This window comes from Echinops telfairi, unplaced genomic scaffold, assembly GCF_000313985.2.
Source record: "Echinops telfairi isolate 266 unplaced genomic scaffold, ASM31398v2 ScPeMD7_7457;HRSCAF=8495, whole genome shotgun sequence".
In the NCBI taxonomy this organism is placed as follows: Eukaryota; Metazoa; Chordata; class Mammalia; order Afrosoricida; family Tenrecidae; genus Echinops; species Echinops telfairi.
Window position 1 is genome coordinate 16,331,470 of NW_022111357.1, and position 56,781 is coordinate 16,388,250.

A 56,781-nucleotide genomic window follows, 5' to 3' on the forward strand; every position below is an offset into this window, starting at 1 on the left:
AAAAAAGAAGATCTTGGCCAAGCCACAGATTCCTTACGCCTTGATTTCTTTACCAGTAAAATAAGAAGGAGCCCTGGTGTCCTAGTGGTTACACATTGGGCTACTAACCAAAAAGTCAGCAGTTCAAAACCACCAACTGCTCCTCGGGAGAAAGTTGAGGCTTTCTACTCTCACAAAGAGTTACAGTATCTGCCATACAAATTACTTGTCCAAGGAAAATAAAACTGATTTTCTCCTCATTGGGAATTCGACAGAGCAGTCCTGGATGCTGTTACAAACTCGGGATGTACACATCAGGTGCACCTGCCATCAGAATGACAGTACTTTGTTTGAGACGCGAAATAAAAAGTGGCCTGGTCTCCAGCCCTTTTCTCATATCCTAGAGCCCTCTCCTTCCTCTCATCCCTAAATAAAGACAAAAAAGACAAAAAAAAGAGTTACAGTCTCAGAAGGGCACAAGGGCAATTCTGCCCTGTCTTGTAGGGTTGCTATGAGTCAGCATTGGCTCACCAGCAGTGAGTAAAGCACAGTAAAAGAAGAATGCTTATCCTAGTCTGACACTGCTCAGGGCTATTATCACCAGTCAACATTCTGCCATTGCACCCATCCAGACAGTCCCTGTACCCAAAAGAAATTAGTCCTCATTCCACCATCACAGGAGGTAGCTTATAAAAAGAGCCAATAGTGCTGAAGCAAGAAGTTTAAACCATCACAGGGAGTAGCTTATATAAAAGAGCCAATGGTGCTGAAGCAAGAAGTTTAAGCTGCACTGAAGACGTTAGCCAAAAATAAGGCTCCAGGAATTGATGGAAAACCAATTGAAATATTTCAACAAGCTGATGAAGCACTGGAAGCACTCGCTGAACTGTGCCAGGAAATTTGGAAGACAGCTATTTGGCCAACTGATTGGAAAAGATCCATATTTGTACCCATTCCAAAGAAAGGTGACCCAACCGAATGCTCAAGTTATAGAACAATATCATTGATCCCACATGCAAGTAAAATTATGCTGAAGGTCATCCAGCAATAGTTGGAGTACTTGACAGGGAGCTGCCAGGGGCTCGCTGGATTCATAAGAGGACATGGAACAAGGGATATCATTGCTGATGTCAGATGGAGCTTGGCTGAATGCAGACAATACCAGAAGGTTGTTTATTTGTGTTTCATTGACTATGCAAAGGCATTCGACTGTGTGGACCATAATAAACTATGGATAGCCTTAAGAAGAATGGGAATTCCAGAGCACTTCACTGTGGTCATTAGGAATTTGTAGTCGATCAAAAGCAGTTGTACATGGTTCATTCCCAGGTGTCAACACCAAACAAACTAACAAGACAGTTGTACAAACAGAACAAGGAAATATCTCATGGTTTAAAATCAGGAAATGTGTGCATCAGGATTGTATCCTCTCACCACACTTGTTCAATCTGTATGCTGACCAAATCATCAGAAAAGCTGAATTATATGAAGAAGAATATGGCATCTGGATTGGAGGAAGACTTATTAACAACCTGCAGTATGCAGATGACACAACCTTGCTTGTTGACAATGAGGAGCACCTGAAGCCCTTGCTGATGAAGATCAAGGATTGCAGCTTCATTAATTGTAAAGAAGACCAGAATTCTCACAACTGGACCATACGCAACATCATAATAAATGGAGAAAAGGTTGAAGTTGTCAAGGATTTTATCTTTCTTGGATCCAAAAATCAATGTGCTCGTGGAAGCAGCAGTCAAGGGAGCAAAAGACATGTTGCATTAGGGAAATCTACATGAGACCTCTTTAGAGTCTGGAAGAGCAAGGGTGTTACTTTGAGGACTGAGCAAGCCATGCTATTTTCAATCACCTCATCCGCAGGTGAGAGGTGGACATTGAATACGGAAGACTAAAGAAGAATCAGTGTATCTGAAATGTGCTGGAGAAGAATGTGGAAAGTACCATGGACGGCTAAAAGGTTGAACCAATTTGTTTTGGAACAAGTGCTAACAGAAAAGAAAAAGAAGAAGAAGAAGTGCTAACAGAGTGCTCTTTAGGGGCAAGGTTGGCAAGACTTTGTTGCACATACTTTGGATTATCAGGAGAGACCAGTACCTGGGAAGGGCATCATGCCTGGCTAAGTGGAGGGGCAGAGAACAAGAGGAAGGCCCGTGATGAGATGGATGACACAGTGGCTGAAACAACACGCTCGGGCACAGGAACAATTGTGAAGGTGGTAGTCTGCCGTTCTGGTACACGTGGGTTGCTACGGGTTGGAACTGACTTGATGGCACCTAACAACAGCGTAACTGTCGTCTTCACAGCAACCCAACAGACAGAGTAAAATGGCTCCTTTGCATTTCAGAGGCTGTAAATCCTTTTATTTCTCTCTCTCTTTTGTAATTAACAGTTTTATTGGCACTTCATCCACATGTCATACAATTCAATATTTCAATCACATCAAGAAGAGTTGTACAATTATCATCACCACAAGCAATTCTTTTTTTCTCTCCAATCAACTCTATAACACTTTTTTCTTCCTGGTACTCATTGTTATTCCTGCAATGATTTTTTTTTTATTTGTGGCAAAAATATATGCACAACAAAACATTCTCCAATTCAACAACTTCTACACGTATGATTCAGTGCCACCGATTATACTCTTTGTGTTGTACAACCATTATTGATACCCTTTTCCAAATTATTCCACCACCATTAACATAAAATCAATGCCCCTAAGCAATAACTCCTCCTCCTTCACCCATGGTAACCATTGGTCATATTTGGTTTCTTTCTTTTTTCTGTGTTCTGTTTTAGTAGCCTTCTTGATATAGTATTCACATATCATACACTACCACAGTTAAATCACTTTGAGTTGTATATACATCATTACAAGCAGTTCTAATGCTCCCTTCCCCTTCCACATTCATTGTTCCCGAAATCCCCTCACCTTCCCCAAACCCACTCCACCCTCCACATCCCTGACAAACCCTTGCATCAGTTGTTGTCTCTATGCATCCACTCCTTCTGTGCTTCACAAACTTGGAGGCCCAATAGAAACACTAAAAAACAAAATAGCAAAAGAAAATAATAATCATTTAACGATAAAAATAAAAATAAAGAGTAAGAAAGAAAAGACCACCATCAATGTTTTAAAAGCCAGAGAAGAATTTTCTGTCATGGAATAAATAAGAAATATTTGAGCCTAGAACAAATTTAGATTTGGTCAAGAGGGAGGTCAACTGAACAAGGATCATATTATACCATGGTTGGATCCAACATAACCAAGTTTATAATAATATCTGATAGTAAAGCTGTTTGAGTCCCTTGCCTGTGGCTAGAGGGGATCTGCCAGAGGCTTAGTCTAACTAGATAGTCTGCAGATGGGCTTTGGGCTCCCACGTCCTCCATAGCCTTCTACAAATTGGGTGTTCACAATTTAAGCTGATACTTTTCCCTTCACATATTTGGATTTTGTTATTGCCATCTTTGGAAGGCTGGTGTGCTTCTTCTGTGTGGACTTAGTTGACTCCTAACTTAGATCACTGATTGTTTGAATACAAGCCTTTAAGACCCTGGACACTATTCCAATTGATAGCCAGGCACCATCTGCTTTCTTAATCACATTATGGTGTAGCACTGTTATCTCATGAAGGTGAGTTTCGAGCAGGGCCATGTTATAAGAACTATCAATTGTTGAATTGGGCTAGAATTAAGTGGGAGCCCAGAATTCATCAGTCCATGGGTTAGGAATGACTCTTGTTTACTTTGGTGGTTGTATTATTACAAAAACAAAACCTAACAAGAAGAAGAACAACAAAAACAACCAAAAGGCAGAAAAACAAAGAAACAGAAAAGGAAAACATTGTCAATCATCTCCCTGGGCTATAAGGAGATTGCACTGATAACATTAAGAATGCATCCAATGACATAGAATTTAAGATACTGTTGATATGAGGAGTATAGTCCAACAGGGATCTGCAAACCATGAGTTGTTGCTTTGTACAGATTGATTTCTTAATTTGACTGAGCTGTGTTAATCCTGAGCATGGGAATTGGTGCTAGAGGAAAATTTCCTGTATCATTCCTTACACGTGCAGATCCTTGTCTATCAGATTAAAACCTGTCATATTAATTCAAGGGAACCATTGAGCTACTAAATATATAGTGGTTCTGGGTCCCCTTTCATTGGACACACACTAAGCCAGGGGTTCCACCCAAGGTCCAGTGACCACAACCATTTCCACAGTCTTGGGGTAGCCATCCTTTGCTTCCTCTCCCATCAGAGTATTTCAGTCATAAGTCCAAAGGCACAGGAGGTCGTTTGGAGGCTGGGCCCAGTTGGTCCAGTCAGGCTTTGACATTGAGTCCTTCTGGTGTGGCCCCGTGTGTAAATCTTTGAAGAGCAGAAAGCCTCATCTCTCTCCCATGGTTAGCAACTCAAGGCATAACCCCCAATGAGGTCACTTTCTCAGGGATATTAAGAGGATGAAATGATAGTGTCTGTAGTTAAGATCAAAAAGAAGGACTGGTCATGACTGACACCACTGTGAGCTGTTCCCTAGTGGGAGCATCTGTAGGTTCTGATTATGTATTGTATGCTCATTGAGCTGCGACTAAAACCCTGTTCCTGTCTTCCAGAAACTCTTGGGTCACTTTCCCAGAAGACAGAATTCTAAACAGATAAAGGTTAGTGCAACGCGGTAGGTGTTGGATGGGAACAAAGCTGGGGACAGTGGCATGTTGTCTCCCTGAGGGGTCCCGCGAGGCGTCATTTTAACCTGGTTGCAAAGGATGAAGAGGAGTCCGTGAAAAGGAATCATTAGGATCAGCATTCCCAAAGGAATAATAAAGACAAAAACTTACACTGCCGTCAAGTTAATTCTGACTCATAACAACTCTATACGAAAGGATGGAACAGCCCCTGTGAGTTTTGAGCCTGGAAAGCCTCATCTTTCTCTCTTGGAGCTGCTTGTGGTTTTGAACTGCTGACCTTTCAGTTACCAGCCCAACTTGTAACCACTATGCCAGCCACCAGGGCTCATAAGTTGATATGAGAAAAGGAAATGAGGAGCTATGGGACTGGAGAGGGAGGTTGGAAGTAGATTACAATAAGGAGGAGGGAGCTATGTTGTAGGGACTGGGAAGATAAGGCTTTGGACTCAGGTGCTCTGACCCCCAGCCCCTGAGCACAGTGGTAATTTCCCAGTTGCTCCCTCTGAATGCCCTCAGCATTCCTACCCACTCCACCCCCAAAGATAACCCACCCTAAGTGAGTAATCATTTTAAAAGATAAAATCAAATCCTGGTGCGTCCTTGTCAAAAATTGGCTTCCCCATTGCGCTGGGAATAACCCTCAGACTCCTCCCCAGGCCCACCATGGTGGTCTCCTTCCTGCATCCCTTCCCTCGGGCTCACTGTGCTTCAGTCACTGGTGACGTTGGGGCCTGGAGCCTCCCTCGCCCTCCTTCTCTTTACTTGGAATGCTCCTTCCTCGCAGGATTTGGAGCATACTGGAAGCACAGTAAAAGTGTGTGAATTGCATGAATAATTAGGGGGGCAGGGGGAATCATAAGAAGATATGGGCTGGAGAGAAGAAAGACCAGGACAATGAAACCCCGTGGGGAAACTGCTGTGATCCTCCAGGCAAGAGAGAGTGAAGGCAGAGACGTGCGCTTGGGTTCACCGTCTCTACGCAGAGTTCTGAGTTGTTTCCGACAGGCACTAGTGAACAGCTGAGTTTGGGGGATAAGGAAAAGAAAAGGGCGAGGGAGGGAAGGAACAAAGAAGGTTAAGGGCTTGGATGTGTAGTCAGCCAGGTGAAGGTGTCCAGATGAGGACGGGTTCACTTGTCTGAGGCAAGAGGCCAGGGCTGGAATTGGGGACCTGCTCATGTAGATTGGGCCACAGAAGCCAGAAGTGGACAGCAACACCCAAGAAGAGGATGCAGGGAGGGAGGGGCCAGAAACCCGCTCACGGGGAACACCAAGGCTGGAGGGACCTACGGAAACCAACCAGAAAAGACGGGGCGTCTGGCGGGAGGAGAGAGGCAGCTCTGAGAACAAGCAGGACGTTTAAAGGCAGAGGAAACACCACCACCCGCAGAGGCTGCGGAAAGATCTGATGAGGAAAAAGGAGAAGCCACTGGACTGGGCAACTGACAGGTGGCTGCTGGCCTCTCCGGCAGGGTCTCCGCCGAGTTGGGGAGGGTCTAGTAGACAATGGGAATGGACGTGGTGGAAGCGGGAAGAGGCACCCCCTAAAACACTCTTGATGCAAAGGAGAAAACAAGCTATACAGATGGCAATAAGATGGTTTAGGAGGAAAGTCAAGTGAAGGCTTTATTTCTTTCACTTGTTTTTTCTTTAATTACATGTTCACTGTAGAAACTTGCAAAGTGCTAAAAGGATGGAGAAGGCTGGGGGTAGGGGGGCGGGAATAAATACCACTGCCATCGAGTCAATTCTGAAGCAGAGCGCAAGGCTATGGGAAGGAGTAGAACTGCGTCCCTTTGAGTCTCCAAGGCTGTCCATCTTTACAGGAGCAGAAAGCCTCCTATTTCTCCTGCAGAGGGGCCGGTGGGGCCCCACCGTGGCATTAGCAGCTGAATGCATAAACCACTATGCCACTGGGGGTCTTGGAGAAACAGAAAGAAACACCCTCCCATAATGCCCGGCAGTTTCCTTCCTGTCTTTTTTCCTGCGTGCTTCTCCCTTACACATCTTTTTCGTAGTTTCCCCCCACCCCCATTAGACTATGTTTCCTAAGTCTGAAGAAAAAGGTTTCTTCCTTTTTCTGTATCATTCCAACCAGCTGCCATCAAGTCTGGTATGACTCTTGGCGACCAGTGTGCCAGAGTAGGACGGGGCTCCACCGGTGTTCCCACTGGGGCTGTTTCAGAGGCCGGTGACCAGGACCTTCCTCCACAGCAGCTCTGATGGGACTGGCACTCCAACCCTGCAGGGAGCACGGAGCACTGTGGACTAAGCTGGCGCAGCATCCTGGGGCTCCTTTCTTTTCTTTTTAAATGGGAGTTATTGCAGTGTGCATTCTGAGTTTCCCTCCCCTCCAGCTTTTTTGGGGTGTTTCTGATCTCTGAACAGATGAAGTTGTTTGGGAAATAATGACATTGATTCGAAAGAATACAAAAACGGAACAGCAGAAGAGGCCAAAATAACTTAGGGGCAGCTGATGGCGCGGAGAGGCCTTGGTGTGGGATGTTCAGCTGTGCCCCACATGAATTCAGTGAGGTCAGGATGGACAACATATATTTGGGGCGGGGGTGGGGGGTGGGGGGGGTGAGGGACACAATCCAGTCCCTTGTAGTCTTCCTTCCATTTCCCAAAAGAAGTCAGACAGGCTCAGCAAAGTGAGAAGGCACACCCGGGGTACACAGCTGGGAAGTCATGGCTCTGTCCCAAGTCAGCTTCTTGGCCATCTCATGCCTTTCCACAGGGCCACCTCCTGCCCATGCTGCAGGTGGTCAACTCTAGTGCCTTCCCGGGCCAGGCCTTGAGTGGACTTGACGGCCAGCCTGCTGCAGTCAAACCAGGGGGAGAGCTCCTGCTTCACCCAAAAGGGCAGCTGCTCCCCCACTAGTGTCCATGGTGTTCTCAGAAGGTGAGCTCAGTACGGCCTGAGCACAGAACTTGGAACATGAAGTGGTTTGTCTGGATTTGTAAATGTTTATTATTCATTTCTTTATTTCTTTCTCTTTTTAATAACCACAAGCATCTTCTGGGTTCTACATTATCCATCTGGAAAGAGGTGTGGCCTGAGGCGGTCCCCAGGTAGGAGTTTCTTGCTCCCAGCCTGGAACAGTGACTCCAGCTGCCCAATCAGCCACTGAGTCTGCAAATGCAACGTGTTTGCTACTGAAAGTCAACATTGCCACCCTACCTCCCCTCTGACCATAGCGCCAGCCTGCTTGCTCCTCCTCCAGGATCCACCCTCACCCAGGGAATGGTGCCCCCATCACCCTTCAAGAAGCTCTGCATCATCCCCTCCTTTCTGAACCTGCCTTGCTTACAGGTAACTGCCCTTCCCACTTCTGGTCAAAGGCTTCTAGTCTTCAGGCTTGACTCCTCCATCACCCTCCCTTCCCCTTCCTCATTATGGCCTACTATAACCCAAGAAGACCTGACACTGGGCTCTTCTCTTTCCTCCTTTCCTTCTTTCGCAGTGACCCAGACTGGTCTGTCTCTCTCTCTCTTTCTCTCTCTCTCTCTCTCTCTCTCTCTCTTTAATTGTAGTAACTATATGGGAACTTCCTAATGGTCATGGGAAAACTCCACTCTTTCTATTCCATTTGTCCATAAACTTTTTGAAGCCTCCTACAGAGGAAGGAGTCTGGTGCCACACGTGCCTACTAATCCAAAGGTTTGCAGTTCAAACCCTCCCAGCGACTCCATGAAAGAAAGACCAGGAGAGCTGCACCTGTAAAGATTACAGCCTATACAATTCCATGGGGACAATGCCAGTCTGTCTCATGAGGCCGCAGTGAGTCAAAACCTACTTCATAGCACCTACCAACAGCATCAGCAACTGCAGAGTTAGCAGAACATTGAACATTTCCATATCGTCACATGTACAGTTCAGTGGCATTAATTATGTGCACCGTGTTGTTCTTTCTTCTTCTCTCTCACTCACCTCTCCACCACTAGCACGTTTTGATCTCTAGATACTTGCCTGTGCCAAAGTCCCTAACTCCCACCAAGAGGCCTTTCCCTGCATGGGTCTGGAAAGAAAGTGTGGGGAGATACTGAGAAGATTCACGGGGGAGTAATTGTGAACAAGATTTTTTTGAATGCCATCTTGCTGCATATAATCCAAGCCCTCTGAGAACCAGACGGAGGGATCTCATTACTGGCAAGAGCCCAGAGTGGAACTTGTCCTCTGGGAGATCCCTACACAGTGAATCTCCTGAATGCAGAAGAAAATGATAACAGAGGCACAGCAGCAGAACCAGGAGTCCGAGCATGGAGCACAGTGATGGACGTAACTAACCCACAGAGCAAGTAGAGCCGAGTGCTACTGTGCAGGAAGCTGGCTTGCAGAGTGGGGTGCCTCTGGGCTCTTGACTGGGGCAGAGGACTTGCTGACCCCCAGAAGTGGAGTTGAGTGCCTTCGGGCTGAGGCTTACTGGAGTGGGGTGCCTCTGGGTACTTAATCCAGGGACCTGGGTTTGCTGATCCCTGGATCTTGAGCTTGATGCCTGCAGGTTGAAGTTTACAGCAGAGTAGTATGCCCCTTTGGCATTTCTTAGCAGATTTGATACAACTTTCTAACATGTCTTGATAAACAAATCAACCCTGAGTATTTCTCACTGGCAATACAACTTAACTTCCTCAATAAACCCTTCAATCATGATTTTTTTCTGTGTGTCTGTGTAGCCATTGCAAAAGATAGTAGACTCCAGAGAATATTACGGCTAAACATACTGTTTTAGATATAAGTGCACGCTGGCCTTCCTGCAGTTCCTCCAACAGGGAGTTACAAGACCTCCCCAAGCCCAGAACAAGCTTCCTGCAGCGGGCAGGCTCCCTCCCACCCTCCAGGTCTCATCTCCTCAGCCAGACCTTCCAGGAGCTCACTGCCTCAGGCTGTGCCCCATCTCTCTCTCTTACACACACACACACACACACACACACACACACACACACACACACACACACAGAGTCAACCAGGAGCTCACTGCCTCAGGCTGTGCCCCCTACATACACACAGAGTCAATGGAGCCTCCCGGAGAGTGGGCACCTGGTCTGCAGAACCCCCAGCCCCTAGAACGTGCAGACCCAGAGAGGGAGCTCAAAAAGGACCTGTTTCTTAAGGACTGCCTGCACTTTTGTGTCTACCTCTCCAGCCCCCACAGTTTACCTCACTCCCTCACCCACATTCCCAGAAGCCAGAAGCCACCAGCAGATGGAGAGTGAATCAGAAAAGGAGGCAGAGAGAGTGAGGAATTTCTACAGTTGGTGAACAAAACCAAAAAGCTTTGGATGTGGCTACCTACAGTCAGGTGAACCACAAGGTCAGCAGTTCAAACCCACCAGCTGCACTACAGGCAACAGATAAGGCTTTCTGTTGCCGTAAAGATTTACAGCCTTGGAACCATAAAAGAAGCCCTGTGGGGTCACTATGAGTCAGAATTGATGCAACGGCAGTGCGTTTAACCACAAGATTGGTGATTCAACCCCACCAGCCACTCCTCAGGAGAAAGATAAGGTTGTCTCTTCTGAGAAAGATTTGCAATGTCTGAAACCCTGAGGAGGAGTACTATCTGTCTCCTCAGGTCACTATGAGTCACATTTGACTTGATGGCAGTGGGTTGTGTCAGGTTGGCTAGTGACCCCTTGTGACAAAGTAGACTGTCCCACAGCGTTCCCTGGGCTGCATGGAATCTTCGTTTGCGCGCTAGGCTGCATCTTTCTCCCTCAGAACTGTTGGGTGGGTTCAAGCTTCCAGTTAACAACCTAGGAGCACACAGCGGGGGGTTCCATCCAGCCTCCTCAGGAGAGCGTAACAGGCCCACCCCACACCGTGCTCTTCACCCCTGTTTCCTATGATTGTCACTGATCCTGGAAAGGGACTGGCCGACCAGGTCAGGTACGTGGTACTAAGAGAGGAACCATGTGTGCATCTGTCCCACCTAAGGGGGAGGAGACTTTCTTCCTGTCCGCTGCCAGGCAGACACCTCTTTCTCCCCACTCTTCCCAGCTTCTGAATATCCGTCGCCCACACCCATCTGCAGCGAACCTTCCTAGTGAGGCCCTTCCTAACTTTCATTTCGGAAGGTTTGTTTCTTTCTTTTTCCCCTGCTACTGTCTTACAATCGCTGAAAGCTCAGAAAGTCTATCAGATGGGAGGCTGCCTCCTGTCCTGCTTAGGAAAGAAAGTACAGTCTGTTATGGAGATGCACCTCCGGACTTACAGAGTTCATGGTGCAATCAGCCCGTACGTGAGCTCACCCCACCACGTGCAATGATCCCTACTGAAAAGAAACCGATGAATCCTAAACCAGAAGAGGAGGTTGCACAGGAGAAAATGACATCCCAGAAGAAACTGGAGAAGCCAAAACTTGTGTCTCAGGAGTAGATAAAGCTTAGAATAAAAAATGTAAAAAGAGTTAGCACCCATGACACCCACCGGGGGAGTTCTACCCTGTCCTACAGGGTCGCTATGTGTCGAAATCTACTCCATGGCAGTGGATTAACTTATTTTTGGTTGGGATCCTCATAGTTGATGCTGAATAAATGGTGGCCAATGTGCTTCCGTGCAAGAACTGTATGTGCCGTGAAGTGCTCAACAAACCTTAGTCAGATGCTGAGTGTCAGGGACTGTGCTGGGTACAGGAAGTTAGTGTACAAGACGTGTGTAAGTCCCCTGCCCTCAAATGGCAGGGGAATCCCTATTCATCAAACAACTAATTTTACAGCAGATGTTTTAATCATGATCTTGATGAAGTTCTTCGAAGCAGATGATGCTGTAAAAGACGACTGTAACAGAATGATGGGGGCTGACTGGTCGTGCACAGGGAGGGTGGAGGGGGGCATTCAGAAGGGACCTCCCTGAGGCAGTGACGTCTGAGGTGAGAGCTGAAGATGTGGAGTTAATTAATTTCATTGCACTTGACTTTCTTGGTGAGCACCTCTTTTTACCAGCATTTCATGCCAGGTTCTTCTCACCCAAAAAGGAGCCCCGGTGGTACAGTGCTTAAGGACTCACACAAAGGCTGGTGGGTCAAAGCCGTCAGCCCACCCGCGGCCACACAGCTGTAGCCATCATCCGCTCAAATAAAGATGATGCACAGCATTGGCAGGCCCGCTGCACAGTCCCACTGTGCCACTCCATCCTGAGTCACAGTTGACAGTGATGGGCTTGTTTGTTTGTTTTGCTGATGGGATCAGCATTGACTCCAACCCAAACTGGCTGCTTGGTTCAAACCCACAGAGGGGCAATCTGTTTCTGGAAAGCTCAGACCCAAGAAACGAGCTGCTGCAGTTTCGCTCTGGGTTTCCCACGGGTGCGCGGGCACGGCCCTGGGTGGGGGAAGCACCGATTCTGACCCTTTAATTACGAGCTCTGGTGCAGACGGTTTTTAATTGCCAGGGGCAGGGTGGCGCGGGGGAGGACGTTATCTTCACTGCCAAGGCAGCCAAGTTGGCACACAGCTGTGACTACCACAGAGACTGAGTCTGAGCTCTCACACAGCATGCATTCCCGCGGACTGTGCAGCCGGGCCGCGGTGGGGCGGACGCGATAGTTTACTGGTGGTCGCCTGTTTCGTTAAGGTTGTAAGCCAAGGATGACTTTCACATTTTGAAATGGGTGACGGGGTAAATCCAAAGAATGCATCACACTATTGTGCCGTCTATCGAAACGGTATGCAACTCAAATTTCACAAATAAAGTCTTATTAGAACATAGCCATGTCCATGTCTATTGCCCCTTGGGGGCGGGGCGGAGCACTGGTGTTCAGTGGTCCGAGCCTCACCTTCCGGGTGGGTGGGAGACTCGGGTTAGGCTCCTAGTCCACGCACCTGTCTGTGGTGGAGACCTGCAGGTTGCGATGAGGAGAAAGAGATTAGCTTCCAAATGAAGATGGGCTAGGAAGAAAAGTCAGTCTGAACATCAGAACTTCATGATTCGCAAAGATCACACAGCCTATAAAACCTGAAACATTACTACCCGCACTTGTATAAAAAAAATTTTTTTTTGCCTGCATCCGATGTAGATTCCATCTTTTCTGCTTTACAAAAGACATGGCAATGAACACCCAAGGCCTTTGAGAGCAGCGCTCTGTGTTTTCCCTTGCATTCTACTGCCAGGATGGTTTCCCTCGGACCATCTTAGTCTTCTGATTCTTGCATGCTAACCCACTCCTTTCAGTCTCAAGGCTTAGCCTCTGCTGAAACTGCCCACCCCACACACTTTGCCCTTGAGCTTACATCTTCAAAGTCATTGTCCCAAGAACATTTTTTTTCTGGACCACCCTGCCTACCACCACCCCACTCCACCCCATCCCACCCCCCAAAAGAGAAAGAAAACATAGCACCCTCCTCCTCTCTTCACTGAACTGCTTTCTTCCCCTCTCATTGCTGCGTGGTCGGTTTCCACGTGGCGGATCCTCGGGTTACAGAGTAGGACTGCTCTGTAGCGTTTCCTAGGCTGTAATCTTTACAGAATCAGACTGCCAGACCTTTCTTCCAAGGCACCACCAACCTTTAGGCTAATAGTTGAGCTTCATAAACCAACTGTGCCACTCAAAGACTCACTAAACCGTAAGCCTTGTGAAGACAAGGCCTGAGTGTACACAGTGTGCTATTATATCAGAGGCTAGTCTACTCGACTGTTTATCCTCAGTGACCAAACCCTTACAGCTAAATCTTGTCTTAAGCATGATTTTACATATGTGGACACATTGCTAGCACACTACTCTCTTGGAGGTTTTAGATTTTTATGGAAATTGCTCTCCTGTGGCTATCAGTAGCATAAGCATTAAGTAACTGCTGTGTTTTAAATGATTGCATTTTTCATTATTTATAATACCTTTACTCCTATTACTCCCAACTTGAAATAACCCACATGGGCAACCAGAGGAGAACAAACAATATCAACCAACCCACCTGTGGCCATTGAACAGAATTCAACTCAGTGACCAGAAAGGACAGGGTAGAACTGCCACACAGGGTTTCTAAGGTTGTGGGTTCGGATTTGGGCTGCTAACTGCAAAGTTCAAACCCACCAACACCTCCATGGCGTCACACTACGTTACCATTGACTCGACAGCAGGGAGTTGAGTCTCTGGTTAAATCTTTACAGAAGCAGACTGCTACATCTTTCTCTCTTACAGGGGCTGGTGGATAGTGAATTAAACTTCTACCTAGCACTTAACCCTGACCCACCAGGGGTCATCACATGGTCAAATTACTCAGCCATAGCACACACCACAACACGGATGACTCTCAAAACACTATCTTGAGCAAAAGAGGTAGACAACAAAGAGTAAATTCCAATTTGTAACATTGTTATACATTTTCAAGATTGGCAAAACTGGTGTATGACCCTAGAAAGCTGAACAAGGCTGCGAAAGGGTAGGTGTGACTATTGACTGAACAGGCACAGGGTTGAGGGTTAAGGGACTTGATTCCTATCTTGATAGGATCCTGGATGCTCTGGGGCTATAAAGTTTCAAAATTCAACAAGTCATTCAGTTAAGATCATATTTCAATTTGAAATACATCCTTTTTTTTCCCAAATGCATTTTATTGGAAGTGAATACAGATATCATATAACTCCATAGTTCAGTCACCTTGATCAGTATTGCATAAGACTGTAACTTTTTCCAGAGTAGAAAGGCCAGTCTTTCTTGCTAGGAATTGCTGGTCGTTTCAAACTGCCGACCATGTGGAGCACAGCCCAACGCGTAACCACCACACCACCTGGGCTCCTTACATCCAATTTTTACAAGTTAAAAACAATTAGAAAAAGGGAAAGAAGGATCATTAGAAAATCAATTGCTAATGGGCATGCGCATTTAACTGTCCCAGTTACGGAGGACCTCACTGGTGACCTGTCCAGGTGCCAGTTGGTGGTGGGTTCCAGGTGAGATGCTTGGGGATTCTCTGCAGCTCGTAGGCTCTCTGCTGGCTCCAAGGTTACTGGGCAGAGCCCTCGGGTGGCTACTGTGGTATGAAGAGGCTGTGTCCTTCTGTGGCACTTGAATTTGGGTTGCGCTTGGGAAGCCTTGAGATAGTCCTGCTGCCTGAGGACGAGCTCACACGTCATGTCTCACAGCGTCCAGTGGGTGGCAGTGGTGTGTCTCGCATTGGCTTTTGAGGGGGCTGGGGATCGGGGTGGGCTCTCAATTTTCTCCAGTCCATGAGAAGTCAAATTTATCTAAGATATGAAAACCAGCTTTCAGACACACTGGCTTAACCAATTTGGGGGCAATGTCACGTTCCTGGCGAGCTCAGTGGTGTTCCAAACAAGTATACAGAGGCCCTGTCCCTGTTAGAGAATGGCAGTCTGGAAAGGGAGTCTTAAAATATCCAGAGCCAAGGGATCAGGGATCAGGCATCAAAGAACAAAAAGTCAAACCATTATGAATGAAGGGGAGTGCAGATTGGGGAACCAAGACCCACCTGTAGGCAACTGGACATCCCTTTACAGAAGGGCCGCAAAGAGGAGACAAGCCAGTCAGGGTGCAGTGTAGCAACGATGAAACATACAACTTTCCTCAGTTCCTAAATGCTTCTGACCCCCCCCACACACACTATTATCCCAATTCTACCTTACAAGTCTGGCTAGACCAGAGGATGTACACTGGTACAGATAGGAAACACAGGGAATCCAGGACAGATGATCCCTTCAGGACCAGTGGTGAGAGTGGCGATACCAGGAGGGTAGAGGGAAGGTGGGGTAGAAAGGGGGGAACCGATTACAAGGACCTACATATAACCTCCTCCTTGGGGGATGGACAATAGAAAAGTGGGTGAAAGGAGATGTGGGACAGTGTAAGATATGACAAAATAATAATAATTTATAAATTATCAAGGGTTCATGAGGGAGGGGAGGGAGGAGAAAAAATGAGCTGATACCAAGGGCTCAAGTAGAAAGCAAATGTTTTGAGAATGATGATGGCACAAATGTACAAATGTGCTTGACATAATGGATGTATGCATGGATTGTGATAAGAGTTGTAGGAGCCCCCAATGAAATGATTATATATATATGTATATGTATATCTCCAGAGCCTTGCAGACATCTGCACCAGGGCGAGAAGAACAAAAACAAAGCTGATGGACCTAGGACGAGATCTGGAGAGATCCAGAGGCTGAAGGCAAAGCAGGAGAGGCAGCACCTGGTGTCGCCCTCATGCCCTCTCCTCCTAGCCTTGCCCTCCACTGAGGGCCTGTGTCTCCAAGTTAATGGGCAACTTCTCTTCAACAGGGAAGTGCACAAAGTTCAAAAAGTCAATCCCAAATTTTCCAAGTGAGGTTCTTAGATCCAGAAGCCTAGAAATCACTCCGCCCCACCCATCCCCCTTACCATCTGGCACTGACTCAAACACCTTATCTGGAGGTTAAGCCTCCCTATACATGTTTGTCCTTAAAGTTATCGAATTCAGAGCTTTAGGGAGGGACATGCATGGGTTGGGAAAATAATTGTAAAAACAGAATACCGTCCAGTTGTGCATCATCCTCACAAATGTTTCTATGCTTAAACCCATTGTTGCAGCCAGGTGTCAATCTATCTCCTTTAGCAACCTTCTTCGCCTCTATGATCTCCTTTGCTAGGGACTGGTCTCTCCTGACAACATGTCCAAAGTATGTAAGATGAAGTCTTGCCATTCTTGCCTCTAAGAAGCACTCTGGTCATACTTCTTCCAAGATAAATTGGTTTGTCCTTTTAGCAGTCCATGTACTTTGTCTTTTTCAGCACCACAATTGGAATACTTTTTTGATCTTCTTTATTCAATGTCCAACTTTCACATGCATATGAGGCAATTCTAATCACTAGCAGATTTTTACAGCTGTTTCTCCCAACCTTGAGTGGTGCCACATCAGCAAATGACGATCCCAAAGGTTCCACCCCCACAAGCTTTACCCACCTCACATCATCATGGTCGAATCCCCTCTGAGAAATCAGCTCTTCTCAGTCACATTTTTTGGTTCCCTCTGACCTGAGGGCCCATCCTCCAGTGCTATCCCTGACAATATTCTGCTTCCATTCACCCAGGACTCCTGAAATTGTCTGTTCTGTCTGGAAGGCAGCTCCGCTGACTCCTGTTCACTTTGGGTGACCCTACTGGCATTCAAAATGTACCACCATGGTACAACAAACTGACAGACAACTGGTGGAAAACCAGGGTACCCACAGGTAAAAACCAATTTGTTTAAACTTGAATTTTTCTAATGTGTGCAACTAGTTGGCTTCTTACTGCTTCAAGAGAGATTTGAAGGAAAGAACTGTACAGAAAATCAGACACACTAATGGACCTTGTGAACATCAGCCTCCACAATGCTGAGACCAGAACTAGATGGTGTCAGTGTCCAGCTACTACCAACTACTTTGAAAAGGGTCACGTTAGAAAGTCTAGGGTAGAGTGGGGTGGGGCACGCAGGACAAAAATACAAAATCACAGAAACAAAACAGGTTTACTAATTAAAATAGACTTGGTGGCTCCTTTGCCACCTTCCCTAGAACTGAATTTACACCTGTGGCACAATTTTCAGCCAAAAAAATAACGTGGTGGGTTACTGTTGGCCTGCTAATCACAAAGTCAGCACTTTGGAACCACCACCAGCTTTATCGGGCGAGATGAGACTTTCTTTCTTACTGCTGGAAAAAGTTATCGTTTTGAAAACTTACAGGAACAAGTCCAGTAAGTCTCATAGAGTTTTTACAAATCAGAAATTACTCAGTGGAGTCTGGTTTTTGCTCTTTCTAATACAGGATATGTTCACTGTCGAAACAAAAACTTTCAAAATATTAAAAAGCCTGCTTTTTTCCCCTTAAGTATAGAAAAAAAAAGCTGTATTGTCTGAACAGAAAGAGTTCAGACTTCCATTATATAGCAAACACTAAAGGGAGAAGAAAAGAAAGCACGTAACTGTAACAGGACAAGTTGCCACCAGAACACGCAAAGCTTCTGTATTTCTTCACTAATACAGGGCGCCAGGACCAACGATCACTAGCAGCCCAGGTAACAAAAATTACGCTTCCGAAATCTCTTGATGTCGATTCCGCACGTAGAGCAATAGAGATGCCCTACGTGTGCCACTTAACGACAGAAGCCCTTTTTTAAAGCAGGTGCTTGCTGACCGCCGAGTGGCAATGATAGCGAATCTATCTTAAGATTAAGGTGGGGGAGAGAAATATCCCATGCGATTTCGTATTTCATAGTCCTAAATCTAAAACGGAATTACAAGCTCTTATGCGTCGATTATGAAGAGTAGAATCTAGGATTTATCCGTTCGATTTGTATTTAGAAGCAAAGACATAAACATGAGCTGATATGTAAATTAGCGCACTGCTTGCTGGGAAGAAGAGGGCGGGCTCCGAGGGAGTGACGGGGAAGCGTGGTCGCGGACGTACCAGTGACGTGCGGCTCGGCTGCAGTTGGGGAATCTCTTTGTCACCCGCCAAAGAACCAGCTGCCGGGCCACCAGAAGAGCAGTTTCTGCGGGGCAACCCAGGCCTCATTTGCATGGAGCCTTTCACCCAGCGCCTCCTGGGCGCCTGGCACCCTCCTAGGTGCTGTGTCTATCAAACTGGGGAAAACACAAATCCCAATTTATTAAAACTGAAAACACACAGATTTGTGTTACCCCCAGCCACCCACCTGGGAGGGGTCTCGGCAGACGTGCACGGGAAGGGGCAAGGCATCACTTGAAGGAAAGGCAGGGAGCAACCTTGCTGCCACTTCCACAAGGGATAAACAAACTATATTTGAGGGGCGTTCAAAACGTTCCTGGGTAATGGGATTTTCCCATCATTTTTTGAAGCCCCCTTGTCTTAGATGGCCTGCTGTATCAGTATTTTTAAAACGTTGGGTAAAAGTTGAGTGATGAAGAGCTGCAGTAAAGTGACCGTTGATGTGGAGGGGAGCAATAATACTGGGTTTCGAGTGACTAAGTTAGATTCATCAACGTTTATCGGAACAATGTAACAAGCGACAAGTGAAGAGGGTAGAGCATGATGCTGTCAATATAATGACACACACAACCCAGTGCTATGTATTTTCTATGGCTACAATAGACACTTTTTTTTTTTTAATTGTAAGGACACAGTGATTCCCTCTGGAAAGGAGGGCGATCAGGATTGGAGGCCTTGACTATGCAGAACCTATTTAGATCTACTGTCGTGTTCTGATATTTTAAAAGAATGGGTTGTTTTATTTCTGTGATTAAAAACATTTAAAAATATAATCCTGGCCATGCATATTTTCTCCATATACTATTCTTTAAAATTTAAGTTTCTTGCAGTATAATTTGCATGCAGTGAGTTCACCTTTTCGATCACAGTGACTAGGAGTCCTAGTGGGTGGGGTTGCTGAGCCCAATGGCGGTGAGGCTAGTGGAGAAAGTGGTGAAGTGCTTCATGGTTAGCTGACAGGTCTGTCCAAGGGACCCACCAGACCCCCTAAAACTGGTTATACTTTGGATGAAATACTACATTTTTGTTACCGGTGTTTGTTACGTCATTAAATAAACATAGGACGTAAAGAGAAAAAGTGCCAACAACCAGAGGATGATATGCAGTCGTTTATTTCAGCTTTGTGTTAACACCCCAAATTCCCAGGAGTGGGCATTTGATGACTGAATTGTGCAATTCCTGAAAGTGTCTAAAGAGATAACAATACTGTCAGAACAAATACTGTAAGATCAGCCGAAACAGAAAGTTTTTTTTTCTAAATGAGTTACTATGTTCAGAGCAGAGAAGTCGCCTGTTTCTAATGTAGCAAACACAGTGACTGTTGTCTAATTGGCCCACCCAAAGGAACGCAATCCTCCTCCAACAGTGAAAACGTGGTTTAAGATAAATGATGCTTGGATAAAAATGAATACTGCAAGTGAGGATGCCAATCCAGAAGCAATATGGAAATATCTTAAATAACAGTTTTATGGTTTTTGTGTGTGTCAGGCATTATGTGATATTTTTCATTAATATTTTAAAACAAAAAAACCTCTTATAATCTAGTTTTGTGTACCTCTTTTATTGTTCGAATTTAAGTATTAACTATGAAATAATAAACTACCTTTCGGTTTATCTTTTTTTTTTATAAACTCAGAATGGCCAGTAGGGCAGCAAGGTGGTTATTATATTATTTGAGTCCCACCATGGCAGTTGATTTGTCCCTTTCACAGTTATTCCATTCGTGTGCTCAGCAAATACTGCAGGCAGCTGGACTGTATGGCGAAGAGCAGGGCATCGGAAGTGGGAGGAAGACTCATCAACACACCCCAATATGCAGATGACATACTCTGTTGAGTTGCTGACTGTTGCAGTGAGCTGAACCACTGGTTGATGATGAAGAACTATCGCTTTCCGTATGGATTACACATCCAAATAAAATTATCCTCCTGGTTGGACCAAGCCCTCAGGATAAAAGGAGAACATATTGAAATTGTGCGAGTCTACCCTGTCCTGTAAGGTCGAGAGGAGCCGGCATCAGCTTGAGGGCAGTGAGTTTGTCTCCACAACCCGCACCATGAAGCAGTAGTCAGGAAACCAAACGATGTATTTCACGGGGCAAATCTGCTGCACAAGACTTCTTTAAAGTATGCAAAAGAAAAGACGTCACTGTGAGGAGTAGGGTATGCCTGATCCAAGACATGGCATTTCAGTCACCACCGATGCATGTGAAAGCCGAGTCCTGAATAGGGAAAGCAGCGGGATTTATACACTGGCAGTGTGTTGGAAAATGCTGAAAGGACTGCAGACTTCCAGAAGAAGGGGCAGAGCTGCATGGGAAGAATTACAGCCAGAATATCCCTTAGAGGAGATGACCAGACGTCGTCTCACGTATTTTGGACATGTTATCATGAGAGACCAGTTCCTGGAGAAGGGGGCTAGTGAAAAGGTAGAAGCCCCTCAGGGAGATGGACGGGCACCACGAGTATAACGGGGTGCACTCACACGTGAGGATGGCACCAGACTGGGCACTGCTTACAGGGTTGCTGGGAATGGGAATCAGCTCGACACCACCTCATAACAGCCACTCTGTTGTACATTTGTATGGTCTATTTTCCCACTGGAGACTATAAACTCCCTAAGGAGAGTGGTCTCATCCATCAGTATGTACCAGGATCTACACCATGAGCACTCACTCTATACACATTTGTTGAATAGATTAATGTACATTTAAATGGCATCTTAAAAGGGTGGTCAGGAAAAAGGGGGGGAAACGGGTGAAAAAGAATGAGCAGGGATATCAGGCTAGAAAGATCGCTTGGCATCTGTGATGAGTTTTGTGACTACTTGGCTGGCCCCGAACTTTTCATAGTTTGCCAGTTAAGACCCAGCATGACTGAACAAGTAAGGGTGCCTGGTGGTGTGGCGGTTATGTGTTGGCCTGTGAATCGCAAAACCACCAGGAGCTCTGCGGAAAAAAGACAGGGCTTTCTACTCCCATAGACTTAAGTGCTCGGAGGGGAGGGCATTCGCGCGGCAGGCATGTGGGGCGACGTGAGTTCCGTGGGCCACCGACTAGCAGCTGATCCTGGATAATGTACCCAGCACCCAGCTCTACCTTAACAGCAAATTGAATCAGGACGACTGACAAAGCCCTCCAAAGCTTTCTTCCGACTGTGTCTGGTGGTGCTCATTCTGACTGTCTCAGTGCCTGCTGCGTCTGGATCAGCCAATTACAGATGCATGGGATTGCTGCCACCAGCTGAGGTTGGACATCAAGGAAACCCACAACACACCGAAGACTTTTTGTTCCAAAAAATAACTCTGATGTGCTCATGTGCAAAGCATTAAAGTAATGCTGAAACCACACACACACACACACACACACACAAAACCGCAACAAACAAAAGAGTTACGCTCTCTGAAACTAGGAGAACCCTGTTCTTATCCAGTTGCTATGAGTCTCAATCAACTCAATGGCAGCAAATTTGGTTTGCTTAATCTCCTACAAAGTGATCTCAAACGATGTAATCCCTTCTACAATGGGATCAGCCACGAGCAGCCAATCGGTTGTAAAAAGATTAGAGCGGGAAACAACCTTACTAAATCATAGGCCTGATTCACTTGATTGAAGGCGTGTGGCCTGAGTCCAACATGAGTGGATCCTGTAGGGAAGCTTGCCTGCTGTTTTGCTGGGTCTGAATCCTACATCGGTTCATGCTCTGACTTCTAGTTTTTTGGAGCAAGCATTTTCCTGTATTCCTTGTTGATCCTGGTTGTCAAGTCCTTCAGCTATTTGATATAAAATGCCCTCTGTATGTACAGATATATAAGCTTCCTTGGGGTTTTGTTTCTCTAGAGCAGTGATTCTCAACCTGCCTAGTGCCTCGACCCTTTAATACAGTTCCTCATGCTGTGGTGACCCTCAACCATGAAATTATTTTCATTGCTACTTCATAACTGTAAATTTACTAGTCATGAATTGTAATGTAAATATCTGATATGGAGGATGTATTTTTATTGTTACAAATTGAACATAATTAAAGCATAGTGATTAATCACAAAATAATGTGTAATTATATATTGTGAAATATTTATTTCTAATTACAAATAAATGAAATTTTGTCTTGAAGCAGGGTGCAGCATGGGTAACAGTCTTCACACCGGGTACTCATATGTCCGTGTATCTGCATGTGGGCGGACCTGCCTGGAGGCGGATAGAGGAGTGGTGGGTGTCTCAGGTCCTAATACCATCGGAAATACTTGTTTTCTGATGGTTTCAGGCCACCCCTGTGAAAGGGTCATTCGACCCCCAGGTTGAGAACTGCTGCTCTAAAGAAATCATCCTAAAACAGATTGGAATGGTGAGAATTCGGCGGCAGTACAAACGGTGGATTGGGAACCTAGTGACGGTAAGATACAAAGTAAGGTGACCAGATTTAAAACGGGACACCATTGGGGGTGGGGGGTGGGCGGAGCAGTTCTTGATTAAAAATTTGGTCTATATGGACCAAATAGACCATTCCCTAGCTTGTCGTGCATTCTTTCCAAAAATCGGGACTGTTCCGCCAAAAGCGGGACGTCTGGTCACAAGTGGTGGCAATCCAGCAAAGGGGTGTGTGTGCAACTCTTCTGGATTCCTGCTAGCAGTTATTAAAGAGCTGTCACAGCCTTTTACACGTTTGTTTGCGTTGTGTACAGTCTTCTCCATCTTCCGGACACGCACGGAGGTTGGATTGGAGTTGTGCTTAGACGCCTAGAAATGACGAAAAGCATCCGAGCTTTCAGAATGGCTACAAGGCAGGCTCCGACTTCGATGAGTTTCCAATAGAGGTCCCGCCTTTGTTAGCTGGAACTTTACAGCTCACAAGTTTGCTTTAAATCAGTTAGATTTCAGACAGGCTGGCACATTTCCTCACATATGGTAAGCGCTCAATTATGATTACATATTGTCAGTGAAAAGGCACAGCCGATCTTGCCTGTGCGGCTGCTGCTAAACCAGACGGTATCCCTGTGCTGGTATCTGGACAATGGGGCGCCAACCAAAAATGGCTACCTCTGTGGCACCTGAGGGCGACAATTAGCCATCATGCTGGAGATGTGGACAACTGATAGACTCTGGAAGCAACAGCGACGGCAAGCTCTGCAGCGTGGCGGCTGGAAAGCGTGGCGTGGGCGTGTGCTCCCGGCCCGGGAGAAATCAGAGCACGCAAACGCACCGCCGGCGGAGAAGCGCAGGCCCCAGCCCCGGCGGGCAGCACGCGGTGCAGGGAGGACTGCGCCTGCGCAAGCCAGGCGCGCGCCCGCTGGCCGGAAGAGCTGCGCGTTTCCGGGTTGGAGGCGGGGAGCGGTGCCGGAAGTGCTCGGGGAGGGCCGCGCAGTCGGACCGGCTGCTGAGACGAACGTTTCACTGGGGCACTCTCCGCATATCATGGGGAGATAGACGCTGCTGCCTGTGAGTCTTGGGCCCTGGCAGTTGAGGAAGAAGAGCGGGAGGAGGGAGTCAGCACCTGGCCCGCAGTGGGTCAGTGTCTCAACAACCAGGTTGTGGAGGAGACGGGGCTGTGAGACTCTCGGGACGGGACTGAGGGACTCGGGACCGACCGAGAAGACGCGGCTGTGGGGACCCGGACAGGGCTTAGGGAAGGGGGAGAGAGAGGTGTGAAGTTTCCCCGGCCGCTGAGGGAGGCCGTCGGAGAGGGACAGGATGTGAAGACCCGCGCTCCTCAGGGGAGAGGGTCTGACTGAACGGGGCATGAGGGGAGACACGGGCTCGCGGAGCGGCAACCCCAGGGCAGCGAGGACCGGGACTCTGAAGGGACAGAGGCGGGACGGTGAAGACCCGGGTTTCCTGAGGATGCAGACGCAGGGCAGCGAAGCCTTAGGTTCCTGAGGGGCACAAGCCCGCTCCGAAGCTGGGTTTGGGGAGGAAGCGGGAGCGGGCAGTGGAGACGGGATCGGAGCTTTGAAACTCCGAGCTCCTGAGGGAACCAGACTGAGGACTCGAGTTCCTAAAAGTGGAGCTCAGCCTCCGAGGGAAAGGTAGGGTTTGGATAAGGTCTAGGGAGCCTCTTTTTCTCGTAGTCACGGAACCCGATGTGGTAAAGGAAGTATGCGGGGGAAAGCGCCCTCTTCGCGCTGCCTGCTTGCCTTTGGGCTGTCTCTCCTTGTGTCAGATACTTGATCTGGGAAGCTCACTGCCAGCATCGTCGTTTTCGGCTTTATTCTTGCGAAGCTCCGATGGGAAGTTGGAAGCAGTGTGAACTCAGTTATATACTTCATACGTGCTTTAAATACCATACCACTCAATCCTTGTTGAGCACAGCCCTCCACATCTCAAATAAAAGAATGTCCGCCAGGGAAGGACTGGAAAAGATCTTTTAAAACGCCTATTTTACATTTAAGGGGGTTTAATCGGGAGAGGGTTTAGGATTAGAGTGATCACAATTTTGTTACAATACTAGTACTCCTCTGAGCCTAGCAAATAGGAAAGGCTTGGTTACCTTTCCCTGAATAAATGCTTCGAGATCCTTTGCTCTAACTTTAAACTCAGGATGGACTATTTTGCAGATTCTAGTACTTTCTTTCCAGATTTACTATTTAGCAAATGTCACTTAACAGTATGGAAACCCTTAAGTGGAGTCTCCCCCACCAAAAAAATACTTTCAAATCTGTAAGTCATTTAGTGTGTGGCAAATAGTTGTGTCCCATACTTTAAAAAAATTGTGTGTGAAAAAATATACACAAAACATATGCCCATTCCACAGTATTTACACTGACAGTTCATTGACACGGGCTACGTATTTCACATTTCGTCATCATTCTCCCTAACTGTCCATATTATTTCACTTCTATTAATTTAAACTCTGCCTTCTTAAAAGTTCTCAATTGTTTCAGCGTTCACTTGAGCTCTATCAATAATTTTTCAAAAGAGCTCAAGGGAAACATTAACTTGGCCAAATTGTTTAAACATGGCTTTATGGGGTAGTTACAGATCAAGTCTTCTGAGCTATATCCTAACAGATTTATGGATTCCTTCAGTCCCAATGACTTGAGTAATTCTATTCTCCAGTTAAAATTTGAAGTTCTGTTTAACATTTTTCCTTCTTTTGATTAAGACCCATCTATTGGGATCCTGATAAAAATGTTTTGTAATTGTAGCCGGGCACTGTCTATTTCTTCTGAGCTCATGGGAAAAGAAGTTGTAGTTGATAGAAGCAAGTAGACATACAATCTATTTCTTTCTCTGATTTCTGTCTCTTTTTTTCCTCCAGGTGAATAGGGACTATCTTGGGTGACTTGCTAGTAAACTTTAACACCCCAGGCACTGCTCACTGAACTAGGAGGTAGGGAAAACCAAAACACCAGACCCACTGCCATTGACTTGATTCCAGAAACTGAAACTGGTGTTAAGCCAGTTGACTGGACAGTCCCATGAATCTGTGACCCTGAGCCACCGAATCAAGGAAATCTAGCCCATGACGTTTTTTATTTAAACCAGTAGACATGATGGCATTGGGTTTGATGTTGTATCAACAACTGCAGCCTTTTGGGGGGAAGGAGGATTCCTGTTTTTGTTGTAAAGTTAGAAATAACATTCAGTTTGCCATTTTGTCCTCCCCCCACCCACTGTGCATGTTTTAGATATCAGTTACAATAATCAAGTTGTATACCCATTACCCTTAGTTGATGACAATTTTCCCATCATCATAGACAAATTCAGTGTTTCCCAGTGTACTTTCTCCCTCATCCCATCCTGGAAACCACTAGTAACCCCTGGTTTTCATATCTTTACCTAGTCTTGGCATTTTATGTAAGACTAGACAGTAGTTATCCATTGTGATTGACTCAGTTTGCTCAGCACAGTGGTTCAAGGTCTGTCTCTGCTGTAGTAGGTACCAGAGCTCCTTTTCAGTAAGCCGGAGAAGTAGTCCATAGTATGTAGGTACTACTTTTTTTTTTTTTTCATTTGCTGAAGGACACTTGAGCTGTTTCTGGCTTTTATTGTGAATAGTGCTACAGTGAACATCAGCATGCATATATCTGCTTGTATGCCTACGTTTAGGTCCCTAGAGTAGAGTCCTAGGAGATAGAATGGCCGGATCATATGGTATCTGTTTCTCTCTCTCTCTCTTTTTTTTTTTAAGGAATCACCATACTGTTTTCCACAAGGGCTATACCATCTCACACTCCCACTAGCAGTTGATAGATATCTGCTATTTTCTGGGATTTTATTTTTGTTTCACCGTTGGCATTCTAGTAGGAGTGAAGTGGTTTTGATTTGCATGTACTTTGATTTTTAGTGGGTTACACGTTGAACTGGTATTGGGTTAGGCATTAGGCTGCTAACCTCAAGGTTAGCAATTTGAAACCACCAGCCCATTCTGTGGGAGAAAGATAAAGCTATCTGCTCCCATAAAGATTTACAGTGTTGGAAACCCTCAGGGGGCAGTTCTATGCTGTTCTAAAGGGCCACCATGAGTCTGAACCGCCTTGATGGCACTGAGTTTTTTGAGGATGTAACGAGTCACTGTAGCAGACTAGTTAAGCCCTGACCTATCAACCAAAGACTGGCAGTTTGAATCCATTAGCCACTTTGTGGGCGAAAGATGAAGCAACCTGTTTCCATAAAGATTTTGGTCTTGGCAGCTCCATGGGGCAGTTCCATTTTTCATATAGGCTTGCTGTGTGTCTCCACAGCAAAGGGTTTGGTCTATTGGGTTCTAGTTGTCAAAGTTTTGTGTTTATTTTGGATATTAGACTCTTCCCAGATATGTGGTTCCCAAAGATTTTTTCTAAGTCTGTGGATTGTCTTTTTATTCTTTTGATAAAGTATTTTCATGAACATAGGTATTTCATTTCCATGAAGTCCAGTGATGTATTTTGTCTTCGTGTGGTAGCTGTTTTAGATGATAATCTGTCATTAAAGAAAACTAGATCTCATAGTTTTACCCCTATTTTTTCTTCCAAGGACTTTACAGTTATTGTTATTAGGTGCCGCTGAGTCGGGTTCTGCGCATAGCGACCCTGTGTACAAGAGAACGAGAGAGACACTGCTCAGTCCTGCGCCATCCTCACAGCTGTCCGTATGTGTGACCACTGTCAGCCCCTCTTGTCAAGGGCTTCCTCCTTTTCTCTGCCCCTGTACTTTACCCAGGACTGGTCTCTCCTGACAACACGTATGTTCAAGTATGTTCAATAAAGTGAAAACCAAACTCACTGCCATCGAGTTAACGCTGACTCGTAGGACAGGGTAGGACTGCCCCTGTGAGTTTCTGAGTGGACTCATATTGGGAGTAGAAAGCCCCATCTTTAGGAGCAGCTGGTGGTTTCGAACTATTAGCCTTGCAGTTAGCAGCCTATATTATGCTACTAGGGCTCCTCTATGACCAATAGTACCTGAAAAACAAACAAACAAAAAACTTGTGATTAAATCTAATCGAGAATGTAAAGAGCTTACACAATGATTGTAAAGCACTTATACAATGAAAACTACAAAACCCTGCTACAAGAGATAGAGATAAATAAATGGGAAGAATCATTCATACGGATATTTGATATTTTGAAAATGTCTGTACTACCCAGAGTAATGTCCAACTTCTGTGCAATCCCAATAAAAATCCTGTTCTTTTCAGAAATAGAAAGTTAATTTTTAATTTTATTTAGGAAAGAAGAGCCCCCAAATAGCTGACACAGTTTTGAAGAATGAAGTAGGAGATCTCACACACCTTTATTTCAAAACTTACTCTATCGCTACAGTAATCAAAACAGCCTGGTCCTGGTTTAATGCTAGACACATAGACCAATGGAATAGAATTTGGGAGCCCAGAAATAAATTCATAACGCTTTTGGACAACTGATCTTCAACAGGGGTGCTAAATCCTTTCAAGGAGGAAGGAAGAGTCTTCAACAAAAGGTGCTGTTAAAATTGGACTTACTGGTGCCGAAAATGAAGTAGCACCCATATCTCACGTCACACACAAGGACTTAACTGTTAAAACAATATGGTTCTCATCCTGTGCTTTTCATGTACTGTATACACTTAGTGGAGATGGCTGCCATTAAGTGAGGATCGCAGATAGACCTGGAGCTGTCACTAGGCTTCTCTAGTAAGATACTCAGTTACCGCTCACCTATGAATAATCTGTTTTTGAAACCTACTCAGTCTGAAGTCATAAGAACTTTCAAGTGTTAATATAAAAAGGTTTAAAGAAGTTTGTGAGAAAACGGAATGAAAAGATAATGAAAAATTTCCACCAACTTTTTGAAGCCTCTCGTGTAATTTAATTGCCCCTGCCTTTACAAGCTAGATATTGTTAGTATAATTTTACAGGTAGGAAAATAAGTTCAGAGAGGTTCGAAGAGGTTAAATTACTTAACCGAAATCTCATGGTATTTAAATGGTAAAATCCAGGGATGTGTGCCTCAAAGTAGATTCCTCTCCATGTCTCATCAGCAAAAGATGAAGATATTTTTCCTCCCCTTTAAGACACCTCTTAATGTCAAATAGTGCAACTTAGAGGGTACATATGGAACGGGGGGGGGACTCAGTTCTTGTTTTCACCGAAGCAAACGAGAAAAATAGGACCTGTTTACAGCTTTTCCTCAAAGTACAGTAAGATATTATTTTATTTCATTTTAAAATTAGGAAGCCAAGAAAGACGAACTAACTTGTGAAGAACAAGGGCTTAAATTGAAAGCACAAGGACTTAAATTGGATTACCTTTGCAGTTGTAACATGAACTAGAGGATAAGGGAAGTTGAGCTAATATACTTTTTTCACAATGAGTTAGCATGTACTCTGTGCAAGTGCCTATATTATATGTAAGTGATATAAACTTAATGCCAAATTAAGAGGTAGAGCACGATATAATTTCAAAATACATAATAGTTTATTTGATGTTATTCCTAAGTTAATATTTATCTACATTTTGAAAATACACTCTTTCACTAATTTGTGACTCTAGCATCCACTGAGTTATTACAGTGGAATTTCAGAGTACCTTATCAGAAAATCATTGTTAGAGCAGATACCAACATGGGAAAAATTACTTTTGGAAAACCCCTAAATGTTTTGGAAACAATACATTGGCAATGTGTACATTACACAGTGTGAAGGCAGTGTGTTGGAGATGAGGGACAAGCTCTGATAGCTGTATGTGTAAGCAGGTGTAAAGTTTAAACTATTAGAGCTGAGAGAGCAAGGCCAGCGGTTCAAACTCACCAGTTTTTCCTCTGCAGACAGATGAGGCTATCTGCGCCTAGACAGACTTAGAGCCCCTCCGGTTGCTGTGAGTCTGAATTGACTTGATGCTAATGCCTTTGGCTTTCTGGTTTGTTTGTTTTTTACTAACTCCTAATTATAGATGTAGAAATTCTGGCTGTGCTCATGGCAGATCTAGGATGGTACCCAGTCTCCTGTTTTGGATCTTGCCTGTGCCACAGTGGCTCTCATCAGCTTCCTGATGACCACATGCCATTACCCTGCTCCCCCATCCCAAATCCAGTTTCTCTTCCATCTCTATAGCTGGAGCAGTGATTATAGGGTGCCACTACCATGTAGGTATGTGTGCCGGGTCAATAACAGGATGGATGAAAACATTTAGACCAGGAGAGAGCATAGATACAATATAAGCCAACACGTTTGTTGGTGTTGCTTCTGAGTGCGTCAGAAACAAACTGAATTGTCACAACCCCACTGGGTAGATTTTAACCTGTTTTCCAGTTGAGGAAACTGAGGCATAAAAATTAGGTAACTAGTGGAAAGCAGGTGTGAGAATGATGAAGTCAACATATGTACTAATGTGTTGGACACAAATGATGTTTGTATGGACTGTGATGAGTTGTTTGAGCCCCTAATAAAATGATTATTAAAAAAAAAATTAGGTAACTAACTTGCTCAAGGACATATATTTAATAAGTGGTAGAGTCAGTACTTCAGCCCAGACACCAGGATTCGTGCTTTTGACCAGTGTTCTATATAAACTACATTTCTGTCAAGTCAAAGCCACTTAACAAATTCAGCATTAGCTTAAAACTGAGTGGGAAAACCCCCATTTCTATTGTTCTCAAGTCTCAGAGACTGCAATGAATTGGTTCATTTAGTCTGGGAAGTATGAGTTCTTTAGAAAAATCCAGAAGCCAGAGAAGAAAAAGGTGGTGGAAATCCAGCCCTGTAGTCAGGTTATGTACCACAACAATAGGGCTGGTCATCTCCTGGCCCCAGTATTTTGTTAAAACAGTAAATTCTAAAACATTTTAGAAATAAGAGAATTTTAGAGACAGTCTAGTGTTCTATTTCCCTATTTTCCCTTTTTTCTTTTTTAAAGCAGTTAATGGAACATGACCAGAGAAGGCCTAGGGTCTCAAAGCTATTGGCAAGTCTCCCATGTTTCTTACCTTCTGAGAAATCAGATTTTTCAATACAGCAATAGAGTTGCAACTGTGTGAAAAGACTTCAAAATGTTTGTGGGCAATTTTCATTTTAACCCCATTTTTCCATTAACTTTTTGTAGCCCCCTCATATTTCTGCTTCAGGTACAAAGTTGTTAAAAAGGAAAGCAGTTGGGGATTGTCATATGCAACCGATAAGCCATGGTTTAAATGTGATAACAATAGAATTACCAACCATGCATCTTTGTTTGGATACAGCTATTAACTATTTTCAGCTCTCAGACATTGGGACCTGGACTTTTCTAGACTTTGTAAATCATTTAGCATGTAACTTCCATATAGTACAGTGGTTCTCAATCTTCCTAATGTCACAACCCTTTAATACAGTTCCTCATGTTGTGGTGACCCCCCAGCCATAAAATTATTTTCATTGCTACTTCATAACTCTCATTTTGCTACTGTTCTGAATAACCGCAATCCACAGCTTGAAAACCACTGATATAGTAGGGGCCCTGATAACCTAGTGGGTTAAATGATAGGCTGCTAACCTGCTAACCTTAAGGTCAGTAGTTCAAAACCGCCAACTGCTCCAAGGGAGGACAATGAAGTTTTCTATTCCCATAAAGACTTACGTTCTCAGAAACTCACAGGGACGGTTCTGTCCTATAGGTCACTATTGAGTCTGAATTGACTTGATGGCAGCGAAGCTTTGTGTTTGTTTTTGTTGAGGGGATAGGCACTATTCTTTCAAACTGACTCGTGCATAATGCTCTAGTTTTTACTCTAGTAGTGTATCTTTATTACTCTAGTATTACTACTTTATTCCTCTATTACTTTATTAGTGTATCGATATTTACTCCAGTAGTGTATCTTTATAGCTCCAGTAGTGCATCTTTATTCTGGGAAAGTGAGAGTTAGAAATTTGAGTAGCCCAAAGGCAGCCATGGTATGTTACATAATGGATTCAAGTTTACATTCAGCTCAGTTCATTTCATTGTGCTTGTTCCACCACCAGCCTTGATGCCAGATGCCAGTAAATAGGTCATTTGAGTATGGAGTTAATGACCTTTCTGATCAGGCATGTATGTTTTATTTTACTCTAGAAATTTATTTTTAAACTTACATAAAATAAAATCTACTCTCCGAAAAACAACAACCCCAAACTTCTCTCTGGTGGGTACAAATGTATGCTGTGTGTGACCAGTGTATACTGTCAGGTAACCATCACAGCAGTCAGAATAATTCCATGCCAATCCTTTGTAGTGGGTTCCTGGATGGTCCAAAGGTTAATGAGTTCCACAGTGAACTGAAAAGTAGGCTGTTCAAACCCACACCAAGGCACCTTGGGAGAAAGGCCTGACAGTCTTCTCTGATACACATGAGACCTCATGACTTGAAATTGATTCTTTTTAGGACTCATTTTATTGGGGGGATTTTATAGCTCTTATAACCATTCGTGCATCAATTGTATTAAGCACATTTGTACATATGTTGGCATAATCATTTTAAAAACATTTTCTTCTTGAGCCCTTGGTATCGGCTCCTTTTTTCTCTCCCTCCCCCACCTCCCACTCTTGTGATCCCTTGATAAATTATAAGTTATTTTCATATCTCACACTGTCCACTGTTTCCCTTCACCCACGTTTCTGACATTCGTCCCCCTCAGGGGTGAAGTTGATTCTACAGCACATGCATGTGTGTGGTCAAATCCTCCCCATCTATTCATTGGCAAACACTGATAGATTCTCCATCCCTATAGTTTTGCTTTTTCTAGTCCAATAAATGCTTTCGAGTCGCGATTCTCTCACTTTGGTAAAGTGCTTGAGATTCATCCATGTCCATGTAGCTTTCATAGTCCTTTTAATGTCTGAGTTGTATTCCATTGTGTGGATGTATCATTTGTTTATCCATTCTCCAGCTGAAGGGCATTGAATTATTTCCACTTGACAATTATAATAATTTTGTAAGAAGGGTTGTTGAAGCGTATGATGAATGTAGGTTTAACTTTATAAGAAACTGTCTAAATAAATAAGAAGAAACTGTCAAACTTTTCCAAAGCAGCTATGCCAATTTAATTTTCATTAGCAATATCTCTAGAATTCCCTGTCCTGGACATTGCATGTAAATGTAATCATACAGTAGGCAGTCTTATGCGACTGACTTTTTTCACTTAGCATAGTGTTTTCAAGGGTCTCATTTTTTAATGGGTTCCATTAAATAGTTATACCTGGATTTATTTAACTAAACCAGTGGTTTTCAACCTTCCTAATGCCGTGACTCTTTAATACAGTTTCTCATGTTGTGGTGACCCCCCAGCCATAAAATTATTTTCATTGCTACTTCATAACTAATTTTGCTATCATTATGAATTGTGCAACCCCTGTGAAAGGGTCGTTTGACCCCAAAAGGGGTCACGACCTACAGGTTGAGAACCACTGAACTAAACCATTTTTGATGGACACTTAGATTGAGATTCCTTACATGTACAAAGGAGCTTCAAAAAGTTAGTAGAAACATTCCATTATATTGTAATTCCATTTTTCCACAAGATTTTTAAGCCCTCTCATATAGTATTCTGTTTACATATAAGTTTCACTATAATAAAGATTAAGAATGGAATTATGGGATCAGAACAGTAAAATACTTTTCTGATTTGGTAGATATTGCCAAGTAGCTTTTCTTGCATGATTTTTACAAAATGAAAGTTTGTGGCAACTGTTCATTGAGCAAGTCTATTGGTGTCATTTCTCCAACAGCATGTGCTCATTTCATTTCTCTGTGTCACATTTTGGCAGTTCTCACAATGTTGCACACTTGTTCATGACACTATGCACACTTAACGTAGATTATACATATTAGGGAGCTCCAAAAAGTTTATGGAAGAAATTCATTTTCTTGTCATTCCATTTTCCCAGAAACTTTTTGAAACCCCCTCACAGAGTGTAAACATAACTTTTTATGCACTTGGAAAACAGAAATTCACTTGACTCGGTTTATTGTAATATTCTCATTATTGCTTTGGTCTGGAACCAAATCCACAAAGTCTTCGGGGGCGATGTAAAACTTTGAAGTGGGTAGTGATGGTAGCACAACATGGTGAACTTAATTAACGCCACTGAATTGTACATTTAAAAGTGGGTAAGATGACCAACTTTTTCTTACGTGCATTGTTAACCACAGCACAATTTTTTTTAAGTGCATAGTTCTTAAATGTCCAGGTGTGGAGCGCGACAGTTGCATGTTGTCAGGTATTGCTCAGTCAATTCTGACTCAAGCCCTTAAGCCTTGAGTACCAGGCAGTTGTATAATTCTACATAATCACCACCCAAATATGTCATAGAGTCTTACATCTAACCATATTAAGAAACAATCTCAGAAATTTAGGGTAGTGTCAGTCTGATTATCATCTTTGTTTTATTTGGTTCTAACAGGAAGAAGCAACTTGTGAAAATTCACAGGTATTGTTTACTTTTCCACATGGTCAAAGATTGTAATAAGTTGCAGTCTAGTTTCTTAGGGAGAAACTTTGATTTTTCTCATGCCCTAGAGAAACCACTTAGTTCATTAAAGCAACTACTAGAGCTTTTAGTTCTTTTTTTCTTAGCTTCTCATTGTGAATGATGTGGGCGGTTGCATATCAACTCATCAGTTTTGCATTCAACAACTTGAACAAGTTATTGTTACCTCTCCCAAAGGCTTACCCTGTTACCCCCCTTTTCTTTCCTCATCTCCCTCTAAGAGTACATTGTCTTCCCCTCCCCCCAGGTGAACACTCTGTGCCCTCTAGTCCATTTGAGCTATTCTCTAAGGTTAATTTCTAATTTGATTGGTAATTATCCATATTTGGTCCTGTGTGTGTAGGCTCTAAGCAATCCTGATAGTGCAGTGATTCAGCACTTAGCTGGTAACGAAAAGGCTAGTGGTTCACACCCACCAGCTGTAACCTGGGAGAAAGATAGAGCAGTCGGCTTCTGTAAAGATTACAGATTTGGAAAGCCTATGGGGCAGTTCAATAGCAAGGGCTTGTTTTGTTTTGGTATATATTATTTTTTCTCTAAATCTTATTTTCTCACTCAAACTCACTGCCATCGAGTCGATGCCAACTCATAGGGACCCTATAGGACAGAGTAGAATTTGGTTTTCGAGACTAAGTCTTTCTCCCTCAGAGCAGCTGGTGGTTTCAAACTGCTGACCTTGCAGCTAGCAGCCCGGGGCATAACCCATTATGCCATCAGGGCTCCATGGTCGTATTATAGAAATTCCAATTATACAGAAATATCTAATGCCCACCACTCCCCCCTCAAAACAAAAGGTCTCGACTTACTTTGAGCGATCTTCAATACCATTCTCAAAGTCCCATGAAAATGCTGTTTGAGAATTATAGTATTTTTCTATGTGAGGCTAGAGTGACAGTGTTGTACAATGGGATTCAGTTTGACAATCTTTAATAAGGCATTTTCATAGAACTCACATAAGAAAAAGATTGCTGATCATGGTGGCAATTGTACATTCTACTTGACATGACTGAAATATGGAATGATATATGTATTAAATCCTAATTAATTTTTAAAAATTAGAGCAAATTAAAATGGATAACAACGAAAAGTAAAAGTTTCTATATCATTACAATAATTATTACCATGCTAGTCTTTTTCTAGCATTTTCTCCCATTCCTGTTGGTAATATTTGTGGGTTCAGGAGAAGGAAGTATGTATGGACCACATGTGGTTTAAAAAAATAAAATAAAATAAAATAAATCAGTGAGTGCTCTGAGTACTGTGTGGTCCCCCTCCCAGCTGGCACTTAGCCAACCAACCTCGTGTGTTTTGGCCATTTACCCAGCACATGATTGGCTGTTCTTTTATTATTATTATTGTTATTTATGGTTCGCTGTTCTTATTGCAAATAAGAGAATAAGCAAAGAGAAGCTAAGACAAAGTGTAGGGGAGAAACTTCTCCACTGGGGCAAGACCGAAACACAGAGTTATATTCAGGTTGCTAAGCTTTACCAAGGTCTGAAAGCCGTTGACATGATTCCTGCAGGTTCAGAGTTTTGCCCAATAAAGTGTTAAGTTCGCTCCAGCTTATCTCTAACAGTAAAGCACTCAAGTGATAGGAAGTCAGTCTCTATGTATACAACTGTCATTATTGAACTTTAAAAGCTCTGTGTGAAAGAGAGAGATGGTTCTCTTGGCCCCCACTGGTTATAAGGAGATGCCACATCTAGTTTGCCTGGGTCCTGACTGGTGACAGTGTGCCCGGTCCGGCAATGGAAAAGGTTCTGTAACAAGGGTGGTGCTTGATGCCAGCTGTTCATTTGCAGGTAGCTTTTGAAAATGGCTGCCTCTCATTTCTCCGGGCTCACAGCCGTCGCCGATGTAATTAAAGATCTAGACACACAGATAGCTGTAAGTAAGCGCCGAGAGGCTGCGTGGCCAGGGCTTGGTGAGTGTGCTTCTGAGCCTTTTGATGCCAAAGCTGATGCCAGGAACCAACTTTATACTAGAAGATTTACGAGTCCCAGCTGCTTCAGGCTGGACACTGCTCACACTTAACACTCAGAGAAAAATTGCTTTTGATGGTGAAGAGTCTTTTTAACAGTTGTTAAAATTGCCTGACATAGGACTTGAGCATGTTTTGAAATGCCAGACTGAACTAATCTCTTTTCTCAAGTTGTGTGACTGAGTTCTAAGTCTGCGGATATGCCACAGTTTATTTGGATTTAACATTTGATGTTCAAAAAGTATGCATGGAGTGCTTAACCAAGTCTCCCGTTTTTATGACGCGCTCAAAAATGTTTGGCCCCGTCTAGTTTAGTTTTGTACACAGAGGCCTGTTTTCATTTCCTTTCTGCCTTGCTTCAATTAGAAGATGATTGAATTTAGCTTTTGGAGAAGACATGTTCTAGGTATCAGGTGAGAGCAATGAACAACCTTCATGCTGTTTGTAATGCACAGATACCAAATGGTCACCATCCCAGGTACACCGAAGACCCCAAAAACTGCATGTCATTTTTCTTTCAAGACTTATAGTTTATTACAGGTCGTTTTAGAGCTAGGAGCCCTGGTGGTGTAGTAGCTGTGCTTTGAGCTTCTAACTGCAAGATCAGCACTTCAAAACTACCAGCCAGCTCTGTGGGGGAACGAAGAGACTTTCTACTCCCATGAAGAATTACAGTCTCAGAAACCCACTGGGACAGTTCTACCCTGCCCTATGGGGTCTCTATGAGTCAGATTGACTCAATGGCAATGAGTTTGGTTTTTGTTTTTTTTTCTGGAACTAATTCTCATGTTTTCTTTCTGCAGTTGATTGGCCTTGGTCCTAACAGCTCTAAAAAGAAGCAGGATCTTGATAAGCTCTATGAGCTGAAGTCCAAAGCTCGACAGATTATGAACCAGTTTGGCCCCTCAGCCCTAATCAACCTCTCCAATTTCTCGTCCATCAAACCGGAACCAGCCAGCACCCCTCCGCAAGGCTCCATGGCCAATAGCACAACGGTGGTAAAGATACCAGGCACTCCTGGTGCTGGAGGGCGGCTCAGCCCTGAAAACAATCAGGTATCATCCTCTTATCGTTTGCTCACTGAAGGCTCCTCCTCTGTGTTAATTTGGACCAGAAATGGTATGAGAAGTGTAGATGTCTGTCCCAGGCGCTTCTTCCTCTCCGCTGGAAAAAAATGTCTTTCAGTGCATGGCTACAGACAAGTTCTCTCAGTAATACACTTGTGCGAAGATCATCTCGCTCAAAGAGCTGACCTTTCTCTCTGTCTTTTATGTAAGATTGAAACTAATGTAATGAATCATAACTGAGGATGTCTTACGAATATATTCCAGAGAGCCAGGTCTAATCAAAACAATGGCTCCCAAAGGGATCTGCTGGGCCTGTTCAATTTCAAGGCCGAGAGGAGGGGCTAGGGAAGGCAACCAATAGGAGCTGCCCTGAGCTGAGCAGGTAGGAAGAAGGGAGGAAGAACATATCCAAAGACAGGAGGGATGTGGTGCAATTTATGAAGGCCGGAGAATTGTAAATCCTTTAATATGGGGAGAAGGTGAGACACACGAGAAAAAGAAATGGTGCTGAAATAAACCCCCTGACAGTGGGACACTGACCTCTGTTCCAGATGTGTTTCTGCATTTGCTACTTCTGTCTTGAGGACGTAATCATAACAATAACACAAGGTAGGGCAAATGGAGAACTCTTTGGAAAGTAGAAAATAAACTCCACAGCTTGACAACCTTTCTTTTTTATGGGGGTATGATGTGTTGTTTTGTAAGGAGCTCTGGTGACATAGTGCGGTACTCAGGTTGTGCTAAACCCACCAGCAAGTCTGCGGGAAAGAGGCGGCTTCTTGTAAAGGATTATAGCCTTAGAAACCTACAGAGGCAGTTCTACTTTATACGGTTGCCATGAGTTTGGAATTGACTCAACAGTGAGTTTGGGATTTGGTGGTGTTTCGTTTCCTTAAAAATCTTCTCCTGGTTAACTTTAGGTATTGACGAAGAAGAAATTGCAAGATTTAGTAAGAGAAGTGGACCCTAATGAGCAGTTGGATGAAGATGTAGAGGAGGTAAGGTGGGGTTGGGTACTTCAAAGCGTTGTCCCTGAAAGCTGGTAGACATCACACAGCTGTTAAAGCACAGACTTCATTGGCAGAAAAATCAGTTTGAATTGACTCTGCCAGTTGTCAGCTTCGCGGCTGTAGACAAGTTCACTTAAGCTTTCTGGCCTCAGCTTCTTCCTATGTTGGTAGAGTGTGATAATATTCACAATAGAGTTACTGTGATTATCTCATGGAATAATTTATCCATAGTAGCTGCTATTACTTTTGCCTGTCAAAAAAGACACATGTGCTATTTATAAGTAATCACTTTTTTTTAAATAAAAAAAAATTTTTTTTTTGGTAATCACTTTCAAAAGCCTTATCTATATCTGCAGTGTACTGTATGTTTTCACAGTGGATAAATGGATAAACAAATGAAGTATTTAATTATTATTAACAATTATTTAATATTAAATTAATTTAATATTATTAGAAACTAAATGCAGTATTCTGCCATAAAAGGAATGAAGTACTGATATATTACATGAATGACCTTTGAGAACATTACATTAAGCTATACCAGCTTAACAGTTTTCTTATGTCTTATATTTATTTTGATCATATACATGCATATATGTATATATATATACACATATATATGTATATATATAATTTGACATTTTATTCTTTTCTCTGCATTGCCCAGGTTTCCATTTTTGGTTTGTTCATGATCTTGGCTATCCATTCTGAAAGGATGAGCTACTGCAAAGCTGATTAGAAGCAGGACGTTCTGAGGGCTTTGCTAGTAGTGCACTGCTGTTGTTGTTAGTGCTGTTGGGTTGGCGCCATCAAGTCAGTTTCTCATCCTAGACACTATGAAACCGCCTATGCCTGTGCCATCTTTCTAGTCATTGCTGTTTGTGCTGACTATTGCAACCACTGTGTCGGTTTATCTTGTTGGGGGGCTTCCTCTTTTTTTATTTCACTCCTTTACTCTTATTGTTTTGAGTTTTGTTCCACATTTCCCACCACCACTCTACCCAATAGGTTACATGTTGGGCTGCTAACAGCAAGGTCAGCAGTTCAAAAGCACCAGCCATTCCCCAGGAGAAAGAGTTTCAGTCTCTGAAACCCATAGGAGTTCTACTGTTCTATAGGTTCTATAGCAGTGGTTCTCAACCTGTGGGTCATGACCCCTTTCACAGGGGTCGCCTAAGACCATCAGAAAACACATTATTTCTGATGGTATTAGGAACCGAGACACCCACCGCTCCTCCATCTGTCTCCAGGTGGGTCCGCCCGCATACAGATACGCCTACATACAAATAACCGGTGTGAAGACTGTTACCCATGCTGCAGCATGGTTCAAAAATATTTTACAATATAAATTAAATATTTTTGTGATTAATCACTGTGCTTTAATTATGTTCAATTTGTAACAATGAAAATACATCCTGCATATCAGATATTTACATTATGACTCATAACAGTAGCAAAATGACAGTTATGAAGTAGCAACGAGAATAATTTTATGGTTGGGGCGGTCACCACAACGTGAGGAACTGTGTTAAAGGGTCACGGCATTAGGACGGTTGAGAACCATTGTTCTATAGGGTTGCTCTGAGTCCAAATTGATTCAGTGGCAGAGTTTTTTTAGGTTGTTTTTTTTTTTAAATCATTTTATTGGGGGCTCGTACAACTCTTGTCACAATCCATACATCAGTTGAATCAGCCATGTTTGTACATATGTTGCCTTCATTCTTTTTTCAGTTGTTTTTTTTTGCACCCAGTACTTTCTCATGTGATCCTTTCCAGAGCAGTTATTAGTGGTGGCTGGGCACCATCTAGTTCTTCTGGTCTCAGGGTTGTGGAGACTGTGGTCCATTAACCCGTTATGGTTCATTAATTGTTTTCATGTGTCTCTCAATTTACACACTCTTTTCCCCTGGACAGGGAGAGCTCTCCAGCAAAATTTTAGTTGCATGTGATAGTAATGAAATTGTGTGATAAGTTGGGGTGGGGCAGAAGTATGGATCCCTTCCAAATGATTGGCCAGGTAGCTATCTTCCAAATTTCTTGGCATAGATGAATGTTTCATTTAATTTTTGAAATACCTCTGTTGATATTCTGTTAATTTGTAGAGCCTTATTTATTGTCAATGACTTTGGTGCAGTATGGACTTCTTTCATTACCATCAATTCCTGATCACATGCTACCTCCTTGAATTGTTGAACACTGACCAGTTCTTTTTGGTGCAGTGGTTCTTTGTATTCCTTCTTCTTCTTCTTCGTGTCATTCAGTGTTTTGCATAGAGAATCTTTCAATATTGCACACGGAGGGTTGATTTTTTGCTACAGTTTTTTTTAGCTTGAGAAATGCCAGAGACGCTTTCCCTCTCATTTCTAATTTCAGGTCTTTGCACATTTCCTTAATATTTTACTTTGTCTTCTTGAGCTTCCTTTTGAAATATTTTACTTAGGTTACTTGTACTTTTAGTTTATCTCTTTTATCTCATCATCTCTCCGTTTTGCTTTTGTTAACTCTACATTCAAGAACAAGTTTCAGAGAATCTTCAGACATCCGTTTTGGCCTTTTGGTGTATGATGGTCTTTGTCATTCCCACAGCTCATCTCATCGTTGTTCATTAGTGTGTAGTAGATCAAATCTATTCTTGAATGGTTTCTAAATTCAAGGGGGATATACTCGGTGAGAGACCCTCAGAGGTATAGTGGGCTATATTTGAATCTACCAGCTGCTCTGTGGAAGAAAGATAAGACTTCTGCTCCTGTACAGATTTACAGCCTCTAGAAGCAGTTCTGTTCTGCCCTTTTGGGTACCTGGCTGTTGAATTGGAGTGGCTAAATGGCAGTGGATTTGATTGTATACTTAACGGTTACTTTGGCCCCCCCACCCCCACCCCCCGGACTTATTTTTTAAGGCTTGACTCGGCATATGAGCAATTAACAGACTGTTTCACAGTCAACTCCACCTTGTTCTGACTGATGACATTGACCTTCTGCATCAGCTCTTTTCTAGAGATAATAGTTAATCCGCTTCCTGTATATTCCATGCATCAAGATACACATTATAGTCACTGCTTATGCTGCTGGAAAAAAGGTATTTACAATGACCAAGATTTTAGTATTGCTTAATTCTTTACAGCTGCTGTTCCTCTTCCTTTCAGCTCAGTCACTCAGTGTAGCTTGAGTGCATGGTTAGTCAAGCTCAGACTACAGACCTTAGTACACAACTTGAATTGTAAATTTGAATAGTAGTTGAATTAACTGGTCTCCATTAGAGGCTAATGGATATTATCCTCTCACTGATAGCATTGTACTTCAGAATAGATATTGAAACATCCCACTGCTTCCTAGTTACATGGCCAGGAGCAAGTTAGTCTTCCTGAGTCTTGGCATCTTCCTCTATAGAATGATGATAAAATCCATGCCCTGTTTTCTTCACAGGACCATGGTACAGACTAAATGAGTTTGTGGAAATTAAAGTGTTTTAAGGAGGAAAAAAAATAATTAAGGAAATCTGAGAGAAGTATGAACTTTATTTAATAACAATGCATCACAATTATTTTACTAATTGTGGAAAATGTACCAGAATAACTTAAGATGTTACTTTTAAAGGAAATTGTGCGTAGGGTTTATGGGAACTCTCCTTTTGCTACTTTTCTATAAATCTAAGACTAGGGGGGAAAATAAGAAAAAGATTCCAGAACAACAACAAAGATAAATCAAGGAGTGATCATTTCTTTAAAAAAAAAATCATAAAGTGCTTTAAGAGACTGAAGAATTTAGGCACCAAAACAAGTGAGACTGTGGGGAATTGAATGCCTCACTTTGGTTTCCCCATCGATTCAGAAGACGGTGGGGGGGAGTCAGCAGGGATTGGGCTAGCTGACCACTGGCAGGTAGAACTGGAAGGACACCATCAGAAACTTATTAGCTGCACTGATTCTGGGTAAAGAATGAATGTATTTCTGTTGGCTTCCTCATTCCTCCTCCCCACCTTAGTCCACAAGTTTTCCTGGCAGCCTAATAAATTCCAAGTCTTACCTAACTCTGCGATTCAGGTAGATAACAGTTGCCCCAGCAACAGGAACCTACCCTGCTGGTGTCATGGTTACTCTCCACCACATTGCCTTCCCCAGATGCTGCTGCAGATTGCTGACGATTTTATTGAGAGTGTGGTGACAGCAGCCTGCCAGCTTGCCAGGCATCGCAAGTCCAGCACCCTGGAGGTGAAAGATGTCCAGCTGCATCTAGGTATGTGGTTTTGTTTCTCCCCGAAATACTCACACAGATGCTCTGTGAGCTGAGAGGCTGGGCTTGAGACCAGGTCCCTCCGGCTTCTGGCTGTATTCCCTTCTCCTTCCTACCTCATTTCTCTTCGAGTCTGCCCCCTCGTTGGTGAGGTGAGAATCCCAGTAGCATCCTCACTGGGTAAGTGGGTGGTCACAGGTGATGATGCAGTGTGACTGGCACAGGGAGTGTCAGCATGTAGGAAGAGCTCAACGCCATAGCAACAGTTATGGTTCCACCATTCCAATCAAGCTCTTCGTCATTGTTCCCTGCCAGTTTTTCTAGCCTATTGATTTTTTGGTGTGTTTTTTTTTCCTAAAAGAAATCATAATCATACTTACAATTTAATATTTGGCTTTACTTACTTAACAGCCGCTCAATTTGAGCTTGAGGTTTCTGGGAGATGCTTGTCTAGCATTGAAAACTATAGTCACTGGAAATAATTGCGCTCCCCTCTGCATCGGTTGAGGAGCCCTGGTGGCATAGTGGTTACTCACTGGGCCGTGATCCACAAGAGTGTGAAACCACCATGGGAAATAGACAGACTTCCTGCTCCCATAAAGAGTTCTTGTTCTATAAGGTCGCTGTGAGTTGGCATCCACTTGATGGCAGTGAGTTTTTTTTCTGCATTGGTTATGACTAAAGAGCACCATCTATAGTGCCCTGAGGGGCCCAGAGGAAATATGAAGGGGCTCAGTGGAGACCTGCCTTGACTGATTACTGATAGGCTTCTCTCTGCATGGGGAGAGGCTTGTAGTCTTGGGTGGAGTCTCTTGGTACCGACGGAGGACAAGCACTCTTCTTATGTGCTACTGTGCAACTAAGGGCTCTAAACACTGGCTTCCAGTGGGAACGGCCATTTATTTTGTTCATGAATCTGAGCGTTGCCTGGTGGTAGCTGGGTGGCAGGCGGTCTTCTTTAGAATGACATCTTCACTTTTGTCTGATGCCCATGCTGGCAGCCCCCAAACATCTGGGGGCTCTGCTGGCACCTCTCTGCTCTCGTTGTATGGCAGCCCAAGGGTAGGTGGATTTTCTTTTAATTATTTTATTGGGGCTTGTACAGTGCTTTATCACAATCCATACATCCATCCATTGTGTCAAACACATTTGTATATATGTTGCCATCATCATTTTCAAAACATTTTCATTCTACTTCAGCCATTAGTATCAGTTCATTTTTTTCCCTCCCACCCTCCCTCCCTCATCAACCCTTGATAATTTATAAAAAATTTTTTTCATGCCTTACACTGACCAGTGTCTCTCATTACCCACTTTTCTGTTGTTCATCCACCTGGGAGGGGGTTATATGTCTTCCATTGTGATCGGTTCCCCCTTTCTCCCCCCACTTTCCCCTTACCTTCTGGTATAACTACTCTCATTATTGGCCCTGTGGAGATTATCTATCCTGGATTCCTTATTTTTCCAGCTCTTATCTGTACCCAAGAACATGCTCTGGTCTAGCCAGATTTGTAAGGTAGAACTGGGGTCATGATAGTGGGGGGAAGGAAGCATTAAAGAACTAGAGGAAAGTTGTATGTTTCATTGGTGCTATACTGCACCCTGACTGGCTCATCTCTTCCTTGTGACCCTTCTGTAAGGGATGTCCAATTGTCTACAGATGAGCTTTGGTCTCCACTCTGGGGTAGCTGGATTTTCTCCATAAGAATGGAAGACTTCAAGAAAGAGAGTTCCCAGGAGGACCTGGGCCAACTGTGGGGAATTTTCTAACCCAGCATCTGAAGTCACACGGGGTCGAGTCTGCTGAATTCTGTTCACAAAGGGAGGAAACAGACTCCACCATCAGTGGGAGGAGTTTGAAAGAGATTGCAGTTTTAAAATTGCCACAACAAATGGTATTACTTGGACAATTTAGCTTTCTTATCTTATTAGTTCCCTATGTCATTGAATATAAAGCCTGAATGCCAGTTTACTCATGAAGGTAAAGAAATAATTACCACAGAGATAGAATACTCCAAAGTCAGCATGCTCATAAGTTTCTGTAGCAGGCCTGGTGGAAGCACATAGTCAGAGAGTGCTTGGCGATCCTGGGGTCAGGGGACCTGGCGCATGGGGAAGGAGCACTTGGGTGGTGCCATCAGTGAAGCCCTCAGCCACTAACCAGAAGGGTGGCTGTTGGAACGCCCCCAAGGCCCCTCTGGAGCAGTTTGCGGCCTGCTGGCCGAGAGGCCGGAGTCTTCTGACCTGCACTCCTAGGGTCAGCAAGAGTCAGAATCAAGTCCCCAGTGTCAGCATCAGACCACACCCTTCAACTAGCATGAGCTTGCCGACGGGCTGAGAACTGTGTGCCTCTCTCCTGGACAGGACTGGCATGGGCATGTCAATGTTTGCACCTGACCTATTTTCTACATATGCATAATGCAGAATATTATTCCCTTAGTAATATCCCCTTCCTGTGTACAGTCTCTCTCTCTTTCTTTTTTTTTTTGGCAAAAATTAAATAAGACAATGTAAGAGAGTAAATCAAAAAGTATTGTTACCAAAAAACAAGCTATTGCTACAAAACCATATAGAAACCTTTATGAAACAAAAATATAAAAATGTGAAGTGGTTGTTTTTCAACACCCCTTCCTTCTAGGGCGATCCACGCCTGAAAATGGGGTTTCTTGCTCCGACCCTTCTACACTCTGAGTTACACCACATCTACACTGCGGTCTTGGCCTCCATCAGGGACTCAAATCGTGTTCCTTTGAAATGTCCTTGGCCTTTGGGGAACAAAAAGTCTGAAGGGGCAAGATCAGGGCTGTAGAGTGAGTGGGGCCAGGTTTCCCAGAGAAGTTCTCCCAGGACAGCCCATGCTAGCCTCAAAGAAGGAGCAGCTGCATTGTTGGAAAAAACATCCTTAACACAACTTCCCTGGCCTTTTGCTCACCAGAGTAGTTTTCCATTTTCTTAAAACTTCTTCCTAATAAAAGCCCTTATGATCACCCCTTTCCTTTTGAGGAAAGCTACCAAAATTGCCCCTTGAGAGTCCCCAAAATCAGTCACCATGCCCTTCTGATCTGACCTGTCTGCCTTGAATGGGACTGGCCTCGCAGATCCCCGTGGAAGCACTGTTTTGACTGCACTCTTTTTTTGAAGGCCCCCTAAGGAGACAACAAGGATGATGAGTGTTACTGAGCGAGCTCGTCCCGCCATGCTCTGATCACAGCTCCCCTGAACCTGCTTCGTTTGGCATCAGCCTGTGCATGTCAACTGACACTGGTGGCAGTGCTTTCCAAGTGACCCTCCCGCATCCAGAGGGTGCTTGCCACACTGCTGCTTTGTGCCAGGCATTGGCTGTGTGAAGCATTTTCTCCACGTAGTGATTGTGTTGCTATTTTCTTGATAGGTCAAATATGACCAACTATAGTAAATTGTATATACACATACATATATGAATATCCTATATGTATGCTCTTGGAGTGAAGGGTCAATTAGTCTTCATGTAAATCTTTGTGAATAATGTGATGACTTACTTCTTAAAACACCTGTATATACGTGTAAATTTTCATGTTGGCTTTGCAAAATCCCCACCCTTCTCCACCTTGTACTGACAGTCTTAGGATTCAGTCGCACAAGGTGGCCTACATTCAGTCACATATATAGGTGGCCACACCTACATGTACCGCCTTCACAGGGGCTCCCAAAACTGTTGGATGCCCTTGTAGATCCCAGGCCCAGACTACACACTTTACCTGTACTGTGGCATTGGACTCTCTCAGCCACCCAGTGAGGGGGCTGCTGCCATGATTACCGATTACCGTATGAAAGATGAAGGCAGGCACTGTGAGCGAAGGTCAGAAGGTCACACAGCTCCACAGTTGAGCAGCAAAATGGGAACTGAGCTCTTGGCTCCAGAGTGCTAGGGCCCCTTTCTCTTCCTTCACCCCTGTGAGGTGAGGGCTTCCTTTGAGCCCAGGCATAGGACAGTTAAAGAAACCATGACTTTTGTTTTCTGCGGAATAGACGACCCCCTGAAAACCTCAAGATTCAGCACTCACAGCTTTGACTCATTTACCACTTTTTCCTTTGCAAGAGCTCAAATTAGTTCCAGCCTGGGCTCTTGGAGGGACTGGAGCATTAGTACTGGGACAGTCGACTTGCCCTTGCACATGCAGTGATGCTGCTTCTGTGCTGGCCCCTTCCTTGTAGAGCGCCAGTGGAACATGTGGATCCCAGGATTTGGCTCTGAAGAAATCCGACCCTACAAGAAAGCTTGCACCACAGAAGCTCACAAACAGGTGAGGAACGCCAGGGCGCCCCCCTCCCCCCACCCGCACCACCCCTCCTTTCTCTCAGCAAGCTGCACTCTCCAGATGAAAGGCAGAGAAAGCAAGAGATAAGCCTGCAGAGGCTCATGGGAAATTAACCCTGTATTCCCTTGGTGCTGTGCTTTTGTCACCCAGGGCCTGTGTTCCTCTCAGAGCACCAAAGCTGTTGGTTCCAGCTTCTAATGTGGATGGCGTACTCACCCCTCCACCCCTCCTCAGTGAAGTTGCTTTCACTGGTGCTGATTTGAACCGCTGGGAAGGCCCACGAACAGTGGGCAAGTTAAGGAAAGCATAAGTAGGCACTCTCCTTGGGCTGGTAACTAGCACTCGGACTGCCCTGCCAGGCCTTCTGGTCTCTATCTGCGTGACCGAATCCCTTTTCTGCTCTGCTTTTCTTTTTTATTGGAGTAAACAACACCTTTGCCATTTTAAGGGTGCGGATGAGTGTCTCTGCCCCTGTTAACAAGGTCTTAGAGGTTCATGTGTGAGCGTAACACTCCTGCAATGGATCAAGTCATCCCTGCCCTTGGTCAGCCCTACTGCAGGGTTGGCCTCCCACAGACATGGCTGGTTTCTAAAGTGGCTATTCGGATTTGAAAAGTAAGCCTTTTCCATATCCTGCTATTTCTAGAGGAGGCCTAGTGATACAGTGGTTAAGCACTTGACAGCTAATTCACAGGTCAGGGGTTTGAATCCACCAGCCAGTCTGCTTCCATAAAGAGGCCTTGGACCCATATGGGGCAGCTCTATTCCACCCTAGGGGGCTACTGAGTTGGAACGGACCTGACGGCTGGGGTAGGTGTACAGTGTGCACAGAGGATGCCCTCCCAGAAACCATCAACAGCCGAATCCAATGATGCTCTTCAGCACACGGTCCCTCCAACACTGGGTTGCCTTTTTGGTTCTGCTCCCCAATTTAACCACTTTTTCACTGTGTTTATTTAATCATAAAAACCTCTCAGTCAAAAAGAGAGAACAAATCAAATCAGTGGATGACTGGTTACACACTAAACTGAAACCTATGATTGGAACGTTCCCTGATGTGTTTGTGGTGGAAGTCCTTAGTCTTCTACTTCCCTTCACTGCAGGTCAGGAGTGAGAAGATTGGCTCGCTCTGTGTGGCAGCAGTTCCCAAGTAGAGCCCCTTCCCAATTTTCTCCCTTTTTGGAGAAAGGAGAAACGGGGATGGGGGGAGTCTAGACCACACATGTTTCGATGGACTCTCTGAGGTCTGAGAGGCAAGGCTGTCACCCTCCTGCTAGCCTAGCCTCTTGGCCAGTGAAATGGGTCACTGCATGCCTTTGGAGCCCTGCAGACAAATGGTTCTCAGGTTCAAAGGCGTCTGCTGAGCTGCCTGTGATTACAGGGCCCAGGAGCATCGCAGCCTGAAGTGCAGACCCTGTTGCCTGCCCTCCACCTCCACGTGCCAGTGTCTGGACTTCAGGCTCCTGCCTCTAACTCACGTCACTGACTTATTTTTCTCTCTTTTCAGAGAATGGCACTGATCCGGAAAACAACTAAGAAATAACCACGGAAGGGTCAGGGACTGGACAACAATGATTTGGAGATACTTGAGCTGAGGCCTCAGCCATCCCATCCATGGAATTTTTTTTTAAATGCTTTACAGAGAAGCATATATTTTTTATTAACAGTGCAGCAATATCTATAATGACTGAGAGGATCTGCCAAAAGAATAAAGTCTCCTACCCCACCTTTCAGTCCCTCTTCCCTGCCGTCTCAAAGAGGAGCAGCGTATCTTCCAGAGAAGATTTTATTTGTGGTCTGTTATAGAAGTGAGTGAATGTGGGACACAGCGTTACAGTCTTGTTGGGGAGACAGTATTAGCAGGACATGTAGAGGTTTTTGTTTCCTTCTCCCCAGGCCTCTCCCTGTACTTTGTAATGTCAGTGTTTATATGAATATGACTTTCATTTGCTTTTACAGAATAAAGAAGTTATTAATCGAAAGACACAGGATGCGTGGCTTACGCCTTTGGGATGCCCATGCTAGGAAAGCGAACAGGGCTGGGAGGAGCTCTCTCTGGTCAGCAGATGGCAGCACCATTACTCATTTCTGGGCTTGAGAAAACCCAGAGAGTTTCCATTATGTCACTCTCTGGGAGACCACTGATAGGAGTTTCTTGGCCATAAGAAGTGGGCTGAAGACGCATTCTGTTTCTACACGTGTTACCTGCCGCAGAGCCTTTTCGACATACTCTTCCTGGAACTCCTGTAGCAGTGGTGGTCCTTCTCAGCAGTCTCCCAGGGCCTGTCTGTGCAGGTGCTTGTCTTTCAGTAATTATGGGTATCCTCAACCCCTGGGTTCTTAACTTTTCACCCCTACCCCTGTGCATTATGCAGGTTCCACGGACCTCAGGGGGGGTGGCTCCTCTGCCCAGGGGTCAGCAGCTTAGGCCCATCCACCTTGCCTTGCTTCGGTCGTTTACCTCCTGAGGTGAGACCCTCTCTCCCCTCCCCTCCCACTCACGGTTTGGCCCCGTGACCCCTCCACAACCTCATTGCTCTTGGGGGAGCAGTTAAAGACACACTGCTATGACTTGCACTGGTGGAGGCTTCAACATAGAGATCCCCAAGGAGGCAGCCAGCTTCTCCCCTGCTCCACATCACCTGCTCACTCTAGAGCACTCCATGGGGAAGAGGATGTGGAAGGCTTTCACTTTTTCCAGAACCTACGGATGCCACAAGCTCATGCTCTTGAAGGATGTTGTTAGCGATATGGAACAAGAGGCTCGCTTCTGCATGGCACTGACTTGGCAGCCATCAAGGAAACCGGAATCAGTTTTGAATCCCCTGTGGTAGGCAGAAGACCCTGGAATTGGGCTGGTTTAATGGAAAGAACTGGGGTGGAGTCTAAAGACCTTAATTTGTGATGGGTATGTGGTTCGTCTGAGTCTCGCTGTCCTGTTTGTATACAGGTGGTTGCTCATTAGGCATCACCTGCTCCTGTGTCAGGCAGTGTGTGATGATGATGAGTGCAAGATACGGCTGTGATCGTGTCGCAGCTGCCACTGTGACCAGGATACCAAGACGTGCACAAGGCAAGTGAGGATGAGGAGTTCCATTTAAGCTGAGATTTGAGTGGCCTAATTAGAGGCCTAGGGATCTTTTCTTTCTTTCAAACTCTTTTTTTTTTTTCTTCTTTCAAACTCTTTATTGTGAACTAGATGAAGATCCTTTGTAAAGAGGAGAAATTGTGTGTATACAAGCCCTGAGGCAGTGCAGTGAGGTAAGCTGAACCAGGCTATGGAGGACCTTCTGTTGTCATTAGGTGTCATCGGGTCAGTTCATCTCAGTGGCCCTGTGTACAGCACAAGGCACTGCACAGTCTTCCGTTGTCCTCAGATGCGTGGTGATGCTGGAACCTGTCACTGGAGTCCCTGTGCTAGTCCATCTTGTGGATGACCATCTCTTTTTCGCCGACCTTCTACTCTGCAAATGTGACACCCTTCTCAGGGTCCTGGGTCCCACTGATAACATCTCCCAAGAGACAAAGCCATGCTAGCCTTGCTTAAGGATATTTGGACTCTACTTCTTCCAAGCAGATTTATGTGTTCTCCTGGTAGCCCATGGTATAGTTGATGTTCTTTGCCAACACCGTCATTAAGGCACCGATTGTCTGGTCTTCCCGATTTCATTGTCCAGAGTTCACATGCATATGACACAGCTGAGCATGCTGTGGGTGCACCTTCATCCTCGAAGGACATCTTCACCCTTTAACACTGTCAAGAGGTCTTTTGCAGCAAATTTTCCCAGTGCAATATGCCATCTGGTTTCTTGATGGCTGCTGATTGTAGAGCCAAATAAAATGCAATGCTTCGTGACTTCAATCCTTTCTCCTCTTAGCATGATGTCTAAGTTGTAAGGACTTTTGTTTTTTATGGTTAGGTGTAATCTATACTATAGTCGTTGATCTTTATCAGTAAGCGTGTCCAGTCCTCCTCATTTTCAGCGATCACGGTTATGTTCTTTGCACACTGCACATTGTTAATGAGCTGTCTGCCAGTCCTGATGCCTTGTTCCTCTTCACATAGTCCAGCTCCTCAGACCGTGTACTCGGCAGACAGAGTGAATAAGTGCAAGGATACAGACCTGAGTCAGGGCCTTCTAGGTCCAGCAAAAAAGTAGCAGGAGCCATTGAAAGATTTTTTTTCAGCAAGAACTTGACATGGGCTGATTAGCATTTTATTTAAAAAGCTCTAGTTGGCTAGGCAGTGAAGAACAACTTGATTGGAGAGGAAGGAGAGAAGGCGATTGTGGAAACGTGTTAGTTATAAGGCTGCTGCGGCATGAAGTGATGGTGGGAGTAGAGGAAGGAGCCTTCCTGGCACAGTGGTTAAGCACTTGGCTCAACACAGCCGCTGTTGTGCAGGAGAAAGCCGTGGCAGTCTGCTTCCATGAAGAAGACCACCCTGGAAACCCTACCAGGCGGTTCTGGCTGTCCTAGAGGGTCGCTGTGAGTTAGAATCAACTCAGTGGCAGTAGAGAGAAGGGGCCAATTTGAAAGATGTGTAGGTGGTGCACTTGGCAGGACTGGGTGACCAGGTGTGAGGGTAGAAGTGTTAGTTACCAAGTGACCTAGGTGGGGTCTTCTGGTTTGGTGTGTGTGATGGTGAGTGCCACCTCAGGCACATGGCCTTCAGGCCCCCTGAGCTAAGTAAGCGTGCTCACTTGACCTTGATCCCCAGAGCCTGTCAGAGTGCTGGGCACACAGGAGCACTCGACAGATGTTCAAGAGCTCATGCTGTAGCTGGAGTAATAGACTAAGGCTCCAGTGAGGGAGGGTTGCGTCCGATGTCTCCTGGGTGCTATGCCGAGCGCCTTACAGAGATGAGCCGGAAGAAGAAACAGGCCTGCTTTGTTGGCAGTATCTTTCTTCATCTCAGGTGAGGAAACGACAGGCTGGGAGAGTTTACTTAAAGGGTGCAGAGCTAGTGATAGTGATGATGGTACTAGAGTTTAACCAAGGCAGTAAGGTCTCCCAAACCCTGGTGGGAGACAGATGAGAGGGACTCAGGATTGGGAACAGGTTGTGCAAAGATCCAACAAAGCCAGTGATTGGGTGTGGCTAGAGCACAAGGTGTAAGATGTCAGAGTGGCCCGAGATGAGCAGAGGTGAGCAAGAGGGCAGCAGGCTGCATCCTGACTCCGTGGTGAGGGTGCATGGAGCCTGCGGTCCTGTGCCCAAGCCTTGGAAGCAGCTGTGTGTGTACTGAGTAGGTGGACTGTGGGAGGTCGAGAGTGCTGGCTCAGACTGCCCCCTCTCCCTCCAACCTCATCAACATCTTTTAACTGTTGGGCCTTTGAGGACTCATGAGAAAGATTGCACCGGATGAAGGAGTCTGCTGCTAGAAACACGTAAACAAACGTTTGAAAAGTACCACGCAGGCACCGAGGAGCCTGGGAAGTTTTCAGAGAAGGATGAATGTAATGACGTTTGCATTTTAGAAGGCTCCTCTCCAGCTGCTAGGGGATTTGGAAGCAGCAGAAAGGGATGGAACCAGGAAGCTGCTGCAGTTGATGGGAAAGCAGAGGTAGGAACTGGTCTCAACAAAAGGGGTGAGTTCTGAGGAGAGAGAAAGAGCCCCCTGGAACCAGCGCAGTGCTGCTGGCCTGCAGGAGGGGAGCAGAGCTGACCTGGGGTCTTGCCGGTTCCTAGGATGATGATGTGCTTGGGTTGTTGGATGTGCTGCGCCATCTTCAGAATGGCTATGTTGGAGCTCATGGTTGAGGCCACCGTGTCCATGTATCTCCCTGCAGACCTTCTTTTGCTGGCCTTCTACTCCATCAACCATTATGTCCTTCCCCGGGGACCTGGGGACTGGTCCCTCCTGATAACAAAACTCTGAGAGGGAAGTCTTGCCACCCTCCCTGCTGCGGAGCATCCTGACTGTCTCTCCTGGCAGTCCAGTGTGGTCAGGAGCCGTTGCTCGCACCGAAGCCTCTTTCTCCCTGGTTGTTCCGGTTCCGCTGTCCAGGTTTCTCGTGTATTTGAGGCTATTGTAAATACCATGCATGGCTTGGGTCAGGCACACCTTCGTCCTCAAAATGACATCTTTGCTTCAGAACACGTTAAAGAGCTAATTTGCTGCAGATTTGCCTGATTCAATATGTCCTTTAATTTCTTGGGCATTAACTGGATCCAAGTAAAATGAAATCATTGACATCAATATTTTGTTTGTCTTGATGCTGCTTATTGGTCCAGCTGCGAGGATTTTGTTTTCTGTGTTCATCTGTAATCCATATGGAGGCTGCAGTCTGATTTCCATCGCTACATGTTTCAAGCTCTTTGCTTTCAGCAGGCAAGGTTGTGTCCTTTGAATCTCACAAGTTGCTAATGAGCCTGCCTCCAGTCCTGACTTTGAGCCCTTATTCATACAGGCTGGTCTCGGATTATTGGCTCAGCATGCAGTCAAATCAGTACGTTAGAAACGATCCCTCTGGGATGTGCTACTAGTTGAATCCCAGGGTGCTGTGTGGCTAGAGGACAGTGGTGCTGAAAGACCAACAGCTTACCCTAGCTGTTTCTCCAGCCCCCCCACCACCCCCCACCCACACACACACTCAGAAACCTGGGCACTCTGCCCTTTTCCTCTGGTGAGCTGGGCAGAAATGAGGAAGAGTGGGAGGCAGGACTGCTTCCTCCCCTTCAGACCATATCATCAAAGCTACTTACAGTTCCCTTGAAGGGAGGGTGGAATCTGATCCCTCCTGGTCTGGCTCAAGGCAGTGGGGCCAGGCTGCTGGCACAGGTTCAGCCAATCGGGTCTCCCTCCCTGGGCTGCCTTGGCAGCTTGCTGGGAGTTGATAATAAGCATCTGGCAACAGAAAGCCCTTGCTGGGTGGTAGGTGTTCACATAACAAACACATCATTTAAACCTGACAACAACCCTGAGAGACTAGCTATTACAACCCATTTACAGACGGGAAAGGGTCACGGTTTAGTAAAAGGTTCAGAAGTGAATCATGTTTGAGTGCTGTGTGTCTCCCTGGAGGAAGCTGTCCCGGGGTGGCCAGAGCCGCAGGCCTGGATTCTCTACCTCCTGCTCCACAGGATTTTGAGAAAGGGAGAGGGTCAGTTCTCTTCCTCCTCTTCATACTGGGAATTTTTTGTTCTGAGCACCACCACCACCACCACCCTCCCACCCCCAGCTGCCTGGCACTCAAACAGCCTGCAGTGGTGCTAGGGAAGATCAGAACTCAAGTCCAAAGCTCTTCCTTGACAGGGGGCCATTGCTTTTGCTCTCTGTGGGGTTAAAGGGGAGAAGGGACCCCACAAATCATCACAGGTCCAGTAGGCACAATTGCACAGCGATAATAAGTAAAGATTATAGTAAAGTCATAGCATGAGAGTTAAAAGATGGAGTCAAGTAATGGAGTCAGACGCAATTCATGAGGTGAGCAGGGCTCACCTCAGCCCTGCTTGGTCGTCCAGGTGGAGGGAGGGAGAGAGAGAGTCTCTTTATTGCTAACCAATCATTATATATCACTTTAGGGGGACATGATTATAGAATCACACGTCACAGGAAGGGGCAGTACAATAGGCATACACATTGTGGAAGGGGATCTATGATAGGCATAAGTGTAACAGGAAGGGGATGAGCTAGGGGTGTGCCCATAGGAATGGGGAGGTCTAGGGGTATACATGTGACAAGGTGAGCGGACCCTAGATTCATAATGGTTACCTAACCTTGGTCATCCTTGGGCGGGTTTGACCTCTCTGGGGTCTCCTACAAGGAAACAGACAACTACTATCCTTATCAGAAGGGAGTGGGCCCTACTTGTGGGATAAACAGTGGTGTTTACTTGTTCCAGATGTCTAATAGCTCTCAAGGAGAATGACCCCTAATCTATCTACTCTTGATAACCTCCAAAGTGGACAGTCATTCTCAAGCAGCTAAGTCTGGCATATATTTGGGGGAGACAACTTGGGAGAAATTCTTCCGTTTCCCACAGCTATCCTCCCCATCTAGCCTTTAAGAACCAAGTCCCTACCATTAGGTTAATTCTGACCCAAGAGGACATAAGGAAGGAGTAGAACTACCCCTGTTCGTTTCCAAGACTGCCTATCTTCATGGGAGCAAACGCCTCATATTCCTCCTGTGGGGCAGCGGGTGGTTTCCAAGAATCAGCCTTGGATTAGCAGCCCATCCTTAACCTGCTGCACCACCAGGACTTCTGGAGGTAAAGGAGGAGGATTCGAACCCAGGCCTCCAAAGGAAGACTGTGACCTGAAAGCAGCACCTTGGAATGCTCAGCCATCCTGACTTGCTCTCTGGCAATGAAACTATGCAAGCCACTTAGCTTGCCTGGGCCAGTGTCCTCATCAGTGAGATGGAATGATAGTACCTGCCTCACATGTTGTGAGAACACATAAAACAGCCAGCACAGAGGCTCAGTCCACGCTGGAGGCAATCTTTACTCCCGCCCAGCTCTCAGCTCTGCTGAGCTTCAACTCCTCCCCCAGGCCTCACCTTCTCAGAGGCCCTCCTGACCAGACCACAACCCCATTCCCATGAACCCGATTTCCTGCAAACCAGGATAGAACTGCCCCAGGGGGTTCCAAGGCTGCCCTATCGCTCTTGATCAGAACGGCTTAGTGGTTTGAAATGCTGACCTTTCTGTTAGCTACTGAGTGCTTTTAGCCACTGCACCACCTAGTTCCCTGTATTAACCCCAAACCTATTGCCCTCAGCTTACAGTGAGGCTTATACCAAGGCTATACATCTTTGCATGAGCAGACGTCCTCCACCAAGCAGCTGGTGGGTTTAAACTCGGGACCTTGTAGTAGCAGTCCAACTCTTACCTAACAGAGCCACCAGGTTCTTATAACTCTGGTCCCTTTCATTCCCATCTCCCTCATCTGTGATCTGCAGGGGGACTCGCCACCCTGGCCATCGGTTAGTACACTTCTTGTTTTTATTGGTTTACTTCATTTTTTGTCTTTCTCTTCCACTAGACACACAGCTCTGAGACTTTTAAAATCAGGTTCTCTATTGTATGTAGCCCCCGAGCCCAGGATAGATGCTGATTTTTAAAAAAATACATTTTTTACTGAGGTGGTGTTTGTTATTGTTGTTTTAATGCCATCTTAGTAAACAATCCAGTAAAAAAAGTTTTGTTCCTAGCAGGGGGGAAAATTTTACAATGCTTTTAAGGATCCTAAATGGGTGGGGGAGACCTATGCCTCCTAATAGACCACATTGGTCCAAATTTTCGTACACTGCCTGGGGACCCAGGCCATATATCATGGAATACTGGGACATCTGAACCCTGGATCCTCAAGGTGCACAGCATGGTTCAAAGACCATAGCAGAGGGATGCGAAGTGGAAAGCCCTAGGTGAACTGGGCTCTACCTCAAGCATATGTGTAACCGGAGGACTTAGGACTGAAACTACATGGTGTGTAAAGAACAGAAGAGAGCTATACAAAGTATTGAACTGTCAGTTGGTGAATGAACACTTCAATGCCCTTGTTGTATTAAGATATGGCTTATTCTGGTGGACCTGTGTCTGACATTGTCAGTGAATATTATTGTAAGTTTTGCCTGCCCACCAACTCCCATTGCTTGTGTAAACCGCGTTCAGTCACTTAAGGATTTATTCTGTCCAAGTCAATAATCCACGTATTGCGATTTGTAGTTAGCCTTGTTTAATTTCCCTGTCTCAATATTGTTTTTAAAATTATTACCATGAGCTAATCAATGTCACTATAAACGGAAGGTCTTTATACTCCAGGGAAATGATCGATAACATTCTATACCATGCGTGTACACTGGTACAGACAAGAGCTCTCGACACACACAATCCAGGACAGATAACTCCTCAGGAACAATAATGGGAGTAGGGATATCATGAGGGTAGGGGAAGAATGGGGAACCGGTGGCAATGGTCGACGTCTAACAGACCTCCCCCCCAACCAAGAGTGACGAACAACAGAAACATGAAGGGTGACGGGATGGCGTAAGATGTGAAAACAAGAATTTATAATTTATCAAGGGTTCATGAGAAGGGTGGGGGTGGGAAGGAAAAATTGAGCTGATACCAAGGGCTCAAGTAGAAAGCAAATGTTCTGAAAGGATGATGGCAACATGTGTACAAATATGCTTGACACAATGGACGGATGGATTGTCA

At 44.9% G+C, this 56,781-nt stretch overlaps 1 protein-coding gene and 1 non-coding gene across 4 annotated transcripts; one reads left to right on the plus strand and one right to left on the minus strand.

Moving 5' to 3' along the window:
• Positions 1-17,647: 17,647 nt before the first annotated feature.
• Positions 17,648-17,781, minus strand: LOC115872788. Its single transcript, XR_004048034.1, has one exon. It is a non-coding gene; the product is annotated as a U11 spliceosomal RNA (small nuclear RNA).
• A 5,701-nt stretch (positions 17,782-23,482) lies between these two features.
• Positions 23,483-48,597, plus strand: TAF12 (TATA-box binding protein associated factor 12). Of its 3 annotated transcripts, XM_045299274.1 has the most exons (7): positions 23,487-23,568; positions 35,830-35,914; positions 36,812-37,063; positions 37,996-38,073; positions 42,206-42,320; positions 46,512-46,600; positions 48,123-48,597. In XM_045299274.1, the coding sequence occupies exons 2-7, from the start codon at positions 35,843-35,845 to the stop codon at positions 48,156-48,158; spliced, it is 642 nt and encodes a 213-aa protein (XP_045155209.1). In that variant the 5' UTR covers positions 23,487-23,568; positions 35,830-35,842; the 3' UTR covers positions 48,159-48,597. The 3 variants fall into 3 exon arrangements, with proteins under 3 accessions (XP_004705110.1, XP_045155209.1, XP_045155210.1); XM_004705053.3 differs by lacking the exon at positions 35,830-35,914 and having other exon boundaries at positions 23,483-23,568; XM_045299275.1 differs by lacking the exons at positions 23,487-23,568; positions 35,830-35,914 and adding an exon at positions 23,619-23,637.
• The last annotated feature ends 8,184 nt before the right edge of the window (positions 48,598-56,781 follow it).

What these genes read in the sequence shown, in the direction of transcription:
- TAF12 (XM_045299274.1), top strand. Translation starts at nt 35,843, where the DNA reads ATGGCTGCCTCTCATTTCTCCGGGCTCACAGCCGTCGCCGATGTAATT. An exon ending in ATCTAGACACACAGATAGCT is followed by an intron (nt 35,915 to 36,811) that starts GTAAGTAAGCGC and finishes TTCTTTCTGCAG; the next exon opens with TTGATTGGCCTTGGTCCTAA. An exon ending in AGATGTCCAGCTGCATCTAG is followed by an intron (nt 42,321 to 46,511) that starts GTATGTGGTTTT and finishes CCTTCCTTGTAG; the next exon opens with AGCGCCAGTGGAACATGTGG.